The sequence below is a fragment of the Malus sylvestris genome, chromosome 13 (genome assembly GCF_916048215.2).
Source record: "Malus sylvestris chromosome 13, drMalSylv7.2, whole genome shotgun sequence".
NCBI lineage: Eukaryota > Viridiplantae > Streptophyta > Magnoliopsida > Rosales > Rosaceae > Malus > Malus sylvestris.
In genome coordinates this window covers 20,909,403-20,981,491 of record NC_062272.1, presented here as the reverse complement: position 1 = coordinate 20,981,491, position 72,089 = coordinate 20,909,403, and the positions used below count along the sequence as shown (strand labels likewise).

The window sequence follows — 72,089 nt, the reverse complement described above, 5'->3', positions numbered from 1 at the left end:
ATCACCTCTTTATTGAATTCATGCCAAATAGTCTTCGTTACATAGGATGCCGAATGGCTGAAGCTTAACACTTGTACAATGTGAGTTTACTTGTAATAGTACTTCAAGTGATCAGCGTTCCATAGATGGCCAAGGGTCTTGCCATCAGAGCTTTTAAGCTTGTAGAAGCCAGGGCGACTGATGCCAACAACTTCAAACGGTCCATCCCAGTTTGGACTAAGTGTTCATTCACTCGGAACTCTGTCGCAGAGTAATCTTTTCTTCATTACCCAGTCCCCCACTTAGAAAGAACGAGGTTTGACCCTTGAGTCATAGTAGTTGGAGATGCGCTGCTTGTAGGTGACATTCCTCAAGTGAGCCTGGTTTCTGTGTTCCTCGACTAGATCTAAGTTGACGATAAGTTGTTTGTCATTTTCGCTTTGGACGTAGTTCTGGACTTGGAACGTTGCTTGCTCAAGCTCAACTAGGACAACTACCTTTGTATCGAAGGCATGTGAGAATGGGGTTTCTCCTGTTGATGTCCGATACGAAGTGCGGTATGACCAAAGAACTTCGGGTACAAATTCTGGCCAACAACTTTTAGCCTTGTCCAAGCTGGTTTTCAAAGTTTGCTTGATTATTTTGTTGATGACTTCAACTTGTCCATTAGATTGGGGATGAGCTGGAGAGGCAAAACATAAGTTGATGTTGAACTTAAAGCAGAACATCCTGAACTTATTGTTGTCTAACTGTCGCCCGTTGTCAGTGACTATCGCATTGAGAATGCCGAATCTACAAAGGATGTTCTTCCATACGAAGTCTTCTATTTTTGCCTCAGTAATGGTTGCCAAGGGTTCTACTTCAGCCCATTTTGTGAAGTAGTTAACTGCAACGATTTCATAGTGGACCTTACCCTTCCCTGCAGGCATTGAGCCAATCAAATCAAGTCCCCATTGGGCAAAGGGCTAAGGGCTGATCATAGGAGTGAGCGGCTCGGGAGGGGAGTGAGGAATAGTTGTGTCGCGTTGACACTTATCACATGAGCGAGATATTCTGATGGTATCTTGGTGGAGTGTTGTGTGCTAAGGATCGAGATCCAGCATGATCTCCGCATACTCTTTCATGTATTTCCCGAAGGACAATTTTTACCTCTGAGGGCGTAAGGCATCTTAGGTATGGTAGGTTAAAACCCCGCTTGTAGAGTTGGTCATTAATGATCAAGTAACGGGTATCCTTGTATCGAATATGCTTAGCTTGGACTTTGTCATTTGGAAGGGTGCCATGAGCAAGGAATCTATAAATCAGGGTAATCCAATTATTCTTTTGTTGTAAGTTGCACACTTCCATAGTTATGGTGTTTGGTGCTGCCAACAATTCGACTTGAATTTTTCTCCCAATCTTGTCTTCCACAGCTGAGGTGAGGTGAGTCAAAACATCTGCATGACTGTTTGCTACTTGAGGAATTTGGGTGATCTGGTAGTGGAAATGTTTGAGCAACAATTATGTTTGTGCCAGATATGCTGCCATGGAGCTATCCTTAGCGTCAAAGTTGTTAGTGACCTGGTTAACTACCAATTGGGAGTCACTGAAGATATCAATTCGTTTAACCCTAAAATGTTTGGCCAAACGTAAGCCTGCTAGGAGGGCTTCATATTCGGCCTCATTGTTCGACGCCTTGAATTTGAAACGAAGAACATACTCCATTGCCACTTTGTCAGGGGTCGTAAGGACTAGTCCTGCTCCACAACCTTGTTGGTTGGACCATCAACATATAGATTCCATGCTGGGGCTGTTGGTTCTATTTTCTGAGCTTCCGAGGGTAATGAAACCATTTTTTTAGGCGTAGAAACAATGTCAACAGGATATGTGATGTCGGCAATGAAGTCTGCTACTGCTTGGCCCTTCTCATCTGGCTTTGGTTGGTAAGAGATGTTAAACTCACCCAATGTTATCGCCCATTTGATCATTCGCCCAGAAGTGTCAGGACTTTGGAATATCTGTCGAAGAGGATGATTGGTAAGCACGATGATGGAGAGTGCTTGGAAGTAAGGGCGAAGTATCGTCTCTCCGCATCTTGTAAGGCCTTGCTAGCATAGTAGACATGCCATTCGACATTACCATCATTTTGAATGAGAACGGAACTTACTGCTGAAGCCGATACCGACAGATAGATAATGAGAGTGTCACCAACCTCAGGTTTGGAGAGCAAATAGGCTTTACTCATGTAGTCTTTGAGGTTCTTGAATGCCTCGGCACATTCATCAGTCCATGTAATGTACTTCTTACTTCCCTTAAGTTCTTGAAGAAAGAAGTACATCTGTTTGTGGCCTTAGAGATGAACCTAGTTAAGGCTGCCACCTTGCCAGTAAGGCTCTGGATGTCTTTTGAAGTTACCGGTTCCTTCATGTCGAGGATTGCTTTGATCTTCTCGGGATTAGCCTCAATGCCTCGTTGGCTTATCATGAAGCCTAAGAATTTGCCAGAGTCTACGCCGAAGGCATATTTGTTGAGGTTCAACCTCATTCGATACCTCTTCAGAATGGTGAAAGTTTCAGATAGGTTGGTGATGTGTTGGTTAGCATGTTTGCTCTTGACTAGCATATCATCAACGTAAACTTCCATGCTCTTCCCAATTTGTTCGGCGAACATTGAATTGACCAGTCTCTGATAAGTCGCTCCTACATTCTTTAGGCCGAAGGACATAACTTTATAGCAATATAGTCCCCTGTCAGTAGTGAAGGCTGTGTGTTCTTGGTCTAGAGGGTTCATGAGGATTTGGTTGTATCTTGAGTAAGCATCCATGAAGCTTATGAGTTCACATCCTGCCGTAGAGTCTATAAGTCTGTCTATGAGAGGAAGATGAAAGCTATCATTCGGGCATCCTTTGTTTAGGTTGGTGTAATCGACACACATTCTCCACAAAGACCTTTTAGAGCAGGAGACTTTCTTTGGTCAGATTCTTCTTAACAAAGACAACATTTACAACTCACGTTGGATAATTGATTTCGCCTTTGAGTTTTTCAACTTCTGCCTTCATTGCCTCGTACCGTTCAGTGTTATAAGATCTTCGCTTCTATCTCACTGGCTTGGTCTTAGGGTCAATACTTAAGCGATAACAAATGATATCGAGCGAGATGCCTGGCATGTCCTCGTATGACCAGGCGAAGACCTTAGTGTTCTTTTGTAAAAAAGAGATCAATGCCAACCGAATAGGTGGTGACAAGGTGGTGCCAATCTTCACCATGCGATCTGGATAATCTTTTGAGATAGAAACCTTCTCCATCTCTTCAGCGGGTTGTGCTTGTTGGGTGAAAGAGTCATCTTGAGGATCGTTAGGTTGACTGTTGCCACTGTGAAGATCCAAGTTGACTTCTTCCGGGCTAGTCTTTATGACTTGGTCATGTATAGAAAAGGTTTCCTTGGGCACAAGCAGATGTTGTTGCTTGATCGAAGTTTTGTAACATGACCGTGCACTAAGTTGATCTCCTCTGATGTAACCATTACCATAAGGGGTTGGAAATTTCATCAACAACATATGTGTGGATACCATGGCCTTGAGATCATTGATGCATGTGCGTCCAAAGATGACATTGTATGTCGTTAGGCAATCAACCACCAGGAAGTTAATGGTAATGGTAGCTATGTAAGGGCCTGTACCAATGGTGAAAGGTAAATGTATGCTCCCTAAAGGTTGCACGATATCACCGGAGAAGCTTATCAGAGGAGAAATCGAGCGATCGAGCAAGTGTTCAGCTACATTAAGTGCCCTGAAAGCTTCAGCAAACATGATATTAACCGAAGCCCCCGTGTCTACCAGGATTCTTCGTACTTCAAAGTTGGCTATGTGAGCCTCCACGATCAGTGGGTAGTTGTGAGGGTAGATGATACATCTTTCTTCCTGAGGGTAGAAACATATTGGATCCCCGTTAGGCTTTTGATACTTGCCTCCCTTGCTATCTTCCATGTGAAACATTTGGTGGCCAGGCCTTAAAGCTCGTTCGCTGTTTTTCATGGCCCTATTGAAAGATTCAGATATGGGTGTGCCGCCGTTTATGGAATATATCACATTCACTTGGCGTTGGTTACGATTATCCCTTGAAGGGTGAAGAAGGAATCGATCAATTTTTCCTTCACGCGCCAAAGCTTCAATATGATCACGAAGGGTGATACACTTCTCGCCGTCATGGCCGTTATGCTCGTGGTAGCAGCAAAACGTGCCCATGTTCTTCGTGGGCTTGTAACCCGACTGCCTCGGCATTGGCTTTGGTATCAGGTGTGCTATGCTGGGGTAAATGGCCACGTATATGGCGTTCAAAGGTGTGTATGTCTCATACCTCGAGGTAGGGCCTATCCTAACACGTGCTTGGCCCACTGTGTTGACTGCCTGGAGGCAGGCATTATCGTGGCGATACCCTTGGTTATCGCGATAGTGTCCCTTACTCCTTTTACTAAAATGAGACTGGTAAGGATGGAAATCTTTCCTTTTGCCTTGAGGTTGATATGTCTGTTAACTTGGCGAAGTATTAAGTAAGGTAGGGGGAGGCATTATTGCCGTTTGGAAGGTCGAGGTCTTCTCATTTGGTTGGATCTGGCTTCCACTCCCTACTTGTTGATAAGGGGTGGCTGTGGGGGGTTTCCCTTGATATGTCTTTGCCTCGGCGGAGGCATGGTTAGAAGCCTATGCCATCACCTCAGAGTAAGTCTTCTAAGTGTTGGTATTGATTATGTACTTGAAGAAACAATCACGTAGGCTTGCCGTGAAGGCTTTGAGGGCAGTCTTGTCGTTTGCCTCGGCACAACGGGAATACTCATGGCTGAAGCGGCCAACATACATACGTAATGAATCGTATGGTTTCTGACGAATAGTGTACAAGTCATCTGCAAAGTGTAAGCGATCGATCTGGAAAATATGTTGAGAAATAAACAGTTTCCTCAATTCCTCAAATCAGTCTATCGTTTCAGGTGGAAGACGGCAATACCAGTTTAAAGCTCCGCCAGAGAGGGTGAAGGGGAAGATAAGACATCGCTCTTTGTCGGTGTGCATCCGGTATACCATGGTGGACTCAAAGAGGTTAAGGTGTTCAATCGGGTCTTCATTTCCAGTATAGAGTTGCAAGTCAAGCTTCTGCTTTGTCTTTGCTTTGAGGGGGTGTCGAGGATCCTCCTTGTAAGAGGGGCCATGCCTAGGTTGGTTCCAATCAGGTATCTCAGCTTGTCGTTCGACCTTCAACTTGTTTACTTCCTTAAGGAGCCATAGGACAAGAGGGTCCTGAGTGGAGTCATGTACCACTGGAGCTTTCTTTCGTAAATCTCTATTTCCTCTTGGAAGTAGGAAGCTTTAATCAAGAGCATGTGATTTTTCCCTATACTCGCCGTACTGACTTCTAAGGTATGTCTATCGGAACATCTCTGAGTCCTCTATACCTTCGTGTTCCTCTAAGACTTGTTTCCCCTTCCCCAAATTGGTAGTTGGCCTGGGACATGGGAAGGGACCGAGTCTTTCAGAGACCCTTGGGTCATTGATCTTCGAGCTTACAAGGATGGGATTGTCTTGACATTGCTTTAGAAAGTCTCAACAGTTGCAAAAGACGGCTTTCGATCCTTCCACTCATTCTGTAAGGAGGTGCCTTCCTCCACTCCTCATGCTTCGAGTCGAAGCAACTGTGTTGAGAGAAGTCTCATGTTGGTTGCCATTTCGATGAGTAACTCGCTCTTCAACAGGAATACCCATGTCGAGGGCAAATAAACCTCTGTGTTGGGGGGCACCCAGTTGATGGTTGACTTTCACAGGGGTGATGAGTTCGTGTGTTTTAGTATATTTAGCCTCGTGGAGCATCTCGAAGACCTTTTCATACTACTCTTGGAGGATCTCATTCTTCATCGCTATCTTGTTGTTCTAAGCCTCCAGCTCATCGACTTTAACCTGAAGAGCAAACTTCTTTTGTTCCTTCTTTCGTTGCTTCGCACCAGGTGCAAGAGGGGTGTCATTCTGTGTGTTGTGGCTTCCTTCGCTCCCTATGTTGGAAAGGGATGCCTAGTCAAAAGAGAGTGTACGAATGGTGGAAACCAGCTTAACAAAACTGAAGAGAGTGGGAATAAGTGTCGTTCCCACAGACGGCACCAAATGTTGATGCACAAAATCAGTAAGGACTTTGGTACAACAGAAAGTGTTAAGTTTGTGACCTTCGCTAGATTGCTCCGGTCACTAGTGTGGATAAGTATGTAAATGACAGAAATAGGGAAGCAAACACAAGATGTACGTGGTTCACCCAGATTGGCTACGTCCACGGAGTAGAGGAGTTCTCATTAATTATGAAGGGTTTACACAAGTACATAGGTTCAAGCTCTCCTTTAGTGAGTACTAGTGAATAATTTAGTACAAATGACATTAGAAAATATTGTGAGAGAATGATCTCTATTTATAGAATAGAGTTTCTAGTTTCATTCTGACATTGACACGTGTCGTGTTGTGATTGGCTTCTGATGTTGACACGTGTCGTGCTATGATTGGCTTCTGATGTTGACACGTGTCGCGCTGTGATTGGCCTCCTGGTTGGAGGGAAACTCTTCTGGGTCCTTGTCAGTATAACGTTGACCGGTGCTCAGTAGTTTCGGGATTTGTCAAGTATGGTACAAATGCATAACATAATGAGTAATGAATCCATAATAGAGTAAGTTATCTAACCTATTTTTATACATGGATTATAAGTTTCTGCTAATTCAATTGTATCTCTAAGATCCAATCTCATCCGGCCACCAAATGGACCAAAAAATATGGAATTTCAAGTTTACCATCAAATTATTTATAAGTTCGATAATAAAGCTTCAAAGTCAAAGGTAATATGGTAATCGAACAAATACTTTTCACAACCAACAATTTTCTCTCAAAAGAGCACGCTTGACGATAAATTCCTACGCATGCATAGCATGTAGACATAATTCTAAAGCTTATTAATTGTTTTGCCTTTGAAATTGTTATTTAGTCCTATTTTATCTTTTAAACTTGATTTTGTCTCATTCTACTCTTGAAACTGTTGTAGGCCTATTTGACTGAACCATATTAAGGAGTAGAGAGAGAGAGGGGCGGTGGTAGCAAGAGGGAGAAGAGAGAGATTTAATTGTGAGGTGTGTGTTGTATCATCTCATTGTACCTTTATTTATAGTAGTAGGATAGGTAAAAACCTTACCCTTTTAGGATTACATCTCTTAATAGCTAATCAACTCCTAATAGGAATATAAGAGATATTCCTAGATTTACTAGGATTTACACAATCACATTTCTATTCTAAATATAACTGCAATATAAACAACCATTTTCGTCTTATTTATTTTCAATTCACAACATTTTTGTCCATTTCGTTACATAGACATTAAATTCAAAGGTAGTGTGGACATTTCATTTTTGACATACCTTTCAACATACAGCCTGCCCGTTAATTTAATGTTTATTTGATAGAAGGAACAAAAATGGTTGAACTAAGACTAAATAAAATGAAGATGACAATTTCAGATCAATCGGACTTGATCAGCTTTTTCTCTCTTACTGCGAGCCCCTTCTCCCTGGAGTGAATCTGTGGGTGTGATTCAACAACTACCCAACCCAAAAACCATAACCTGTCCTCCCTCACACATAGATCTGTCGAACTTGACCAGCTCATTCTCCCTGGAGGGACACCATGGGCGAGCTTCAACAACTACCCAACCTAAATCGCACCTCTAATTGGAGAAGCCTCATCAAGGTTGGACAAAAGACCATAACTTATCCTCTCTTACCCAAAGCTTTGACGGATTTGATTAGTCACGGTCGTGAGCACAAAACCCTTCTGTACTCTACCAGTCTTCATTTTCCTTTAATACCCACCATAATCACAAACCTACCAGATTTAATTCCCCAAATGGGTGTGAGTAAATCAGACCCTTGGGGTTCATGGGGTTTATCCCCTGGTAGCTGACCAAGAGGTTGCTAGCGGCAGAATTAAGAGAAACAGATCTGCAGGAACCGGCAAAAGGATGGGGGATGTGTTGCCCCAAACAACTCCAATAATAGATGAGGAAACATAAAGCGCACCTACCTGCGATTCGACAACTAAAAGCCCTAGGAATTCAATTTTCTTCCAACTGCCTTTATTGTGATGCTGGTTTACTTATAAAAGGCACATATGAAAGCCTTTGAGGAAAACAGAGGAAGTGCGATCTAACTACAATCTTACAAAATGAGTGTACTGTGTACCCATTGCACCTAACTGTGAGAACGAGACAACCAACATGAGAAGCTAGGAGACAAATGGCTCATCAGGAAGTTGAGGAGCTCGTGGTCCACCTTAAGCAATCAATGGATTTTTCGTTAAGAGAACAAGGAATGAAATTGGTGGGTACGGCTCTAGTAGATAGGAATCTGAACAAATAGGGAGTTAGGAACATTCTCCGATCTGCTTGGAAAGAATTTGATGAGGTGGACATCAAGTGGGTCAGGGATAATACTTATGTCATTACGGTCCAAGATGAAAGCATGGCAATAAAGATCCTAGCTCAGGTTACGTGGGCAGTGATGAAGCAAAACTTTTTTTGTCAAGAAGTGGCCCCCGGAACTCGCCTTGGAAGAAGTCAAGATAGAGGTTGTTCCATTTTGGGTCCAAATTAGGGGGGTCCTTCTAAGCCTCACTTCGGAATCAAATGTCAAACTCTTAATGGTGAATGCGGGGGAGTTCATTGAGCTGGAGACCATGACAAAGCTTGTGGATTTCTAAGGGTTAAACTCAATATCAATACTTCGAATCCTCTAATCAATGGATGATGGTTGAAAAAGGAGAACAACAAAGATACGTGGGTGGAATTTCGTTATGAACGCCTACAAGATTACTGTTATAGATATAGACGTATAGGCCATGCAAACACTAAGTACTTTTTTAGCCAAGCAAGGGAGGTGTAGGAGGCTATGGAGAGTGGACCAAAGCAGGGCCGACCAGGGACGAGGTGGAGACCATAAGACCATAAGACATGCGGGTGCAGTGAGATTTGGTTCACTGCCTAGCTCACAAGGAAACTTCAACGATACTAGATCAGGTGGACATGGGGAAGATAATAGCAATGTTACAGTCCCCGATTACATTGAGACAACACCTCTATAACATCATGGGAGAAAGAAATGGCACAGGAGGCCATACACGGTGGCTGGGACAGGGAACCCTTGGCAGCAGTGGATCGTGTTGATTGGGAAATGGCAGGCCTCTTGGGACATTGGGCAGTAGAGATACTCGCAATCACCCAACATAACTCTACAAAGGCAAATAAGGAACAAACAGACGATTAGAATTGAAGAAATCGACACTATGTAGAGTGAAGAAGAATGGGGTAATAGAAATGAGGAGACTCGAAGGCAAGAAATGGCAGCCACCTATACCCAATAGGCCGAAGCCAGTCATGCGAAAAGAAGAGTGGATATACAGAGTATGGAAATGGTGCAGTCTCTACAAAAGAAAGTAGAACCTTGGTAACAAAGAGGAAAAAAAAAAGAAAGATGACAAAGAAACTGAGAGGTATGAGTATCAATGAGCGATGTTTGATGGTGGAATGAGCTATATATGAAGATGAGGAATTATAGGAAGTCTCAATCGAGTACCAAGACATGTGGGAGTATATAAATGAGGTCTCTAAAGTAGAGAATAATGCAATACTGGCTAAAAGAATGAGTAAAGTGGCTTGGGGTGGTGGTGGCGGCTGGCTCACAACAACCGTACATTTTCCATGATACACCTATTCTAGAACTGCCAAGGTCTTGGGTCAGACACGGTAGTTCGGGCCTTTCATGGGCAAATAAGGAAACTCAATCCCTCTATGATCTTTCTATCAGAGACAAAAATGAAAGATCATAGAATTGATGGAGTAAGGAGGCGTATGGGATTTTCGAATGGGTTTAATGTGTCACCAATTGGGAAAGCGGGTGGATTAAGTATGTGGTGGGACGAATCGGTGGAGATGGAAATTATCTATTCCTCAAACACATAATCAACGCTCGAATAAGGGATGAGGGTGCACATCCTTGGGTGCTGGTTACTGGAGTTTACGGAACATCATATAGAAGTGAAAAAGAAGAGTTTTGGGGATGAATAAATACTCATTTCACACCTTTAAGTATTCCTTAGCTATGCGGATGGGACTTCAATGAATTCATTTGGGAGTTGGAGAAATCGGGCGGAACATAAGTGTTATATAATCGACCCTGATACCTAGAGGAATTCATGAACTCCTCGAATTTGCTGGATCTGGACTTCAATGGTCCAGCCTTTACATCGAAAGGCATGAGAAACGGGACGTTGGTGGATGAGCGTTTGGATATGGGACAGATTAATAAGTAGTGGCAAGACCTATGGCCAAACACTACGATTACTCACGGGATGGTTTTGGGATCAGATCATTGCCCAATTATTATCCAAATCGAACCGGGATGTAGGAGGGGTAGGAAAGTGTTTCGGTTCGAACCTTCTTGGGCAAAGGAGGAAGAGTGCAAATAGATGGTGAAAAAGTGCTGGGAACGAAATGAAGAAGGGAGTGTCCTGGTGAGATGGTTGGAAAAGGTTAACGACTGTCGCTCTTAACTTATTAGGTGGAGTCATAACAAATTTAAATTGAGGGGCCGACAGATAGAGGATTTTATGGGTTAACTAGGGGTATTACAAAAAATCTGGGGGAATTACAAAAAATCTAGGGAGCAAATATTGAGGAGATAAAGGAAAAGTCAAGAATGATTGATGGATTATGGGCGCAAGAGGAAAGCAGCAAAGGTCTCGGGTGAAGTGGTTATATGAATGAGATACAAACACTAAGTTCTTTCACCAATCCACGTTACAATGTCGCATGAGGAATAAGGTTATAAAAATTAAAGATGAAAATGGTGATTAGGTGATTAGGTGGAGAACCCCAGTCGGGTCCGAATGTTGGTAGATGAGCATTTTATCAACACTTTCAGGTCCGGAGGGAGTCAGAACTGGGGGACAATACTTGACAGCTTAACCTCGATTGTGACAGAGGAGATGAATGCAACGTTTACAACACCGGTCTTGGAGGAGAAGATAAAGGATGCAGTACTACAAATGGAGGGAGGGGAAGGCTCAAAGCTCCAGGTCCGGACAGATTTCAGGAGGTTTTCTACCAAGCATTTTAGGAGAATATTATGGGAGATGTGAACGACCTGGTCCGATCATTGACATATGGGCATGACAACCCAAGCAAAATAAACTCCACCCACATTGTGTTGATTCCAAAGGTGCAAAACCTGGAGGCGGTGACGTAATTTCGGCCTATAAGTCTTTGCAACTACTCCTACAAGGTATTATCTAAAGTTCTGGAGAATAGGTTAAAACCTATTTTGTCGGACCTTATCTCTCCTATGCAAAATGCATTTATTGCAGGTAGACAAATATAAGACAATATTGGCATTGCCCATGAGGTGTTTCATTTTCTCAAAGTCTAGAAAACAAAGTACAAGTTTGAGCTTGGTATCAAACTTGATATGCAAAAAACTTATGACAGGGTGGAATGGGACTTCCTAGATGTAGTCATGGAGAAGATGAGGTTTAGTGTTATGTGGAGGAAGTTAATCATGGGTTGTGTGACTTCGGTGAATTTCGTTGTCATCCTCAACGGGCAACTAGGAAACAAGTTCGCTCTATCACGAGGTCTTCGACAAGGAGACCCTCTATCACCGTATCTATTTCTCTTGGTGGTTGAGGTTCTATCTAGGATGATACAAAGGGCTATTGAAAATAGGCTTTTGGAGGAGGTGAAAATGAGTGCTTCAGGGCCGGTCATCTTCCACATCTTTTTTGCTGATGACACGTTAACCTTCTTGAAGGCGGATAAGAAGAATTGCAGAAATTTGGTAAAACTCCTTAAGGAATATTGCGCGGCCTCGGGACAGAAAGTTAATGTACAGAAATCTAGTATCTTTTTCAGGGCCAACGTTCCATCGAATATGTCCACTGAGTTGGGTAAGATTATGGGCATGCCAGTGGTGGAGAACCCGGACACTTATCCGGGGGGTACCTGGGTTCGTTTGAAGAAATAAGGACTTACTTATGTGAAAGGTCGACTTTTGGAGAAATTACAAGGCTGGAAGCAAAGTACCTTATCAAAAGCGGGGAAGGAAGTGATGATCAAGGCCGTAACCCAATCCATTCCTCACGTATCCAATGAATATCTTCAAGTTTCTAGTGGTGGTGTGTAAGGAAATGGATGCTATGATTGCTAAATTTTGGTGGGAGAATGGTGGGGTGAGGCGGAAAACACACTGGGTTTCTAAGAAGACCTATGTCTTCCAAAACATATGAGAGGTATGGGTTTCAGAAACTTTTAGGAATTTAACGTTGCTATCCTTGCTAAGCAGTGTTGGCATTTGATAAATGAGCCAAACTCGCTGTGGGCTAGGGTGATGAAGACTCGTTATTTTTCGAACTGCTCATTTTTTTTATGTAAAAAAAGAGGTTGTGCCTCTTGGGCCTAGACAAGCCTACTTGTGGGAAGGGAGTTGGTATTGCAAAGGGCTCACTAGCAGATTATGGGAATGAATGAGGTGCGTGTTTGGGTTGATAGGTGGCTCTCCTACTTACAGGTGGGACATCCTACTCCAACTAGAGGGGCCGCGGTGACTAGAAGCACTCGGGTCAGCTTTCTAATTTGCCCGATATCTCGAGAATGAGATATTGACTTTCTTCATCCTTTCCCCTCGATGGAGGAACGCACGACAATCAGGGAAACTCCAATTGGAAACCCTCGGAAGAAGGATAGATTGGTTTGGGCGGTGAACAGAAATGGCACTGTTTAAGAGACGATCTTCCCCCACCCTAACCTACCCAATCTGCCATTGTCAAGATGAAACTACTGAGCATCTCTTACTCTTCTGCCTTTGGGTCGAGACCATTTGGTTTGGTAGTGCGCTGAATTACAAAGTTGACCGAGGAGGCATTTGTAATTGGGTAAAGTGGCTGCATTATGTCTTCACATTTAACTTGGGATCTACGGCGAATGGTGACTGGGTGTAAGCGTATGTGGCCATCTTTTGTTGGTATATTTGGAAATCCCAATGTGATTTTGTATTCAACCAAGTACCTATCAACCCAACAAAAATGCTACTGGCAATCTCCAACTTAGTAGGTGAGTTTGCTGATGCTTGGACAATCCCTGAAGCCACAAGGATGGTGGACCCATGACTAGAAAGGCAAGTGATCAGTTGGACTTCTCTAACCTCCACATTTGCAAAAGTGAATGTTGGTGCAAGTTGGTCCAGGTTGACTAAATCAGGTTTTGTTGGAGTGGTGACGCGGGCATCGGGGAGAGGGGAATTTATTGCAGCGGCTAGGTACCCTATCACGGCTCTCAGTGTCGCAATGACGGAAACATTAGCACTGCTTCATGGATGCAAGTTAGGGGCCTCTTTGGGTCTTAGCTTGGTAATCTTTGAATCTGATTCACTTGAGTTGATCTTGTGCCTTTCAAATTTGATAGAAAATGGCAGTTGGGAGGCTTTCCCTATCTTGGCGAAAGTTATGGAATTGGGGGAGGTTTTTCCAGAACTGTAGCTGATCTTGGGTTCCAAGATCAGCCAATATGGTGGCGGATTCTCTTGCGTCAGTTTGTAATCCGGATATGTGCAATGTCGTGTGGGTCGATTGACCCCCATCTTTATTGGTGTATGATCTGAACAACGACGGTTTACCTTGTCCTCATTAGTTTTGTTTCGGCAGTGTAGGGGGCGACACCTTCGCATGGTTGTAGTGTCCTCTTTATTGTACCCCTCTACACTGTGTTAGTTACTGCTTATGTGCTTGCCTCTGTGTAGGCTTTCAGTGTATGTTTTCTAGCATCTCTGCCTTGGAATAGAATTCCCAGTTTACCAAAAAAAAAAAACAGTTCTTTCGAGGGGCATCAATTAATGTTAATTGTAAATCTACTTTAATGCAAGTGGAACCCAAATTTGTGATGTTGTGATACATAAAATATATTTAAAAAATGTAATATTAATTCAAACTAGTTACCTTCTTCAAAGAACTTAAAACACATTAATCATAAAAACAACTGTTGATTAAAAAAAATAAATAAATAGAACATTATTTATAAGTGCAACGTTTTATATTCGATTTTAGCCAAATACAAATTGAACCACATTATTGCTAACCCTTGGTGATGCTAAGCGCATCCATTTTCCTTAATGTAGATAATATCGTTTGTTCATAAATTAAAGAAAAGGACAATGTTAGTTCAATTTTTTGCTTTCATATGACATTAATCATTACATATATGAAAGAGAACTTCAAAGTGTAAATTGAAAAACAGCTTAAAATTTTCTAACGGTTGGAGTGGAGAAATTTTGAGACTGTTGGGTTCGATATTTTTGTTTGGATTAAAGTAGTAAACGGTTGCCACTTAGTACCACAGTCTTGTGATATTTATCTTCACTTGTAAATGAGATGTCTTATATTTTATTCTCGTCAAAAGAATAATTTGAACAATATTATTGATATCTCATTGCGAAACTAAGCGCATCCTCTCTTTTTAGTACAAATAATATTGTTTGTTAAAAGAAAAAATATTAAATGGTTGATATTATTATGTGAGACAAAAAATGATAGTAAATGATGTAAACTATTTTGGAATAAAGATGAACAGATTCCACTTTTTTCTATAATTTTTTTATTTCTTTCCTTTTGTCTTCAAACTTGAGAAAACAAGTTACCTTGGAATAAAGTCGATAAAGATCAACAGATTCCACTTTTTCTATAATTTTTTTTATTTCTTTTTCCTTTTGTCTTCGAACTTGAGAAAACACCGAATGGGCCTTTAAACTTTAACACGTGGTCTTGTTTTGGGCATGCATGCCTTTTGATGCATTTTCCTGTCAAAAAAGTGAACTCCGCTATTACCAAAACCCCTCATTTTTTATGAGACTGACTAATATATTTTCTTTTGTGAAAATATATTGTTCAACACACTCATAACAAAATGTCCAAAGTGTAAAAAGATTATAAAGGTTTAGTACATTTCACAATATTGAGTTTTGGAGTTGGGTTCAAAATGAGCCCCAAAATTTCCAAATTTTGACATTGCAACCGACGTTTGATATTTAACTAGTTCACACATTTTCTTTAGATGGAAGTGATTTTCACACTTTCATTTTATCACCTTACCTTCCTTTTGTATTTATCTTCAAATTGAATAAAACAGAAAAAGAATTAAAAGGTCAAATAAAAAAAATGAGTGCAAAGTGAGAAAACGAGTGTGTAAAATCATTATTCATCTCTAAAGCAACCTTGATATATTCTTTGTGGTATGCTTGATGGATTTTTTATGGGGGGGGGGTCTTGCACATTTCTATGCATTATTAAATAAGGGACAACATGTGACGATGAGCTCGTTTTATGTAAGTCTTTCTTCTCATATTAACACATCAATATGTAACAGTCAACATGACTGTCAACCTAACAAAATGTGTAAATTGAATATATGTCAAAGTGACGACTTCTAATGTGAGAAAGTTATGATCTCGTGAATAGTATTCATTTTGAAATTGACCATAAACTTAAAGGGCATGTATAATACTTAATTCAACATTTAATATTGATAACTTGGTTTGATTTAGATGATAATTACAAATTTTGGCCATATTTTATTTTATAATTTCAATCCTAAATTTAAAAAGGGTAACATATAATAGTATAATTAAATATCCACAACAAACTTTTTCTCTTGAAAATCCACAATTTTTCTCTATTATGTGGTAATTTATTATATTTACGATAATTTTTTACACGTGCATAATATGCTCTGATATTGGTAGATCTAACACAGTAGCACCCATCAATATAATGATGTAACACATGAACTCAGCCCATATTGCTTGTTGGAATCGTCCATCCATGCTGTCCTAAGCATTAGCAATCGGTAGCAAGCATCCAATGCTCTAAGACCATTTCCAAAAAAATTTAATTTTTAGGGTGTGAGGGGCAATTCCGTCCAAAAATAGTAAAGTTGCATACAATTTGCTACCAAAAATGGACACGAAAATTTGACACACCTTTTGTCAAAATTTTCATTTCAAAATCCGCCATGAAAGTAGCTCCTCCAAATTTCTCAGCAGAACCCTAAACAAAGAAAAGGCACACCCACCACCGCAACCGCAAACTTCCATGCCCAACCTCCACAGCCACTACACTCTCCTCCCACTCAGACCCACTTCATTTCTGCTGACGAAATGGGCTCTCTCATCCCAATTTTAGACCTCAATAACCTCCCAGAATCCGCCGCCGGCTCTACCCCAAACACTACCATCTCCGCCGTATCCATGAAAGTCCCCAAAATCGAACCGAAGCTCGAACCTTTCGACGAACCACTCGATACCCACCTGCCCCAACTGCCTCCAGAACCCTTCATTTCCACTCCTACCCCCAACTCTCTCACCAATTCCCAAATTAACCCTTTCTCCGACCAGAACCACACCCCCGTATCTGATTCCTCCGCCGCACCCTCCGACCAGGAGAATGTATACTCGGAGTTCCATCGAATTTCCGAGCTTTTCCGAACTGCTTTTGCTAAAGGGCTCCAGAGTATCGGCGACGGCGAGGTCGAAGTATTGGACCCGGATGCGCGAGCAATTGTGCCCGTTCCTCAAGAAACCCAGATATCAGAGGCCGTCGTCGCGCGAAGGAAATACCCCAAGCGGTCCTCCGAGCTCGTCCGGGTGACCGATCTCAACATCGAGGACCAGAGGTACTTCCGTGACGTGGTGCGGAAAACCCGAATGCTTTACGACTCGATTCGGATACTGTCAGTGGCGGCGGAGGAGAAGCGGAACCCAGGAAACGGGAAGCGAGTCCGCGGCGACTTGCAGGCCGCCACGGCGCTCAGGGATCGTGGGTTGTGGCTCAATCGCGATAAAAGAATCGTGGGTTCGATTCCTGGGGTGTACGTTGGCGATCTCTTCTTTTTCCGCATGGAGTTGTGTGTGGTGGGTTTACATGGCCAAGTCCAAGCTGGCATCGACTATCTTCCAGCGAGTCAGAGCTCGAATCACGAGCCAATTGCAACCAGCATTATTGTTTCGGGTGGCTATGAGGACGACGAGGATGCTGGCGATGTGATTATCTACACCGGTCATGGAGGACAGGACAAGTTTAATAAACAATGTGCTCATCAGAAGCTGGAAGGTGGGAATTTGGCATTGGAGAGGAGCATGCATTATGGGATTGAAGTGAGAGTCATCCGAGGAATCAAATGCCAAGGTGGTATTTCACATAAGGTTTATGTTTATGATGGCTTGTATAGAATATTTGACTGTTGGTTTGATGTGGGGAAGTCGGGGTTTGGTGTTTATAAGTTTAAACTTCTGAGAATGGAAGGGCAAGGCGAGATGGGTAGCGCCATTCTTAAGTTTGCGGCTAGCCTTAGGGCCAGCCCATTGTCTGTGAGGCAGTCCGGGTATCTCAGTCTGGATATTTCTAATAAGAAGGAGAATGTTCCAGTTTTTCTGTTCAATGACATTGATTCTGACCAGGACCCCATGTATTATGAATATCTTGCGGCAACTGTGTTTCCAACACAAGTATTTCATCAGTCCGGGAAGGGGACCGGGTGTGATTGTGTTGACGGTTGTTTTGGTAACTGCTTTTGTGCTTTGAAAAATGGAGGCGAGTTTGCCTATGATGACAATGGGTGTCTTTTGAGAGGGAAGCCTGTGGTTTTTGAGTGCGGGCCCTTCTGCCATTGTCCCCCGACATGCCGGAATCGTGTCACTCAAAAAGGTATGAGAAATAGATTGGAAGTGTTTAGATCGAGGGAAACAGGTTGGGGAGTTAGGTCCTTGGACCTGATACATGCCGGGGCCTTTATATGTGAGTATACAGGGGTTATTCTCACTAGGGAAATGGCTCAAATATTTGCAATGAATGGTGATACCTTGGTTTATCCACATCGGTTTTCTGATAGATGGACAGAATGGGGAGATTTATCCCAGATATATCCTGATTATGTACGTCCAACTTATCCTTCGATCCCACCATTGGATTTTGCTATGGATGTATCCAAAATGAGAAATGTTGCTTGTTATATGAGCCACAGTTCCACTCCGAATGTGATGGTGCAGTTTGTACTGTATGATCACAATAATTTGATGTTTCCTCATCTCATGCTGTTCGCAATGGAGAACATCCCTCCTATGAGGGAGTTGAGCCTTGACTACGGGGTGGCTACTGTGTCTGAGGCTGATGAATGGACAGGAAAACTTGCTATCTGTAACTAATTTTGATGGGGCGATGATATTAAATCATGCAGACAGTTACGGGAGTATGATATACTAAGGTAAAACCAACTCATTTCTCCGTAAAAGCATTTGTATCTTTCTTATTTTTTGGTTATACACCAGATCAGCTTGCCCTGTTTTCCCATGCTTTGTTGTGGCTCTTGTTCAAACTTCAATGTCACCTTGTCACCTATTCATTGGTGCTAGGTATGTGATTCTTTGTGCAATGATATACTCTAGTAATCATATGGTGAAGCATACTATTCGGAGGAAGGGGCCTTTATATTTCTCTGCTGGAGGTGATTCGTCTTGTTACATATAAAACCTAGTCATTCTAGTCTATTTACTTAGGATTAACATTTTCCGTTTGTGTTCCTCTGGAGCAAGATTGTTCATTAATTTGTATTCTAGGGTAATATCATGATTCATGGACCATGATTCTGGCTATAAATTATAATCAGGGATTTTGGTTTATAATATTCACCACCCCCTTTTTTGGGTTAGGATGAAAGGGATTTGAACCATTGACCTAGCCTAATCCCAACCCATTTTCTGACCCTCTCTCACGACTTGGCTATCCTAACCCCAACGGAATAAAAATTTCTTATCATTAAGACACAACTATTTTGGTTTGTTTTATTAAATATTTCTCTTGCCAATAAGTTTCAGCTACAAGTTTTGTCGAATGTACTTTTGCATATTCTGAACACCGAATTATGCTTTGCAAAAGGATTACATGTGGTTTAGGATGGCAGACTTGTTTTCGATTGCTAGAAGAGTTAAATTATGTGCTTTTCAGTCCTGATTAATGGTACTCTCTGTTGTACATTCAAACACATTAAAATAAAAATTCTGACCCCAAAATATATAGTTTTCAGTATACAATGGTAATGACTCTTTTCTGGTATTTTATTTTGCTAGGGTTATAAGTATTGGTGCTTGTAGTCATTGCCCCATTGCTTTCCATTTGAGTCTCCATGTCATTCTATTACTAATGAGCACAGATGGAACAATATGGGTTATGGGTAGTGAGTGCACCGTTGGGTCCTCAAACCATTTGGGTTGGAGTTCATATTTGGCATATGTAACCCGAGTGTTGTGGCAATTTGTGGAATAATTGTACCTTGAAGCAATTACGGGAGAAACTTTTAAAGAAGATAATTTTGTTAGCAAAATCTATGACTTTGTTCTTGTACTTTTTATATTTTACTATTGATGAGAGGTGCAATCAAAGGCCACATGGTATACAGTCCCTTGTGTAAAATAACCGAAAACTTATAATACAACAACCGACAACCAACCCACCCCAACCCTAAAGAGAGCGGGTCCACAGAAACTGCAATGAAAGTAATACAGTGCACTTCCCAATCCCTTGAACAGAGAAAGAAGGGGGCAGTCACTAAATCCAAATGAAACTGAAGCCCAAAGTGATGTCTAATATATAGCCTTGTCCAATGAACTTGGAATCTATTATCCTGCAAATAGGAGAAAGAAACTATTTAATTAGTGTAGTATTTCTTGAAGTGGAGTTTGGTACAGGGAAAGGGAGAAGAAATTCATGTTGAATAGATATGTGAAAGTCCAGTGAAGGGAAAATGCCATGGTTTACCTTTGAGTTATGGTTGACTTCAATAAAAGGCAATAATTTGGGGACACTTTAATTTTACATTCTTTCCCTAGGAAATTGAGTTACTTTAACCGCCCTGGAATTTTAATTGATTGACAGGAAAGAATCTCGAATGCACTTCAACTGGCCCATTCAGTAATCATTAAACATCACAGGAACAATAGTGAATCATATTTCTTGCTTAAAAACATTCTAGAGGCATCAGATTAGATTTAGATAGCTATAAATTGTACCTATAGAACTCCTACTTGTGTTATTTTAAGAGGTTGCAAGGTAAAGACGCAAAGTGCTTTGAAACCTGCATTACATACAATAAGACTCATGTTGTCGAGCTGATTTGGTGTTTGTATAGGGTATTTTGAAGTTTTTACTTCAGTTGGCTGCTTTACAGACACACGTCTCATGCACTTGCCTGTTCGCATGAATAGAGAGAGACACACATGAGCACACGCATAACTGGTGTATATCTTTTGTAAAATTAGGCAGTTTATTGAATATGGATAGAGGGAGCCGTGCAAATCTTGTCATTTGAAAGAGAATTATGTGTTTAGAAAGGGAAGTTTAGTAAAGTACAATAAGTTGAGCGGCTTCCTGGAGTTCTCTTTTGTTTATTTCTGCAGTTCTATATTTATTTATTGTAAAAAATTTGAACCAAAAATTTTCAAATGGAAATGTACTCTCGGCAGAAAAATGATGCACTAAATATTGTATCTAGTGACTGTTTCTCTGCTTTTTGTAGTCGTAATTAGTTCATTAGATTTCTGTGTATTATACATGGTGCATACTTGAAATCTTACCGGCCTGTGCTGCTGTGCAACTGGATGGGAAGCCATTGGGTTATATGGTCCACATAATTTTCTGTTATCATGTTACGCAGGTGTATACATGGAAAAACAGAATACTGGATGTGTTTGGTTATTGTCGCGATTGCTTTTATAAAAATGGCATACGCAATGGTCCTTGGAGCTCTCTAATTTGTTTTCTTATTATGTAGGTGGGCATTCAGACTACGAAGCTGTGTATCTGGCTTCCGAATTTTCTGGTCCATGAATGTTTCCTCACAACTAGATGCCGAAAATGTAAATTTTTCAATCAGGTTATCCACAAGCATTGACGTGGCTCATGTACATGGCAATTGAAGTCGCGGGCTGGTGAAAAAAGAGAATTGAGAACTCGCAGACCGAGCCACCAGATGCTGCTGTGATGATTTTCTCTGACATTTTAGGCTTTCCCGGTTTCCTGGACTTTTCGGACCAAGTCTTCATACACGCAACTGATAGTAGGCGTCTTTAGGTTTGTTAAAGTTTGTAAGAACAACTGCACTAATCAATCTACTGTACTTGTAGCTTTGTATATGTTATCACAACCGAAATGGCTAAACTTTGTACAGAATTGTATAATTCGTGCCTACATGTATCGCGTATGTTTGGATGGATTGGTTTTCTTTAATTCCTTGATTTATTCATTTATAATGGAGTATGATGTTGATGATTGAGGATTTAGGATTTAGGGTAACAGGTAACTTAAAGGCAAGAATAAACTGCTGCACTCATAAATGATCGATACTCGAGGCAAACCGGCATGTCTCAAGAAATTACGTGCCACTGCGCTGCCTAAACTGCTATGTTGATGACAAATTATGGAGGTGTTGGTTCAAATGAAAGCTTCTGAACCTAGACGTTAAAATAAGATTGCGATAATGGTTCATATTTAACCAAATGCGCGTAAATACAACATTTGTAAATGTAGAGGCTCGAAATCCACTGACATGTTGATGCAAGAAGAAAAGGTCACCAGACTACGAAGGTGCCGGTGCTGCTCAAACTAGGTTTGATTGTTTCCTCCTTAAAAGGAAAACAATGATACAAGTGAATATATAACATAATACGAGTATTGCAATCGAGAGGGCTTTTGACTACATCTTTATAAGCATGACCGTGACTGTCCAGTTCTTTTGGTAAACTTTTGTATTCTCATATATATAAACCTTGTTTGTTATACTATCAGAGTTGTAATATGCACATTTCGGGATGACCTGGTATCCGAATTTCAGTATGTAGTGAAGATTACTTTGTGAAGAATACGGCTCATGCTTGAGTTGCAAGTGTTCCATTTTTCTCTAGTTGACGTAGTCTTGCTCGTTCCATCTTTCGTTTACGCCACTCTTCCAGGGCTGTAGGAAATTATGCAAATTGGGAAAATTAGCTCATAACCATAAACCCAAGTTGACATCTGAACAAAAAAATGCATAAAAAATGCTATGAATCTTTCTTGCACGTACTAAATACTAAAGTCAGAAAAAAAATTTGACCAAATTTTAATGAAGCAGCACATAGTCATTGCGTAGGCTACTATTTACACAAGAAACCATAACCGATGTATCCTCTGCTCTAACGTTTAAAGGAGTGAAGGATGTTTGACGAGTTCTCTAAGATTGGTTCACATCTAACTTCAAATGTGAGCAACTATCTGATTTTCATAAACAACTGACACACACAAATAACATACAAGAACAATAGCCCATTTCAGTATTTCAGAATGGACAAAAAATGACATATTTTCACCTTTGAAGCTGGTTGCATCATTAACAGAATGTAGATCCTTCAACCTCTTGGAAAGGCCAACTGCAACGGTCTGCCGTGTGTCATTCTCTTTGACTGTTTCTGGTTTTGCATTTGCTTCTTGTTGGATTTCCTTCACCTGAAATAGGAAAAAATTAAATGAACATCCAATTGTACACAAAACCATGAATTATACAAGGTTAACTATTTGTGTGATACTGAAATTTTTTATAAACAAGAAGTTCCAATTACAATTGAAAGTGCACATAAACATCAGACAAGCAAACAGTAAGTATTGGTTCAGTTTGTACACGGGCACTCTCCGTTTCGTTTGTTACTAGCTGTAGAAGTTTATTTTAAGTAGAATTATAATCGATGCATAATAGTTCTAACACTGATTCCATACTTACTCTTTTTATCAGTTCCATGGGTCGCATAGCAAAACGAATTTCTTCAGATTCTCTTACATACCTAAGTGCAGCTGCACATACACAGGAAAAAGATTAAAGAAAACCAAATTAAAGTCAAGAATTATCATATTAGAGAATATGAACAAAATATCCCTTCACAGATTCATGAATTAGTATATTTAACTTTCTATAACGAACACACCATAGTTTAACAATCACCATGGTGCTTAAATCAAAACTGGACCTTTTAGTCATTCAAATATAGGTTTCATGCTATTATAATGCTTCGTTCACGAAATGCCTGCTTAAATTAAAACTGGATCTTTTAGTCATTCAAATATAGGTTTCATGCTAGTATAATGCTTCGTTCACAAAATGCCTTCACAATCACCATCTTGGACCACTTTTTTCATTAAAATTTGCTCATAATTACCCTCAAGTTAAAAGCCATCCTCCAGTCTTAAACTAGGGTCATATAGATGGAAAAGGAAGATTAAGATTAAGAAATAAAACTATACTGCGTCTAAGCGAGTAAACGATGTTACACATGGTAAAAAATTCCTGCAAAGAAGTGGTTGCTTCTCTCATAGCCTCGTAGGAAAAGAGCAAGACACCAGTTGCACAATTTTAATCCTAAATTTTAATTCAAGGCTCCTCAGTTATCAAAAACCTCTATATGGGATTTAGTTTTCAAAATTGAACTGGTCCGAATCCGAACTAGGAAGATAACCTCATGACATTGCAACTTAAGGATAAAATCCAAACAAAACCAACTGTGAACTGCACTAAATGAAAGACCTCAATCACAAAATTCTCAAGCCTAAAATACTAAATTTCAAGCAAATTCGGAACCTTCGAAGATCAACATAAAGCTGCACAACAAGATAACAATACAATTAAACCACTAAACCCCGCATTAGAAATCCTAATTCCCTAACCTCAAACGAAATGGGTCACCAATCCAATCAACAACAAGAAGCAAATGATGGGTTAGCAAGAAAAACCCAGAAATTTTTCAAAAAGTGAGGAAATTTAGATGATGGGTCAGCATGATTTGCAAAGATAAAGAAAACCCATGAGCCAGATTGTAAAGAGAGAGGGAGGGAGACCTGAATTGAGGCGAGAGGCGGAGAGTTTGGAGCGAGAAGTAGCGGAGGAGAGAAAGCCCTGAAGCAGTAGAAGCGCCGTGATCAGGTTGAGCAAGCACATCATTATGGTGGCGCTCCTGAACGAGAGCCTCGGCCGCCATGATTGCTGTCCCTCCATCGTTTTCTTCTTCTTCTTGATTGCTGTATCTTTTGGTAATTAGATGCTAATTGAGCCGGTATAAATTAGCAGCAGCGAGAGAGAGAGACGAAGATCGACAAAGAGAGAGCGCCTTCCCCGGCATAATTTGCGACTCTAAAATTGTCCTTGTTCACTTTCACTTGATTTCTACTCAAGGTCAAAAACACTTCCAAATTGGAGGTGGGTCCTTCTGCTTTGGGAGAGGAAAATCAAGAAAACAAAACAAAATTAAGAATCAGTTCCCATTTGAAGGCTCGTTTAGAAGTGTTTTTAAAATTACAAAAAACGCTTTTAGAAAAAATATACTTGGATTTCAAAAGCACTTAGAATTACAGAAATCCTAAACCCTAAAGGGGCCTCAGTTATGTGCATATTTCAGAAACACTTTTAAGTGCTTTTCTATGATTCAATTGCGATTTTATTAAGGATTGGTTTCATAAACATTTTCACCAAAAATGTTTCTAGTTATTTTAAAAATACTTCCAAATGAGCCCTTAATCTAGGTAGTGTTATTGCACTTCAATTTTACCTAAAGACATTTTAAATTCGATTCTCGTAAATACAAATTCGAACTAAATTATTATGGCTTGTCCATGTGGTTGAGCTCATTTTCCTATCTCGTAATCTAGATAACGTCCTATGTTTTAAAAACTGAGTTACCGTCCAGAAAGAAAATTAAGAATCAAGAAACCTAGGTCAGCTGCATTTTTGTCCTTGGAAAATTTCCTTTTTATTCTATTGTTTGTATTATTTTATGTTGGTGATTATTTGAGTTGTTTTATACAAAATCTTAAGTTTGGATATTGGTTAGATAAGTTTCCAAATTTGAATTTCATGCTTCATTCGTATTCATTTGGATTTATTCCAAAAAAGAAGAAAAAGGAATGATGTACCATTTTTCAATTTTTTTATGACTAACTTAAAAAGTTTTGAAGAAGTTGATGTTTCATCATAAAATTAATTGACAATATAGGGAGTAATCCAACCTCTTATAAGTCCATGTAAGGTCCCACTTCTCATTGGTACTCATTCTTAGCACGCCCCCCATGTGTGGTGAATTTTCAAGCTTAATACGTGGACAACACAACGAGATGATGTGGACCTGTGGTGAATTTTCAAGTTTAACATATGGACAACATAACAGGGTAACGTAGAGCGCATGTGGCCGTTTGGCTTCACACGTGGGATAACTTGCTCTCATACCATGGAGAAGTTGAGATTTCACCATAAAAATCAATTGACAATATAAGGAGTAGTCCAACATCTTATAAGCTTATGAAAGGTCATTCCTCCCATAAATATGAGATTCATTATCAATAGGTTTCCTATTTTCTTTGGCCTTACATCATGTAACAATTTAGAGAGTCATAGTATGTGGTAAATTACAAAACTAAATACAAAACTATTATGATGACCCACATTCACAATCTTATCTGCTATATTTTAACTTCATGTGAACTATGTGTCACAAATGTTGAATAGTAAACTCTTTCAACAATTTTTGAATATCATTGAATTATTCTTCAAGAAGGTGGATCATGTTACAAAATATAAGATGAAAGAACCTGTTGTTGAGAATTTGCAGTGAGTGCAAGAGTATAGATTGTTTCAGTTGTTTATTGAAATGGTAGGAAATGGGATAGTCTTTGCATTTATCAAAATCCCTTTATACACAAAAGTTTACAGCCATAAGGAGTAAATGGTATGAAGCAAAAGTTGTCATCTCATTTTCTATTTCATCTTTTTAGTGCTATCCTACATAAAATCTTCAATTGGTGTCAACAAAATCAATGTAAGAATTCACATCAAATTCACGACGGATCATTTGTTGTTTCTAGCAAATTGAACCAATAAAACAAGGGAAAAAACTTGCACTATTGGAATTGAGGGAGTAATTATGTACTCCCCTTTGGTCGAATTGAATTATGGAATTAACTTAAAAATATTTAAAATAAAAACGAAAAACGTGAGCGGCAGGATTCGAACCTGCGCGGGCAAAGCCCACATGATTTCTAGTCATGCCCGATAACCACTCCGGCACGCTCACTGTGACTATGCTGAAACTCCAAATTTGTATTAATTTACGCACACGCTTCTCGATAACCCATGTTTCAAGTTTCAACTTCCAGTTTCACATCCTAGCTCTTCTCTTCTCCCACCACATGATCCTATGGTAGCCACTCCACTCCTCCTCAGTCACTTCTCCCCATCCGCCATTGTTGCGGCCTAACCTCTCTTAATGTAAGAACAGTCCTTTTTCCGTTCTTTGTTGTGTTCTTGGGATAACTGTGATGCCCACCAGCTGTTTGACGGATTGTCTCAGTTGGAAAATCTTGTTTTTTGGGTGATATTGGAAGTGGGTTTTGTGTTTCTGTTTGTATTTGATGGATTAAATTGGATTACGATGTGTTTTGATTCAAATATATTGTTCGGATAGGTAATTGACACGGTTAGAAACTAAGGATTAAATATTCTCTCTGAAAAATATCATCTTTCATTCAGTTGTAGCTGTTAACTTACACTCATAATCTTGTTTTTCGACTAATCCATGCATTTCATAATGTTTGGGAAGACAGCCTCTGCATTGTTTGATATCCAACTGGATTACGAAGATGGCTTCCACGATCTTTAGAAGCCTTCACACGAACCCTTGTTTGCTCCATCGAACTGCATTGCTTAGAAGAAAAAATGTCTTTTTGTATTGCACAATGAGGAGCGCACAAACCCAGACGGCCACCACACAGGAAAAGGTTAAGTCACAAGTGAAAGTAGCATCGAATGTTCAGAACAAAACACTTGAGAAAGCCTCAAAGGACTATGAAGCTGTCATAGGTGTAGAAGCTCATGTCCAGCTCAACAGTTACAATGAGAAAGAAAGGACTTGCTGACTACCGATATTTCCCAGAAAACAGTTACAATGAGAAAGAAAGGACTTGCTGACTACCGATATTTCCCAGAACCAGACCTTCCAGGAGTCTTCCTCACCCATGACTATGTTGATGCTATTCGTAATACATTGCCTGAACTTCCAGAAATGAAGCGTCGGAGATATGAAAAGATGGGTCTGAGCATGCATGATGTTCTTTTTCTTGCAAACGATGTAAACGTAAGATCTCCGTATTATTGTTCTGAATGCTTGCTCTGTGTGGGAGTTGCTCTATATTTCTAGAATTTGAGAGTTAAAGGAACAAACAGAAGTAGAAATTATGACCGAAACTAAAGAAGTAGAAATTATGTATGCTTGCTCTCTGGGAGTTGCTCTAAATTCCCAAGGTCATGTAATTCACACAAAGTAAGAAAGAAAGAACAAAAGAAAAGTTAATGTTTACTCGCAATGCTAGCAATTGTACATGCCGAGCTTGATGGACTGGCCATCTTTCTCTTGAGTGTCTTATCAATCTCTTTCTGTGTGTTTGAACCAGATGTTTTTAGTGTCAGTGGATGTTTCCCTAAGAAATTACTTCAAGAAAAGCCTTTAGTCAGTCATTTCATCCATTCAATGTTCAAGTACAAATGGTTGATGATCTAAATGGCATAATATGCATGCCTATTATTTTTGTTTTCATCTTAAAAAATGGCATCATATGTTATATGTGAATCGGGGCTGATTGCTTTATGTATACCTTAGGTTGCAGAGTTTTTTGATACTACCATTACAAAGGGTGCCGATGTGAAGCTAGCTACCAACTGGATAATGGGTGATGTTGCTGCCTATATGAAAAATGAAAAATTGACCATCAATGAGATTAAGCTTAGCCCCCAAGAGTTGGCTGAGTTAATAGCTTCCATTAAAGATGGGACTATTAGTGGGAAAATAGGAAAAGAGGTGACTGGTTTTCTTTTCTTCTTTCAGACTACATTTGCAATTTTATGTATTTCTAAGATCAATGGAATTTGCAGATACTGTATGAGCTTCTAGCCAAGGGTGGTACTGTGAAGGGACTGATTGAAGAAAAAGATTTAGTTCAGGCAAGTTCACTTTATTTCCAGGCTTGTTATTTTTAAATGTTCAAATGTGTGAGATGTTGGAGAATAGAATCCCACGACAGTTATATGACATAATAATATACAATTATCATATCGGAGTTTCCACCCCTAATATCACCAAGGCCTTTTGTGATAGAACCCAACACCTAATAATAGGTGGTTAAGTTGGAACGATATTGGTGATATTGGTAGTGGACCAAGCCGGCCTATAAAGTTGGTCATGAGATGTAATTCATTCTTATAAATGTCTATTTTTTCTGTCCAATTATAATTGCCTGTCGCTGCTTTTTAAACTTTTATTGCTGTTATATGTGCTGCTCAGTAATTTTATCTGATTCTCTGATCCTATGCTAGATTAAAAATGTGCCGAAGGTTCAGCACCTTCTCAAGTATCCTGTGCCTTGGCCTAATATAGCATTCATTCCTTTTTTGTGTCAAATTCAACACCTATCACCACAATGGTTCTAAAAATAACAGTGTCGTCTGGACTCTGGATTATTTCCCGCTTACCAAATTGGTAAAATTGGTGGTAGTGTATCTTATTTTTGGATGTTTCGCAGATGTTATCTAGTTTCAGAAGTCAAAAGACATTATTTTGATTTCTTTATGTGCCCCCTACTTTATGCGAGTTAAAAAGTTAGGATAACAATGGAGATCCATTTTTTTTTTTTCAAATACAATATGAATCATGTCACCCTAAAATAACTGATTGATCCTACTAATTTGTCTAAGTTTCCAATTAGAGTAAATACGTTAGATGATACCATATAGAATTTATGCACCGCTGCGGCCAATAACACAACAACAACAACAACAACAACAACAACAAAGCCTTTTCCCACTAAGTGGGGTCGGCTATATGAATCCTAGAACGCCATTGCGCTCGGTTTTGTGTCATGTCCTCCGTTAGATCCAAGTACTCAAGTCTTTTCTTAGGGTCTCTTCCAAAGTTTTCCTAGGTCTTCCTCTACCCCTTCGGCCCTAAACCTCTGTCCCGTAGTCACATTTTCGAACCGGAGCGTCAGTAGGCCTTCTTTGCACATGTCCAAACCACCGGAACCGATTTTCTCTCATATTTCCTTCAATTTTGGCTACTCCTACTTTACCTCGGATATCCTCATTCCCAATCTTATCCTTTCTCGTGTGCCCATACATCCCACGAAGCATCCTCATCTCCGCTACACCCATTTTGTGTACGTGTTGATGCTTTACCGCCCAACATTCTGTGCCATACAACATCGCTGGCCTTATTGCCGTCCTATAAAATAAAATTTTACCTTGAGCTTCAGTGGCCTACGACGGTCACACAACACGCCGGATGCACTCTTACACTTCATCCATCCAACTTGTATTCTATGGTTGAGATCTCCATCTAATTCTCCGTTCTCTTGCAGGATAGATCCTAGGTAGCGAAAACGGTCACTTTTTGTGATCTTCGCTAGATTGCTCCGGTCATTAGCGAGGATAAGTATATAAATGGATAGAGATAGGAAAGCAAACACAAGATGTACGTGGTTCACCCAGATTGGCTACGTCTACGGAATAGAGGAGTTCTCATTAATTGTGAAGGGTTTACACAAGTACATAGGTTCAAGCTCTCCTTTAGTGAGTACAAGTGAATGATTTAGTACAAATGACATTAGGAAATATTGTGGGAGAATGATCTCGTAACCACGAAACTTCTAAGTACCGGAGTGTGGTATCGTCTTGACTTTCCTTATCTGTCTCATAGGTAGATGTGGCATCTTCTCTGGAAGTACTTTTCCTCCATCCAGGGGTGGTATCTGTAACTGGTGGAGATGCACAAGGTAATGTATCAATGTCACTTGAAGCTTACTTGTAGTTTCAGGCTTGGTCAAGCGTGATACAAACCATGTAGTAGGAGTCCCCCAAATCGCCGAGCTAGGGGATCTGCTGAAAGAGGTGACAGACAAGGTAAGCAATCAGAGCTCCGGCTGATTGTTCACATTCTCCCTATCTTGCAGGCAGCATGAAGGATAAAGAGAAGAAAAATGAGAAGAGATGATATGGGATACTTTTGCTTTTGAAGAAGTAGCTTTCCACAGGCTTATTCTTGAACTGGGCTGGAGGGTTTTCTGTTTTCCTCTAGAGTATAAGGCCGACTGAAGAATTTGAGGGTCAAAACAAGTCCATCAAATCTAGAGTACGTTCGACCCTGCTGATATGAGATACTTTTGCTTTTGACAAAGTAGTGGATGTATCGGCACGTGTGCTGTTATGCTTGTCTCCACATGCTTCCTTGTATCCTTCTCACTTGCTCTATCTGTTCCTCAGGCAGATGCGGTATCTTCCCTGGAAGCATAAGATGTTGAAGATGAGTACTCGAGAGCAATGCCAGGTAAGTAATCAGGTAAGGGGTTCCAGGCAGTCAGTTCCTGGCTGGAAGCTTGATTCCAAGTGCTGACTGATTGCTCTCTTTCTCCTTGTCTTGCAGGTAAGAACAAGGCCAAAGGAAAAGACGGGGAAAAAACATGATATGGGATACTCTTGCTTTTAACCCTGATGATATGAGATATTCTTGCTCTAGTATAGCTTGTTTACAGAGGTATTATCGGGGGGAAAGAAAGCTGAATATTTTGAAAGGCTTCGTTGGGAGTGCCCTCTCAGATAAGAGGAAGGGTTGAGCATTTTTGCAGGTCTGCCTGTCCGTTGGGGATGGAGGTCGACATATATAGGAGTCTCCCTAACATCAAGTAATAATGCTATTCCTTTACCCTGCTTGGTCATAACACGGTAGTGGGAGCTGCCAGCTTCACAAGTTTTAACTCTGTCAGAGCACTTTGAAAAAGTGGTCTGTGGTATCTGGAAAGCTGATGTTGCGTGTGAAGATTACAGACAAGCTTTATCCAAGGAGATCCAGCTCTTGAAGTTGGGAAAGTGGTGCCTCTTCGGTTTTCGAACAAGCAATCCTGTCGGGGATCCGGCTCTCGAGATTCGGAGAACGATGCCTCTTCGATTTTTGAGAAAGCAATCCTGCTGGAGGTCTGGCTCTCGAGATTCGGAGAGCGATGTCTTCGATTTTTGAGAAAGTAATCATGTTGGGAGTCTGGCTCTCGAGATTCGGAGGGCGGTGCCTCTTCGATTTTGGAGCAAGCAATCTTGTTAGGAGTGTTTTCTCGAATGTGAGTAAAGGTTGGGCATGTTTGTTAGTCTACCTTGCCACGAAGCACAGAGGTTGACACACAGGGACTTTCCAATTATCCAGCAGTGGTACTGTTCCTTTACCCTCTCTTCGATTTTTGAGAAAGTAATCATGTTAGGAGTCTGGCTCTCGAGATTCGGAGGGCGGAGCCTCTTCGATTTTGGAGCAAGCAATCTTGTTGGGAGTGTTTTCTCGAATGTGAGTAAAGGTTGGGCATGTTTGCTAGTCTACCTTGCCACGAAGCACAGAGGTTGACACACAGGGACTTTCCAATTATCCAGCAGTGGTACTGTTCCTTTACCCTCTCTTCAATTTTTGAGAAAGTAATCGTGTTGGGAGTTTGGCTCTCGAGATTCGGAGGGCGGTGCCTTTTCGATTTTGGAGCAAGCAATCTTGTTAGGAGTGTTTTCTCGAATGTGAGTAAAGGTTGGGCATGTTTGCTAGTCTACCTTGCCACGAAGCACAGAGGTTGACACAGCGGGACTTTCCAATTATCCAGCAGTGGTACTGTTCCTTTACCATTGTGGGTAATAATATGGTAGCTAGACCTTCAAAATTTATGTGTTTAAACTTTGTTAGTGTTGTTTATTTGCTATTCTTTTACCCTTCTTGGTCAGAGCGATGTAGTGGGAGCTGCAAGCTTCACGTGTCTCAACTTTGTCAGAGAACTTTGGCAAAGTTATATGTGGTACCCATGAGCTACTGTTGCGTGTGGGAAGTGGGTGATTGAACAGTACGATTCATGTGCTTTCTACTTCGCCAGAAATCTTCGACAGAATGCCCATAATTTCCGCAAAGCTGAGTGTGCGTGTGACAGGTGCTGACAAGGCTGGAAAAGTAGGTGCCTCTTCGATTTCTGAGATCGGCCCTCGTGGTCTCTGAGCAGCCCAGCTTTTGAGAAAGCAAGCCTCTTCGATTTCTGAGATCGACCTTCGTGGTCTTTGAGCAGCCCAGCTTTTGAGAAAGCAAACGCCTCTTCGATTTCTGAGCAGGCGCCTCTTCGATTTCTGAAGCTTCGTCGAGTGCAGATTTTTATAGGGGCTGACATTAAGTTCCAAAGCACACTTGAATATCCACCAGTAGAAGCTCCATTCTTGCACTTCTAAGATCTTGATTTGTCCGACCTTTTCTCTCTTCAACACCTTTGAAAATGTCTGGCCCCTCAGACCGTCGTTTTGACTTGAACCTTGTTGAAGAGGCAGCCCCGCCTTCTCCAGACAACATATAGCGCCCATCCTTCGTCTCTCCTACTGGTCCTCTTACCGTTGGGGATTCCGTGATGAAGAATGATATGACCGCTGCGGTAGTGGCCAGGAACCTTCTCACTTCCAAAGATAACAGACTACTTTCCAAACGGTCTGATGAGTTGGCTGTTAAGGATTCTCTGGCTCTTAGTGTTCAGTGTGCAGGTTCTGTGTCTAATATGGCCCAACGCCTATTTGCTCGAACCCGCCAAGTTGAATCATTGGCGGCTGAAGTGATGAGTCTCAAACAGGAGATTAGAGGGCTCAAGCATGAGAATAAACAGTTGCACCGGCTCGCACATGACTATGCTACAAACATGAAGAAGAAGCTTGACCAGATGAAGGAATCTGATGGTCAGGTTTTACTTGATCATCAGAGATTTGTGGGTTTGTTCCAAAGGCATTTATTGCCTTCGTCTTCTGGGGCTGTACCGCGTAATGAAGCTCCAAATGATCAATCTCTGATGCCTCCTCCTTCTAAGGTTCTGTCCAGTACTGAGGCTCCGAATGATCCCCCTCCGGTGCCTTCTCTTTCTGGGGCTCTACCGACTGCTGAGACTTCTCCTAAGCAACCTTTGTGAAGGCTCCCTCTTGTTTGTTTATTTTGACTCAAGTATATGTACATATTTGTAACTTATCGGGGATATCAATAAATAAGCTTTCCTTCATTTCAACGTATTGTGTTAAATACACCAAAGCCTTCTTCGCTAAGTTCTTTGAATTTTCTTTTGTTGAAGCTTGTATGTTGAAGCTTTGTGAGTGGAGCATGTAGGTTGAGGTAGTGTTCCCTTAATTTCCCGAGTGAGGAAAACTTATCGGTTGGAGACTTGGAAAATCCAAGTCACTGAGTGGGATCGACTATATGAATCTTAGAACGCCATTGTGTTCTGTCCTGTGTCATGTCCTCCGTTAGATCCAAGTACTCTAAGTCTTTTCTTAGGGTCTCTTCCAAAGTTTTCCTAGGTCTTCCTCTACCCCTTCGGCCCTGAACCTCTGTCCCATAGTCGCATCTTCTAATCGGAGCGTCAGTAGGCCTTCTTTGCACATGTCCAAACCACCGTAACCGATTTTCTCTCATCTTTCCTTCAATTTCGGCTACTCCTACTTTACCCCGGATATTCTCATTCCTAATCTTATCCTTTCTCGTGTGCCCACACATCCAACGAAGCATCCTCATCTCCGCTACACCTATTTTGTGTACGTGTTGATGCTTCACCGCCCAACATTCTGTGCCATACAGCATCGCCGGCCTTATTGCCGTCCTATAAAATTTTCCCTTGAGCTTCAGTGGCATACGGCGGTCACACAACACGCCGGATGCACTCTTCCACTTCATCCATCCAGCTTGTATTCTATGGTTGAGATCTCCATCTAATTCTCCGTTCTTTTGCAAGATAGATCCTAGGTAATGAAAACGGTCGCTCTTTGGTATTTCTTGATCTCCGATCCTCACCCCTAACTCGTTTTGGCCTCCATTTGCACTGAACTTGCACTCCATATATTCTGTCTTTGATCGGCTTAGGCGAAGACCTTTAGATTCCAACACTTCTCTCCAAAGGTTAAGCTTTGCATTTACCCCTTCCTGAGTTTCATCTATCAACACTATATCGTCTGCGAAAAGCATACACCAAGGAATATCATCTTGAATATGTCCTGTTAACTCATCCATTACCAACGCAAAAAGGTAAGGACTTAAGGATGAGCCTTGATGTAATCCTACAGTTATGGGAAAGCTTTCGGTTTGTCCTTCATGAGTTCTTACGGCAGTCTTTGCTCCTTCATACATATCCTGTATAGCTTGGATATATGCTACTCGTACTCATTTATTCTCTAAAATCCTACAAAGAATGTCTCTTGGGACCCTATCATACGCTTTTTCCAAATCTATAAAGACCATGTGTAAATCCTTTTTCCCATCTCTATATCTTTCCATCAATCTTCGTAAGAGATAAATTGCCTCCATGGTTGAGCGCCCTGGCATGAACCCGAATTGGTTGTTCGAAACCCGTGTCTCTTGCCTCAATCTATGCTCAATGACTCTCTCCCAGAACTTCATTGTATGACTCATTAACTTAATACCCCTATAGTTCATGCAATTTTGTACATCGCCCTTATTCTTGTAGATAGGCACCAAAGTGCTCGTTCGCCACTCATTTGGCATCTTCTTCGTTTTCAAAATCCTATTGAAAAGGTCAGTGAGCCATGTTATACCTGTTACAAGTCCTCTAATGACTCGGGTTTGTAACAGATAGTAGATCCTGCTGAGATTGAAAAAATGGTAGAAAAGGTGGTGTCAGAGAATCCAAAGCAGCTGGAACAATATCATGGTGGAAAAACTAAACTGCAAGATTATTTTGCCGGGCAGGTAAAATTTTATCAAACTGTAATCCATATGCTCAGTTTTCTATTCATGATTAAGCTATTGATAATGTTTCATAAGTTGAGTGATATGGTTTTGAACATTTTAACTCTTTGCAGGTAATGAAACTATCAAAAGGAAAAGCAAATCCAGGGCTCCTGAACAAGATTCTTTTAGAGAAATTAAACGCCAAAAGCTGATAAAGGTCTAGATGATGCAATATTGTGGCCACCAATGGCAAACCAGCATTGCTGAATACTAAAAGCATTTCGACATTTGTTGCTTGAATTATGTCTTGCCTGCGGTAGAAGCATATCTTGACTTTGACGTGTTTGTGGTCACTTCTGAGTTCTGAACCAGCATTCAACAGCTGCTTGAGATTTGACCTGCCATATCTGAAGTATGGATCCAGAGTATCTGGAGCTTGAAGAAACGATTTGCCTCTAATTTTATACTTCCTGCTGCAGTTTGATTGCTCTACAAGCTAAAATGCTGGATAGAGAGACATTGAATTGTAACCTCAGCTTCTTCCGGTACATAATTCATTTTCCAGAATTCAAGCTCTTAATTTTGGTGTTCAAAGATTCATTTGTACATAAAAGAAATGAGATCAATTACATAACACATACATTTTGTGTACCATCTACCGCTCACCATGGATTAGGAACTATCCAAAAGGGTGGCGGATCAACTCTCCACTTCCGAAATTCATAAATTGGCTTCACAACTTTGTTAGCTATGTTGTATACTCCCACATCGTGACCACCATAATCATAGTCGTGATCTCTACCGACATCTAAAGTGATCTCGTCCCATCTATCGTCTGTGAAGTAAATTGAGTCTTCTTCGCATTCTGGAAAATCATGAACGGATACTGACATCGACTGATTCCCGCCTAAAAATAAGGCACGATCTCGCAAAGACTCAACTTTCTCCCACTTATTGGCTGTGAAATTCAACTTAAGGACATAAAACTGCAATGTTCTATAGGGACAGAAGCAACCGTACTCATCTAAATCCCCCTCACAAATAGCCGTGCCCTCATGGTTGACGAAGTTGCCGATAACTCGCCCCACCGACAAAATCTCACCCAAAGACTCCACCAAGTAAGTTTGAGTAGAATATTTTTCCTTGGACAAGTCTTTAGTTATACGATTCACACTTTCAAGTTCTAAAAATGGTTGATGAAGGTTCATGGTTTTGATAGGAGTAGAACATTTTTTGAAGTCCCAAACTTCGACCGAGCCGTCCCCTGCCAATGCATACAACTTCTCTTTGTGGAAAATAACATCACAGTATTCTCCATGCACACCTTCTAAACCTCTCCATCTGCTGCCCTTCTCCCCATACTTGCAAAACCCAAGTTTTGAAGGTAACGCACCATAAATTATCGCAACAACAAAGCTGTCGTTGTGAGAAGGGTCGGATGAGAGGACAGCTTTGGCAATAAAATTCCTGCGCAATTGTTCAATGCTGTCAGGATTGATGGGGCAATGCAGAGACCAAATTTGTGGGAGTTGAATTCTACGCCGTGAAACTGGATTCAACAGATGCGGGATTGAATTGTTGTCCATGATCACCAGCCAACCGTATGATGAACCAACACACCAAGCATCATGACATTCTTGTAATACGTTCTTGACAGTGTAAATTTTTTCTTCTCTAAGGCTGTAGAAGCAACAAGTGTTAACAACATTTTCTTCATCACTGGGAAGCATGAGCCATGGAGAAGTTTGAGGAAACGATGTGGCATAATAACATTTCATGGCGTGATTCCAAGAAGAACAAACAGATTTAAATCGAAGCTTGTCGGGGAAGGAGAAATTTTTCATGAATAACTCTAATATTTCAGATTGGAGGTCGGGCCAATTTGGTGATATTGATCTTCTCGTTTTGTGGCGACGGTGATATACTTTTCCGAACATTATTGTTGAATGAATGGTCATGATGCTTTGTAAATAGTGAACGTAAAGAGCAGACCCCATCTTTATATTGGACTTGAGTTTGGGGGAATCCAGTTTGAGTTCGGAAATTAAACAAATTCATAATTGTTTTAGGAATACTAATCCAGGTTGCATTAGGAAATTAGTTAATTCCGGGTATCCTACTATAATTACTAATAATTTTAGGAAAGCTATATATATCAATGCTCTAGCTACTCAACTACCATAATCCATAAACCTAGCTAAGTACTCGAGTCGAAACCCTACCTAGCTACTCAAAACCCCATACGCCATGGCTCTCATTCGACGTCGGCAACTAAAGTCCTTGGCCCCTCTCTCCGATCACCGCCTGCGTTTCTCTCTTCCCCTCCATCCGCCTGAACTCATAGCCGCCGCCAACTACTCTTCCGCTTCAATCTCTGTCGCCGATCTCGAGACACTCGAACTCCTCGGCCAAGGTAATGGCGGCAAGGTCTACAAGGTTCGTCACAAGTGACTTCCACCACCTACGCTCTCAAACTCGTCAGCAGTGACTCAAAGCCCACCGTCCAGTGTAATCTCTTCCGCGAGATTGAAATCCTCCACCGCACCGACTCTCCCCACATTGTCCGCTGTGAAGCCTTCTTTGAACAGCTCTTGGGAGACATCAAGATCCTCATGGAGTTCATGGACTCGGGCACCCTCGAAACTTTACTCATAGACAATGGCGCGTTCTCTGAGGCCAAGCTTGCCCACGTGCCACGTCAAGTTCTCAGTGACCGGAACTATCTTCACACGCACAACATCACTCACCGTGCCAATCTTTTGGTGAACACTAACATGGAAGTGAAGATCCCCGACTTTGGCGTAAGCAAGATCGTTCTCTTAACCTCCGACGGCGCCTGCAGTTCTCCCATTGGTACTTGAACACATGAGCCCTGAAAGATTCAACAAGGAGAACTGCGGCAGCAGTTACAATGGTTACGCCACCAGTGACATATGGAGTTTCGGCTCACCATCATGGAGCTCTACGTGGGTCACCATCCGCTGTTTCCTCAGGTCAGAGTCCCGACTGGCCGTCCCTCATGTTGGCTATATGTTTCGGAGAGCCGCCGAGTTTGCCTGCTGGCGCTTAGCACGGGTTGAAGAGTTTTATTGGGGCTTGCTTGCAGAAGGAAGTCGGAAGAAGGTGGACAGCCGGTCAGTTGTTAAGGCATCCCTTCGTCACCGATCTTTCTTTTTGAACGTTAGTTTCTGTTGTAGTGTTGTACATTGACTGATTGATTTCCACGGAAAATCGAAATGCGATGAAAAATTAATTTTTATATTCCCATTCTTTTCTTATGCAATTTTAGGGAAAAAAAAAAATGTTGAATCAAATTACTCGGCAGTTTGCAGTCAAATTTAAATTATTTCGTAGATTAAAGACTACTTTCAATTGTTTTGTGGAAAACAGGGTGACTAGAGAAAAAAAAAAGTATAGAAGGAAAAAAAATAAATAAAATGTGAATGTCTTCCCAAAATAAAATCGGAGCATGACTAATGCAGTCTTTGCAGACTCTCAAGGAACTTCAGGAGCTTTTTTCTTGCCAGAACAATGTGGCACTTGACACTTGTTATGAATAAGAGGTTGAAACAATTTTACGGCACTTTATGAGAGAAAAAAAAATAGAAAAGAACAAGGGGTTTTGAACATTAGTCCTTGTAAAAGATTAAAATTTAAAAAAAAACATGGTGTTAGATTACATATTCAATTTAATCCCTTGAAGTGTACTTTTATCAAAATTTATATTCAATTTTTGTTATTTAATGTGTATTTTTATTTAATCTCTCCACATCAAATTTTAATTTTATTAATATGCACACATTTAGTTCTTTAATTATAAATGAACATAAATGAGAAAATATTAAAACAAATTTGTGATACAAAAATATATAAATACATAAGTGTACAGAAATGGCTGTGCCGAAATATATATAATTAATTTTTTTGTACCGAAATATTTGTACTGAAATATATTATAATGAACCTAAATGTATGTACCGAAATGTATTATATTGAATTAATGTACCTAAATGTCAATACCGAAATGTATGTACCAAAATGTGCATACCGAAATGTATGTACCGAAATATAATATATTGAATTAATGTACCTAATAGTCAATACTCAAATGAAAGGTATTAGGTTTGAATCTCGTGGATGACGAATTTGATACCAAATTAAGTTGTCACCAAATTAAGTTGTCATTTGTGTGGTTTAGCCGAACACCACCCCCCCCTGTTTCCTAAATGTAGACATTAAAATATATTATGATAAATGAAATGAAAATTAAATTTAAATGTAATTAATACATTAAAATAGGAATAAAAAGATAAATAAAAAATCAAAATATAACTAATAAATGAGATGATTAAATGTACTAGGGACTAAAATTGGATTTTAATCTTACACAAGGTTATAGTCTAAAACTCATTGTCATAGCCCATCCCAAAATATTATAATTCTAGGTGTGAGATTACTTAATTACCCTTGGTCGTTTTGTGTGGTTTTATGGATGAGGTCTTAGTTGGACATATCTAAATTTTCCTAAGTTTTGGAACACTTAGGACTTAAAATGTTTTCCTTGGTTGGTTGGTGACTCACGTGGACCTCACACACACACGAACTCTTCCCCTCTCTTCTCACCCGTGCTCTCTCTTTCTCGAACTCATTCTCTCTCCTTTCTCCTGTACGGATGAACTTCGAACTCAAGCTTCCACGCACGGATCGACGTTCAAAAGGTAATATTCTTGTTCCCTACAAGCTCCTGAGTTCATTCGTAACATTTTTAGATCTTGAAACCCTTAAAATCCCGAGAAACCATAACCTTCGATTTGGTGCACTGTTCATGCACACGTAAATGTGAAGGTTTCAATGGATTTTAAGCTCAGAGGGAGCTTTAGAAGGTCTTCACGAAGCTTGGAGAAGAAAAACGACGTGTTTTGGACGTCGGGAAGTCGAGATCGACGAGTTTCAAGTTTGGCTGGACTATCGAGACTTCCCCGATGAGATTTCGTGAATTTCAAAGCTTGAAAGTAGTAAGTTTGTGTTCTACTCACTCTAAGCTTCATTTTGAGACAAATTGCATGGATTTTGGTGCAAAAATGAGTGAGAAATAAGGTTTTTTCAAATTTAACAGTTTTCGGCGAACGGCGACCAGCGACCAGCGAGGCTAGCTGGAAAAGAAGATAGAATATTCCGTCAAAGTTGACGGAATATTCTGACGCCGTCAGGTAAAATTAACAGATTCCGTTACTTTTAACAGAATATTCCTAACGGGGTTAGGGGATTCCGTTAGGTTCCATGCGCGTGGCCGCGCGTGTTGCCATGCCTTGGCCGGCACGTGGGTGGTCGAAAAATTATTCTAAAAAAATGGAGATGTTCGTGAGGTTGTGTAGATCACGTTGGTATATTCAAACACCGCATTTGAGCATTGTATGAGAAGTTATTAGCTAGTTTTGGCTATGTGCTTTAAATAACGTTTTTATAGTTAATTCGCATATAGGTGAGACTTATCCCGAGGACGAGCACAATCAAGGGTGACTCGGGGGCTACGACTTTTCGACATACCAGTGAGTGGGCTTTTGATTTTCATTATATACTTATATACGTGATATTTTCCTAGAAAAATACGTTTAAATGAAGTATGCCTTGAATGCCATGCATATAAGTTTATATTTTGTAAATGAAATAGTATATGATGCATGATATAAATAATTGTGGTGCTGTGGACGCTCAGGTAAGCTCAAGTGAGTTATGCATTGTGATGTGATTTAAAGTTGTGATTAATTGAGAAACATAGCGCTTATAAACCTGCACCTAGGGTGATTGTGATTTAGCCAGAGATATGGCACATGCTTGTTTATAATGTCACCTCCCGCACCATATGCTCACATTGGATCCAATTTAGGTGCACAGTCTTGTTGTACAGACCATCATAGGTGGTTTCGACTTATAGGTGACTAGTGATTTATCGCCCAGCTATTATGAGAGAGTAGTATGAAGGAAATTTTGTGAAAAACATGTTCATTTGAGCAACATATATGGCATGCAATTAACAATTAAAGGGGGAATCATGCTTGTATGCACTCAAAAACAAAACATTACCCATGAAATTCAAAGCCTAGTAGAAGGGTGAACCAAGACTCAACTCAAAACAAAGTGAGTTGAGAAACTTTATACCTTTGTTGATTCCTCTGTGCATAAGCAAAGGCTAATCACCCAAGGAGAGGGCCTTCATTCTTGCTTCTTAGCTCTATGGATTTCTTGGATGAGGATGGTTGAAAGGATTCTCCAAGTTCCCAAAGTTGAGAACCTCTAAGTCTCCACGCCAAGGTAGGACTTGAAGAAGAGATGAGTGACCTAGAGGAAGTAAGATTGCTAGCTAAAATACTCTAGGGTGGCCGGCCTTTTAGCGAGAAAAATGGAGCTTGTGTTCTCATCTTTTCTCTAAAAGAAACCCAAAGGATGAAATGACTATAAAGTTGCCTTTATACCACCTCACAATGGAGTGGCAAACTTGCAATTAAGCCAAGTTCACTACCCCTCTCTATATGGCTGGTTTTCCCAAGCCTTTGGGCTATTTTGGGCTTCTTGAATTTTGTTTGTTAAGTTGTCATACAACTTAAGCTAATGGGCTTGATGATTCGAAGCCCAATTTGGGCTTTAAGGCCCAAAACTAACTCAAGGTTTAAAACGAACTTATTTGTTTGATTAATTAACATATTAATTAATTATTGCCATAAACAATTAAACCATTTAATTGTCCTTACTCATCTCCGTTGTTTCTTCAATCTCTACCTTACATGGTGTACGATCCATTAGGTTCCTTTTAGCGAGGCAGTGGACGATTAGAACTCTTTCAAGTCGATTGTGAATTGAAACTTACTTTCAATTCTCCCTTTAGTGATTATACACGTTTAGGGTTCCACAAACCATGAGTGACATCTAACAGTATGTCATGGTTACCCAAGTTAATCAGAAAAGGTGGAGAACCTATTTAGTTTAGAATTACAATGCAATACGGTCTTTCTCTAATACAATACTCTTGACCACATTGTTTGGTTTGATAGTTTATTGATGTATACTATCCAATGTGATTCTCTTACTTATATGATTACCTTGAATGTGATTTGGAACGACTTCCTAAATCTTAATCATATCATAGAGTATTCTCCCTCAAACAGTTTGAAGGTTAGAGATCCCTTGTTGCGCATTCACTTGCCTTCATGGCTAAGTGGCTTAACCCCAACTATGCCGTGGACACCCTCTGACGAAGTGACTTTGACATAGTCAAAGATCAAGGACCTAACCACAAGACAACTATGATGCCTCAGGTCAAATGACTACTTTGCATTATTCCAACCATGAGTTCTCATGTGACATGAGTATGAGAACTCCTTGTTGATCGTGTTCAGTGGACTCATTCTCTATTGAGCACCTACATGCTTGTCTTGGTGTCAGTCACACCAATGACTCGAGACCAGTCACTCTCCCTAAGAGAAGACATAACACGTATTGATCTTAACGGACTGTCAATGCCCAATTGGCAATCCTATGATCAGGAATGTTTAGGATATGTATACGGAAGAGAATGGTCTCATGAATCTAACTTATTTAGATCGCATTCTCCCAATTACATATTCCTTGGACTTATCGTTTAAGCGTATAACATTTATATGAGATGACTTCAAACAATAATCTTTGCCCTTTAAATTAAACTATATTAGTTTAACATGTGAAATGTCCGTAAAGTATCATCATATGATTGGTTTTAGGGCACATTTCCAACATAGTATTGAGCATAATTATATTACACTCAGTATTGTCGTACAGACCTTTTCATTGGTTCTGACACGTGTGCAGTATAGTGCCGTATAGGTCATTGTAGTGACTCTGGCTAGATTGACTTTTGAGCTATGAATTCAGCTGTACAGAATTATGCAGGAGTTCCGGCTAATATGTTATTTTCCATGAATTTATTCTCACCTGAGTTACTTACTCTGTTATATCTTGGCATGACATACTTATGATTATGAACATGTGATGCATGATTTGAATTGATATATTTACATATATATTTATGCATATGCTTATATTCTATTTCTGGGAAAATTATATATGTTTTACGGCGAGGAGTTAGAACTATTGAGAAATGAAATGGTTTTGTAAAACATTTGTTTTTGCCCACTCACGCTTTCTGTTTTGCGCCCCTTCAGGTTTTAGATAAGCTTGCTATTGGTGGCCTTGAGGACTTCGGCGGTTCTGACATAATAAATAATTGTAGGACATCTTCTGGTACTGTATAATTAGTACTTGTCCTAGTGGACTGCACCTAGACTTTCTATGCTCTAATTAGGAGTATTTACTTTTGTATCTCACTCCTAACACTTCCTGTTTATTAGTGCACTTTAGTAGCTCTCGGTTTTTATTTATTCATATATTGGTGGCCTTGAGGACTTCAGCGGTTCTGACATAATAAATAATTGTAGGACATCTTCTGGTACTGTATAATTAGTACTTGTCCTAGTGGACTGCACCTAGACTTTCTATGCTCTAATTAGGAGTATTTACTTTTGTATCTCACTCCTAACACTTCCTGTTTATTAGTGCACTTTAGTAGCTCTCGGTTTTTATTTATTCATATATTTCTTATCTTATTTACTTCCGCACTGTGCACATGGCTACGTCACCCTCACGTGACGGCCAGCATGCCTTGATCTCGATCGGGGTGTGTCAACTTATCTTTTTTAAGGATTAAAATGAAGTTTTCTAAAAGAACAATGTAACACTTGCATGAGGAATCTTACACTGATACAGTATAACCCTTTAGCCTTGTAGACACTACTAGATTTAACAGCTACCGTGACGAAATGAAGGCTGTTTCACAGAGAAAAGTTTTAGCGTCCAAAAAATTGCAATCAAAGCTTCGTTGCCATCATGTCGTCGCGCAAAGCTCATGAAGTTAGGGTTTGCATGACGAAGACATAAAAATTTGTCACGTAAACACTTTTGCATGATGAAAGTGATATTCGTCGCACTAAGTTTTAAGGGACGAAGGCCTTCGTGGCGTAAGATATCAAACCATGAAGGATTGTTAGTCGCACTAAGTTTTAAGGGACAAAGTCCTTTGTGGCGCAAGATTTAGAACTACAAAATATGTTGTTGCATTGAAATAATGACGACAAAAACGTTTCCTTAGGTATGTACGTACTTGCGTGACGAATACTGTTGTTGTCCAAATATTAGTGCAAGGACATTTTATTATTTTCCAATAATTTAAAAGTTATTAAATTATAAGTAATTTGTTGTTTAGTATTTTGCACGATGAATTATTTCTTTTCCTTTACTTTAGTGCTACGAAGGTTTGTCGTCGCGCGAATTGTTTTTGATATATATATATATATATATATATATATATATATTAATTGTTTAGAATTTATTTTTAACAACTAGTTGATATTTAATTTGAATTAGCATAATTAAAATTTATTTAATAAATAAATAAGAAACTCTCACTATGCTTGGTATATAAGGATTGATGATTTTCAGTGTATTGAATGATACGTAGATGCTTGTATTTATAGTGAGCATATGTCTGTTCGAAACAGACATGTTTTTTGGAGGCGACTATTCAACGCAAAGGGTGTGTTGCTTCATCTGTTTCTCAGATATGTTCATACGCTCTCAGACTTCATTTGAAATGATGAGTCTTTTCATAAAAATAATTTAATTAAATTTGAAATTAATTAAAGAATTTAATTATCAGAGCCCCAAGGACCAATGCCTATCTTTTGATAATTAATTATCAATTAATTATTACACCCCAAAGACCAACCCTAATGGTGAGCCCAATTCTATTCTCCAAAGTCCATCACTCCAATCACTTTTTATAAGGGACAAAGCCTTATAAAGTGAGGAAACCTTATGGTGGTGAGCAATGTGGGACAATGAAATTCTATTCAAAATTTCCAACATTATTTAATCCTTTTTGGGCGTTTTATGTTGCATCTGTGTTACAGATATTTGTGCAGCATCAGTTTTTATTGATTATTAGATTTACATTTTAAAATTCATATATATATATATATATATATATATATATCTTATTATTTATGTGCAGCATCAATTTAACTTTATTTTTTGTGTTTTTTGGTGTAGATCATGTCCATTGTTAAAGTGTTGAAGTGTGTATGTGAAAATTATGCAGTAGTTGTGCCGCTTTATCTACATATTAGTTATGAGGATTTGTGTGAGCAATTAACTTTGAGGTTTCCAAGTTTGTCATTAAGATGTCTTCTGTTGAAATACTTATTAGACGGAGGTGAATCAAACTGTTTATTAGAGTGCAATGAAGATATTCAGACCCTTCTACTGGTGAATAACTTGATTTCAAATCTAGTTGTTGATGTTTATGTTCAAGCTAAGAAGGAGATGTATATTGTTTCTATCAGTGGTGTGTTGTCTTGCCTAAGTGAAGCTACTAGTATTGGAGATGAGAACCAATTTTTGGGTAAGTATGGCTCTTATGGACCTCACCATTATGTAACAAATGAGTAGTAGAGTTATATTTCTTATAGGGTCAAAGTTATGAAGATGGTGTAGTTGAGTTTCATAGAAAACTTACACAATACTCTATTGAGGTTGGTTTTGATTTCAAGTTCACTAGGAATGATTGAAAGCGTGTTACTACTATTTGCTCAAAGAAACTATCAAAGGGGTGTCAATGGCGTGTTCATGTTGTTGTGCAACAACCTAATATTTGTTTTATCATTAAAAAAATTAAATAATATTTATACTTGCACTGAACACATTCGTTAAAAGGAGAATAAAATGTTTGGCCCTTTTGTTTTATCCTTTTTGTTGGCTGCCAAAATTCGTTCAAATCCGTCTATTAAGGCAAATGATGTTAAGAGAGAAATAAAGAAGAATTATGACCTTGATGTTAAATACTATGCGGCTTGGCATAGCAAAGAGATTGCACATAATGAGATTAATGGTGATGAGGCTTTCTCATTTGGATTTTTGCCTTGGTACCTTGATGAGTTTGTGCGTGCCAACGATGGATCCTTTTGTGCACTAGAACTTGATAATGATAGTAATCGGTTTGAAAGGTTATTCATATTTTTTGGAGCTTATGTTAAATGATTCTTATGGTGTAGACCAATGTTGTTCCTTGATGGTACGTTTTTAAAGGGAAAATATATTGGTATTCTTCTTGGTTGTTGGCAAATAATGGTAAGTATTTTTAAGTTTATTAAAATGCAGCATCAGTTTATTAATGTGCAGCATTCTGTATATTAAAGTGGAGCATCAATTAATAATGTGCAACATCAATTTATTAAAGTGCAACATCAGTTTAATAATATGCAGAATCAGTAATGTTATGTGCAGAACCTGTTTTATGATATAATTATTAATTTTTTTTATACAGAGATTTTCCATGTGTGTTATGATATTGTTGACATAGAAAATGAAGAGAATTAGACGTCGTTTGTTGAACATTTGGCTAGGATATTAAATTACCAAAGAAGGAAGATCACGTTTATTACTGACCAACATCATGGGCTTTTGAATGCTATTCAAAAGTACTTGCCTACTGCTTCTCATGGTTTTTCCATTATACATTTGAGGGAAAATTTAGAGAGGCAATGTGTAGATAATAATTTTTTGAAGGATCAATTGCGTGAATATTTCAAAAATTGTGCATATGCATGTAGGGTTGAAGATTTTGATAGGAATATTGAGAAAATGAGAAGTGTTGGCGGATATATTTCTGAAGAGCATCGGATGCTTATTCTTGATTTGATTGAATCAATTAGGGGGAGGTTGATGGTCATGATATTCGACAGGAGGTGTGTATCAGAAAAGTAGTTTTTTTTTGTATTATGTAAAAAAAAAAAAAGATGATCTTAGAGGTTTTGTTCAAGAAAGTAGTCATTGGATTGTTAGCAGGTTATATGATGATATGTTTGAGGTTCAGGAGGATATGAACTCTTTTGTTGTTATGTTGGATCAACACCAGTGTTCAGTGTTCATGTGTTCAATGAAAGCATAAAGGATTTTCTTGTGCTCATGCTTTACAAGTTATTCTACATAATCATCGTGATATTGAGGATTTTGTGGATGACTACTGGAAAGTTTTTTCTTATAAGCTAATCTATTAGTTTCCTATTGTCCTAGTTTTTGACTTGAACAAGCCCGCTTTTGATCTCCTAAATACTCCTGTTAAGCCCCCTCTTACAAGGAGACAAGGTGGTAGATCACGTATTCATTGCTACAAGTCTAAAAATGAGACAAGATGTGTAAGATGTAATTGTTGTCATCATATTTCATACCATAACAAGCAGACATGTCAGACTTTAATTAGATTTTTATTTTTATTTTTATTTTTTGAGTGTTGTATTGTTTTTTTTGTATTATGGAAGTTTGTTATCAGATCAGTTTTTTGTTATTTTTCGTTCAGAATAAGTTTTTGATTTTATGCAGAATCAGGTTATACGTTTTGTATGCAACATCGGTTTTTTTGTATTTTGGAATTTTTGGTCTCCCAATTTATGAAGAATCAATATTTAGCAATTGTGTTCATGTTTTTATGGATAGGAGACATAATATTTTTCAACATAATACTTGTGCGGTATTAGTTTTATATGATCAATATAATACTTGTGTATCATTAGTTTTATATCAACAATATTTTTCAATGTAATACTTGTGCAGTATCAGCTCATAGAGTCTTGCAAAATTGGTTGGCATGAGTTTTGGGGTGTGGTCCCCTAATAAACATTTTATAATTTTCAATGTAATATTTGTGCAACATCATTTTTATATAAACATTTTGGCATTTTGTGTTATATACATGTTTTTATAACAATGAGTTATTAGGAAGAAGCTTTTTGTTCCCAATTTTTGCAAATTTTATATCATGGAGAAAATGAATGAACAGATTGAAAAAACGATGTAACATTTGAAATGGATAAATTCAAAACGAAATGTAACGTTCGAAAAACATAAACATATGTAATATTTTTTTTTGGGAAAAGTAAGTTATAACAATGCAATTTGAAGCATCAAAGTTCATAACAATTGAAATGTCAGTTTAAGATGATTTTTGTTTGTCCTTTACTTCAGCTGCTTGTTTTTGCTCCTCAAACTTTATGCTCCAGCTCAATCTATAATGAATTATTTCAGATGCAATATCACGGTGCATATAGTTGACTTCCCGCTTGATTAAGGACTTTTTCATCTTTCCACATGTTGCTATATTTCAGATGTAGTACAACACAAATACACCACAATCATCTCTATAAAATAAGTTTGCATAATTAGCATGCAACATCAGTTAAAGGAGGCTAATGCAGCATCAGTTATGGAAGAATAAAATTATTATGCAGCATCAAATTATTGGTGAAGTTCATATGTCTATCCATAACGTAATTAGTATATGGAGAATCAGTATGCAACATCAGTATGAATCATCAGTGTGGACATGTGTATGAAACATCAGTATGCAGTTTCAATGACATTGAATAGATTTTGTCTAAATTCAATATTTATAACTTACAAAGAGATTGACCGAGAAGTAGAAGTTTTGATGATCTAAATTGCTTTCTTGGTCCCTGAGAATGTAGTTGTGTGCATTAATACAATATTTGTAACTCTCTCATCTCTAAGGAATCCATCCATATCTTCTTTTATCACAAAATTGTCATAGTAGCTGAACTCATTTGCAGTTGATGACAAATATATGTCCCTGAAATACAATATATATAGAAATATGTTAATGCAGAATCAATATTTTGAAGAATAACATAAATTATAGATTTAGTTGTAAATTTTTCTTACACTGGTTCTTTTTCCTAGAAAAAGTTGATGGCTTTTTTGTTCATTGTGGGTAGGTGTCTTTCTAGCTTTTTGCTTGATGCGTCTGACCATTGTTTGAGTTTGAGGTTAAACATGTGTTTGAGATTTTGTTGGCACTTCTTCTGAAGTTTGTAGAATCTATTTTGACTGGATATCTACCTCTTGATCAGAGGCGATTACGATTTTGTCCTCAGATTCGTTTTCAGTTGCAGATACAGTAGCAGAATCTTGATGAGCAAGTTTCTCAGTTTTCTCTTCTTTTTTTGGTTCAACCTCATTGATGAAACCCAAGGTCTTGTTTAGCTTAGAAATTTCTTCTTGTTGCTTCTTCACCAATTCTTCAAGAGAAATCTTCTCAGCTTTTAGAATTTGAAATTTCTCTCTTATTTTGTCTCTTTTTCTCTTATGTGTTCTATTTATTGATTCCATCAAGTATCTTGTTGTTTCATTGGCCTCGTTGTACTGATTTATGTTATCGATGGAGTTGCAATTCTTGGTTAAACTCCAAGGGAGTTTCCCTGCTGAGCTCCCAAGCAGATTTGTGTTGAGCAAATATAGAATTATAAGGCATGATGCATCTTGATCCTCTTTTGTTACTGCAATATTAAATGCAACTTGAATTGTTTGTGCAATTTCTCTTCTACCAATTCTTGTCATTTTCAAGAAGCATTTATCAACAAATCTGTTTTCTTTCAGCTTTGGGATTCTTGAGTCTCTTGTTGACTGAAGGGCTTCTCTGCCTCGGTTTGGGATCCCAAATATGTGTTGGACATCATCAGCATTTACTTTGCAATATCCATTTTTGAATTTGAACATTCCCTTTTCAATGTCATACTCTTATATATGAATGCCAAGACTTCTGATTTTTCTTCAAGTTTTGGCTTGAGCTCTTGCATTAGTTTTGCAAAGGCCAAGAGATTCAGTCTTATTTGAGTATAGTTCTCATCTGTTGCCTGACGTTTTACAACAGGGGGTTTTGCAGTTGATTTCTGTTTGATTGCACAATGTTTTACTTTTGTCTTCATCTTTATAACAAAAAAATGAAACAATCATGAGTATAATAAATTATCAAATAATAAGAATTCATATAAATGACAAACTAGTTGCGAAGGGCAGATGCTTAGTACACACGCTAGATGCAGCATCACTAAGCACACAAGTTAGATGCAGCATCATTAAGCACACAAGTTATATGTAGCATCACTTAGCATGCAAGCTATATGCAACATCACTTAGCAAATAAATAAATGCAGCATCACTAAGTACACAAGTAGATGCAACATTACTTAGCGCGTAAGCTACATGCAACATTACTTAGCGCGTAAGCTACATGCAACATCACTTAGCAAACAAGTAGATGCAGTATCACTTAGCGCACAAGTAGATGCAGCATCACTTAGCAAACAAGGTAGATGCATAGTTAGTTGTTAATGCACAATGCAGATGCATAATTGTGCAGAACCAATTTACAAGCAGAAAGTAGAACCATAATTAATTTACAAAATGCAGCATCAGTTCAAAGTGCAGCATCAGCTTAATGTGCAGCATTGAAGCTAGGCGGTTAATGTTTTTACTCACTAAATTTAGACGCATATTCATTTTCTTTTTCAAATGTTTAAGAAACAATTTACAAACATAAAGTAGAACCAAAATTAATATACAAAGTGGAGCATCGAAACTAGACGGTTAATGTTTTTACTCACAAAATTTAGACGTATATTCATTTTATTTTTTAGATGTTTAAGAATCAATATACATATAAACTAAAAAACTGAAACTGAAACATCTAAAACACTGAAATTGTTTTTTCACGAACTGGAACATTGAATTTTTTGTAAAATCAAGTGCACTTGATAATGCATGTGTTTTTTTTTTTTATTGTTTTCTTTTGCAAAAACAAGTGCAAAAATACTTGATAATACATCTAAAACTTTGATAATGCATTTGTGTTTTACAGAGTTCGAAATATAATCATGCAAAAGGACGATTTTGAGTAGTAGGAAAACCTTTGAAACACTGATCTTTCTGGAAATCTGCTTGAACTTTGTGAATCACTTTACTGAAAATCCGGCTTGAAAGTGTCGGAAACTATGGAGATTTTAGAGTTTTCTTCTGGGGAAGTATCTTTTACACGATAGGAATTTGAAATGATATGTTTGGTTTGGGGAAGAGGAACGTGGGTATTGAATGGAAAAGGAAAAGGAACCGGTTAGATTTTATGATTTTTGTCATGTAGTGGTTAACGTGGCCGTTTATTAACAGTTATAGTCGAGTGACATGGGTCATAATTTAGTCGGTCCGTTTCTTTTTGGGTTGGGCTTGGTTTTTTGTTATTGGGTTTTTTGTCCCTCCTTGTAATGTTTTAAAAGGTGTGGAGTTGTGTGAAATATGGTATATATTTGTGTCTCTATAGACTATAAGTAAGGCTCCCTAAATTATATTCATAAAAAAATAAAAGGGTAAATTATATAGTAACCCCTCAAGTTTGAGGTCTATTACAACCCCATACAACATCTTTAAAACATTTCACTTTCATACCTCAAGTACTATTTTATTTCAATATAATACATTCGTTAGATTTTCCATCCATTAATCTATTAAATGCTGACGTGGCTGCCACATTTGTGCCACGTGGCTGCCAAATGTGTGCCACGTGGCCAAAAAATTAATTTTTTTTAACCTAAATCTTCTAAATAAATTTATAATTAAAAAAAAAAAACCAAAAACCAAACCCCACTTCATCTTCCCTCCCTCCCCCCCCTCCCCCCCAAAAAAAAAAACCCAACCTGCAACCCAGAAGAATAAGAGAAAAAAAAAACCCCCAAACCCAGATCCCATCATTCCCTCTAAACGATTATCCCTTCCCCAAATCCCCCATCCCACCCCTAGCGATTATCCCTCCCCCCAACCCCCCCTCTGCGACCAACCTCACCGTAGCACCCCCCAACCCCATGACCCACCTCACTCAAGCCCCCCATCCACACTATTTGCAACCCATAAAAGAAAGAAAAAAAAAACCCATCTCCCTTTCCCTGCAACCCAAATCCCATCTTCCCCAATGGGTATGGATTTAAGGAGTGGGGTGTGTAGAAGAGGGAAGAAGGTGGGTACGGGGGGTAGGTGCAGAGGAGGACGTGGAGGATGGGTGTGGTGGGTTTGGGAAAGACGGGAGGGGGGAAGAAAGGGGTGGGTTGCAAGGAAGGGGGTCGGGGAAGATGAAGTTTTCTCTTCTTCTTCTGGGTTGTAGGTTGCAGGTTGGGTTTTTTTTTTGGGGGGGGGGAGGGGTGGGGGAGGGAAGGAAGACGAAGTGGGGTTTGGTTTTTGGTTTATTTTATTTTATTTTATTTTATCTTTATTTTTATTTATTTAATTATAAATTTATTTAGAAGATTTAGGTTTAAAAAAAATTAAAAAAAAAAAAATTTTTGGCCATGTGGCACACATTTGGCAGCCACATGGCATAAATATGGTAGCCACGTTAGCATTTAACAGATTAATGGATGGAAAATCTAACAGATGTATTATATTGAAATAAAATAGTACTTGAGGTATGAAAGTGAAATGTTTTAAAGATGTTGTATGGGATGTAATAGACCTCAAACTTGAGGGGTTGCTATGTAATTTACCCAAAATAAAATTGTAGATATATTATTGTTGGAAAAAAAAGAAGGTAAATTTTTTTATATAAAATTGTACATACATTATTGTCACAGTAGGTAAATTAATTTCATATAAAATTATAAAGCAAAATAAAATTGTGGAAACATTGTTGTTAAATAAGAACATGTACATTTTTATCTTAAAATTTGAACAACAGATAAATTATTTTTGTAAATACATTATTTTTTTAAATTAAACAATAGGTACATCAGGTAAATTATTTTTGCTAAAACTAAACAATAAGTAAATTAGTTTTGAAGATACATTAGTGTTGTAAAAATTAAACAATAGGTACATTATTATTCCACAAATTTTATACGATAGATTATGGTATAAAATTATAGGTACTTTATTTTATTGATAAATATTTTAAAAGATAGACCATTTCACTAAAAAAATATAGTGTAAATTACACTAATGCTTGGTTTGGTATTGCTGTGTTTTGAAAAAAAACTGCTTTTGTTGTGCTGTAAGAATAAGCAGCTGTGAAATAAAGCAGCCGGGTATTTGGTAAACTTTTTTGTAAAAGTGCTTTTGAAAAAAAAAAGCATTATTATAGTGTTTGGTAAACTTTTATGTAAAACAGATGTGAAAAAAATCGGTTTTTCAAAGCTGGGTTTTGCAGCTTCTTGTTTTTGGCTTTTTTTTCACCCCAAACTGTGAAAAAAAGCTGAAGCTGAATGTTTACCAAACACAAAAAAGCTCCCAGCTTTTTTTTAGAATCACCTCAGTACCAAACCAGGGCTAAATCACCTCAATTTTGGATTGCACCACAATCTCATACCTCGTATTTTGAACATTGCAATGTCATACCTCATCTTACGAATTCATTGCAATATCAAACCTTTGTCAATTTCTCTGTCAATTTTCTCTGTTAACTGCTGACATGGCAAGTGCGGGACCTACTGATTGACACGTGGACTGACATTCAAATAATTTTTTTCTCTTTGTTTTTTCTTCCCTTCATTTTCCCTTGGTTTTTCTTTCTCCCTGTTTTTCCTTTTCTCTCCCGACCTCTGCAAAATCTGCAACGGCGCCCATCCCTTCGATCAGCACCCCCCATCTTTAACCAGATGCCCCACCTATCCAACCCCAAAGTCTTCGCCGCCATTCAACACGGCATCTCCAATGTCTTCCAGACTCGTTCCGTCCTCAAATCCCTCAATGACCGACCTAACCACGCGCTCGTCAACTCCACCCTCTAGATCAACTTTAATCCTTGCCACCGCAAAAACTCAAAATGCCATTCAAATCACATCCTCCAAAAACCCTAACCCTCTCAAATTAATGAATTACAGAGAATTCGATTCCATCGATGACCACCACGCCACCCACCAGCAGGGGCGGATCCACAGTGGGGTCGTCGGGGTCGTACGACCCCTTGGAAACCATGGAAACAACCTTGAAGCTCCCATATGCGACCTCTTGGAGCTGGGGTTGTCGGGGTCGTCGTCAGGAAAAGGAAGAAGAAGACTCGGCAGCGGCAGGAAGAGGAAGAAGAAGCAGCGCTCGCGCGCTTCTTTTTTTTCAAAACAGACGGGCAAAACGGCGTCGTTTTGGCCCAGGAAATTTTTTTAAATGACCTGGCCAAAACGGCGTCGTTTTGGGCCAGGCCGAACAAAAAAAAAAAAAATTAAATTCCCACCGTGTCCCCCCCAGTCCCAGCCTTCCTACCCGACCCAAAAGCCCCAATTTCTTTTGTTTTTGTCATCCTCCAACCCTAACTCAATCCCCCAAATCCTCAACTCCTCTCCTCCCTTGCTGCTGCTGCCCCCAAACCCTCAACTCCATCTCCTCCCTTGCTGCTCCTCTGCTGGCGGCTCCAACTCCATCTCATCCCTTTGTTTATATTGTGAGTATTTATTTTGAATATTTTGTATATGTAGAATATATTTAATTAATTGAAATTCAATTCATATTTATTTTGTGAGTTTTTATTGATGGTTTGTTTATATTGATGATTTGTTTATATTGTGAGTTTTTATTGGTTTGTTTTTATTGATGGTTTGTTTATATTGTGATTTTTTATTTTCATTATTTTGTATAAGTAGAATGCAAGATGAGATATTTAATTTAATTGAAATCCAATTCATATTTATTTTGATTATGTTTATGGTTTGTTTATATTGTGAGTATTTATTTTGAATATTTTGTATATGTAGAATATATTTAATTTAATTGAAATTCAATTCATATTTATTTTGATTATATTGATGGTTTGTTTATATTGTGAGTTTTTATTTTCATTATTTTGTATATGTAGAATGCAAGATGAGATATTTAATTTAATTGAAATCCAATTCATATTTATTTTGATTATGTTTATGGTTTGTTTATATTGTGAGTATTTATTTTGAATATTTTGTATATGTAGCAAGCATTATTATGGAACGGTTTTTTAAGAGAAAGTCATCATCGGGTTCGGGTAGTTCGAATAATGTTGATAGTTCAAATACTGTCGGTAGTTCAAGAACTCCAAGTTCAAGACAAAGTCAGTTAGATGATGTTTTGGGTAATCTTCAAGCGGATCCTGGATTAAGAACTCGAATAATAGATTATGACGCTAATATGAGAGATGAGGTCCGAAGATTATATCTACAAAAAGGACCTTGTCAACCTAGAGGTCATAATTTCCCAATAACTAATATGTCGGGAATTAATCGACGCTTCATTCCCCAATGGTTTGATGAGTTTGATTGGTTGGAGTATAGTGTATCTAAAGATGCGGCATTTTGTCTCTATTGCTATCTCTTTAAAACCAATTTTGAACAAGTGGGTAGTGAAGCTTTCATTGGAGATGGATTTAAGAATTGGAAGAAAGGGAGAGAAAGATTTAAGATGCATGTTGGACCGGTTGGGAGTGTTCATAATAAGGCTAGAGAAGCTACTACAAATTTGATGAATCAAGCTACACATATTGAAACGGCAGTGAGCAAACACTCTGACCAAGCTCGTAAGGCTTATCGCACATGCTTGATTGCTTCAATCAAGTGCACTAAGTTTTTATTGCGACAAGGTCTTCCTTTTCGTGGCCATGATGAAAGTGCCACTTCAAGCAATAGGGGAAATTACTTGGAGTTATTGCAATTCCTTGCAGATAATAATGATAAAGTTAGAGAAGTTGTGATGGAAAATGCTCCGGGGAATCTCAAATTACTAGCTCCTTCCATTCAAAAAGAAATTGTGAATTCATGTGCCCTTGAAACACTTGATGCTATCATGGATGGTCTAAAAGATAGATTCTTTTCAATATTGATGGATGAAGCACGTGATGTGTGTGAAAGAGCAAATGGCTATGGTGTTGCGTTATGTGGATGACAACGGGCATGTAATTGAAAGATTTGTGGGTATCCAACATGTTACCGACACTACTTCAAGTTCACTAAAGGATGCTATTGACACATTGTTTTCTCGCTACGGTTTGAGCATTTCCAAGCTACGAGGACATATGATGGTGCTAGCAATGTGAGAGGTGAGTTGAATGGCCTTAAAACAAAGATATTGAGAGAACAACCTTGTGCATATTATGTTCATTGCTTTGCTCATCAACTTCAACTAGCTCTTGTTGCCGTAGCAAAGAATAATATAAACATTGCCTCTTTTTTTGCAACGGCTAATAATGTGGTTAATCATGTTGGAGCATCTTGTAAGCGGCGTGATTCACTTAGAGGGCAACTTCAAGAATAGCTTGTGATAGCTTTTGAAAATGATTGTCTTATAACGGGGCGAGGCTTAAATCAAGAAACAAGTCTCAAACGTGCCGGTGACACACGATGGAACTCACACTATGGTACCTTGATTAGCATCATTTCTATGTTTTCATCCGTGGTTCATGTGCTTCAAATGGTTATTGATGATAATCCCAATGAAAGTGCGGGTGAAGCAAATACGTTAATGAGAGTGATACTTACTTTTGAGTTTGTGTTTCACCTTTTCTTGATGAAAGTCATATTGGGACTCACAAATGATTTGTCACAAGCATTGCAAAGGAAAGATCAAGAAATTGTGAATGCAATGGCTTTAGTGAAATCATGCAAGGAAAAGCTATATTGGATGATGCATTGGTTGATGAAGTATCTTCTTTTTGTGAAAAACATCATATTGATGTTCCTAACATGGAAGAGGCATTTATACTTCCAGGGAGGTCAAGGCGTTATGCTCCAATAAAGACAAATCGTCATCATTATCGTGTGGAGCTCTTTATTTATGTCATTGATGAGCAAATTACGGAGTTAAAGGATCGCTTTAATGAGGTAAATACCGAGTTGCTTATTTGTATGGAATGTTTGAGTCCGAAAGATTCATTTGTAGCTTTTGATAAACCAAAGTTACTTCGTCTTGCTCAATTTTATCCTCAAGACTTTTCGGATGAAGATTGTTTGGCACTTGAAGATCAACTTGAGATTTATATTCATTATGTGTGTTCCAGTAGTGATTTCTCTCAATTGGAAGGGATTGGTGATCTTGCAAAAAAAATGGTGGAGACAAGGATGCATCAAGTATTCAATTATGTATATTTGCTCATTACATTGTCTTTAGTTTTACCAGTTGCAACTGCTTCAGTGGAGAGAGCATTTTCTGTCATGAATATTGTTAAGGGTCCACTTAGGAACAAAATGGGAGATCAATGGTTGAGTGATAGCTTGCTTGTTTATATTGAGAGAGATATTTTTGCTTGTATTGAAAATGAAGCTATAATGCTTCGTTTTCAAAATATGAAACCTCGTCGTGGACAATTATAGTTTGTAATATTGTTTCCATTATGAATTATGAATGAAAGTACTATGATTTCATTTTCAATATGTTTTTCCATCCTAAATTTTTATTTGAACTTTTACACTGCGACCCCTTGGGGTAAGATTCCTGGATCCGCCACTGCCCACCAGCAATTCAAATTTCATCCTAACTAAATTCCCACCTCCCACCAGCCTCCATGATAAGCAGGTCGCTAAGGAGAGATAAATGGGTACGGCTAAGAAAGAGAAAGGGAGAGAGAGATGTGAAGGGAAGTAAGGAGGTGGGTGGTGTGCCACAGGAACTCAGGTAGAGAGGTGAAGGGGAAGTTGATCTGGGTTGTTTTATTTTTTATTTTTTATTTATTTTTTCATATTTAAAAAAATATTAAATGAATTGAATAATTTTTAATAGTTAAAATATTTTTTTATTACTTGTTTGGCCATGTGGCATTAGTTGGGTGACATGTCAGCACAAATGTGGGATTCAATGTGCCACATCATCACTTAACTGCTTACTTAACAAATTTTTAAACGGAGGTTTGACATTGTAATGTTTAAAATATGAGGTATGAGATTGTAATGTGGCTTAAAGTTGAGGTGGTTTAATGTAATTTACCCAAAAATATATTCAAATTAATTCCTATATCAAATTAGAAGCAAATTTTATGGAATGAGAGAAACATGAATCAACCAAATTAATTACAAAACGTGAAAATGCTAAATTCTCATATAACATGCAATGCATTTAGAATATTAGTGCTTTTTTTATTTTTGTAAAATCATTAATCCTTCTTAAAATCTTCATATGTTTAATTGTGCACATGAAAACATGCAAAAAAAGGATATTTTAGATATTGGGAAAATTTAAAATGTGTAAAGTCAAACGTAATTAATAAATGTGGTTATGTGGAGTCTGGTCATTAGGTTTTATTTGAATAAAGAGGTTATGTTGGATTTTATATAAAAGAAATTGAATTTGAGAGGTTAAAGTTATATTTTTAGTAATTTTTAATTGTTGCACACATGAATTGCAAATTTGATCTAAAAAATTGTATTACTTATCATTACTCTTAAGTTTTTAGATAAACAGTACTTCAATTAAACAATTGTTTGGTGGAAAAAAGGGGACTAGGGATAAAAAGTACAGAAGGGAAAAAAATAAATAAAATGCGAATGTCTTCGTGAAATCAAAATCTGAACATGATAATTAATGTCGTCTTTGTAGATTCTCAAGGAACTTCAGGAGCTTTTGCATATAATTGTTTTCAACTTTGGAAAGGATCCTCTCCGGATCATTTTCTCCTAATCCATCAAGTTCGAAGATCCGAACCATTAAAATTTAATCTACCGACTACAAATAGGGGCCCACTTTAGAAGTTATAATAACTTTAGTGGTTGAATCAAATTTCAATGGCCTGGATCCCCAGATTTGGTAGATTAGGAGGAAGGGATCCGGAGAGGATCCCTTTCCTTCAACTTTAATGTTGGGTGAAGGTAAAAAAGTTTCACATTGGTGAAAGAAAAAACCTGCTTATAAGAGGTTGAACTACTCCCTATATTGCCAATTGGTTCTATGGTGGAACCCTAACTTTCTTCATGTATCAGAGCTAGGTTAACCCTACGTGTGAAGACCAATGGTCACATGTGCTCCACGACACTCAATTCATGTTGTCCACATGTTTGGCTTGAAAATTCACTACACGTGAGGCAATGTGTGAGATGTAAAGGTAAAAGAGTCCCACGTTGGTAAAAGGAGAAACTTTGCAAGAGTTTTAAGTTAGAACCTTAACTTTCTTCAAGAGGAATAATACTAAGATATTAATTTAAATCCACAGTTTTTACTGCCAGATTTTTACCCTTCATAATTTATCTATGCAAGGTTTTGGAGGATGCCACATCAATTTGTTGCTATGTACTACAATTTTTAGGAACCGGATCCCCTTCGGACCCATTAAAGCTGAGCCTGCTGAGCAAGGGATTCGAGGGCCCCCTTGTTTGTAGCCGTTGGATCAAATTTCAACGGTCTGGATCCATTGATCAGCAGACTTAGTTTTATTGGGCCCAGAGGGGATCCAGTTCCCAATTTTCCCATCGTATGGTGGCACTGTTGGTGTTGCCGCTCCCTCACCAAAGAAATTTTTGATTGTGATGGGAACACGAATGGTATAACACGTGTTTTTATGTAAGTGGTGAGAAATTTTATTTTTCAAGTTATTCACTTTTTAACACACATATCTCATCATTTGTATAATGACACGTGATGTACCACCTCGTCTGCCGGTTACACTAAAAAATCTCTCCCCTCACCGTCATTCGAAAGAAACCGACAACAAGAACTTTACCTTTTTCAAGTCTTTCTCTTCAGATGCTGGCTATGAAATTCCAGACATGTAATAGGTTTGTTTACTCATATAAGAAATTTCTCCTCACCGGGAGGATTGGATCCATCATTAATTGGAGACCAAAAGTTAGCCCCGTGGTGGGGTTTCGTCTACAAACGTGAAATTAATTTCCAAACACTATTAAGGAGCTCAATAACGTGTTACTTTTGGGCAAGACTTTTGTTTATATGATGCGTTTTGATTAAAATATGACATTTCCGTAATTAGTTTGTAACTATTTTTGTGTCTTATTTAATGTCGCATGTTATCCGACTTCGTCAAATTTGAAAGAAAAATAATTGAATGATTGACGTGACACTTTCTTGAAACTTTTTTGCTCTAGTTTCATAATAGTCACATTAAGGATTTTATTGAGCTTAATCTAGAGTTGAGACATTTAATTAAACTACATATACAAAAGTCACAGTTTGCAAATTGAAGAAGAAAGTTAAAATATGGATGATGCGAATATGTCACAATCGTCGCTATATAAATTAAGGACAGAAGAGAGTATGTAACGAATATTTGTATATGAAGTGAGACTTTTGATTTTAAATTTTCTACGGGTTTTGATTGCACTCGGAGTTAGCGCAATTCATAACCTGGGAAACTTTTGCCTACTGGAGGAACATGAAATAAAATAGACGGAAACATGACAAATTTGATCACAAACTCGAGAGACTACAGAAACTGAAGTTAAGGGACCAATTAACCAATTAAGCCAATAACATAATCTTTATTATTTCATTATTATTATTTCTCATGCAGTATACTCATGCATGGAGTAGTACAAAGAAGAACATAACATATTTTAATTATTTGGATCCCTGCTTAAGGGCAATCCAAACGGCTCCAAGAATAATAGCAAGGGCAAGAAGCAGCGGGAGGGCCGGCGGGTGCACGGGCCCCATGAACAGCGGTGCAAAGAGGATGACTGCCGCAACAGCAAGAAAGAGCAAAACCGACCCAGTATCCATCTTGTTGAAATGATGACTCTGTTTTCTTACAATTAATAGTGATCCAGTACGTACAGTTGATGGATGATGAGAAATGGTGGCGGCAGTGGGGTGTGTATATTTAACGTGCATGGTGTCTGATTGTGTAGGGATACAACTATTTGGAAACGATGGCAATGCCATACAAATTAATGCAAACCCTGAGAGACTCTGAGTATAAGGAATCGTTGCCTTGGATACGGTGGGGTGCATCCTATAACTCTATCACGGTGGTGCCTCATTGAGTTAGAGTTTAGAGACGTATTCCTTCATGAATTAAACTCACATTTTATATATTTAAATTTTTTATTTTCCGATTCAAAATTATATACAACAAAACGCATTTTATTTGAAGAACACAAAGGAGATGCGTCTTTTGGGACAAAAGACAACTTTCTCTCTCTCTCTCTCTCTCTCTCACACACACACACACACACACACACACACACACACATCCATCATTCACATCCGTCTCATACCTCGATCTCTTACTCTCACTTAGCCCAGATTTGTTGGATTAGTTTACAGCATTTCTCGGTTTTGTTGCTGAACAATTGTACTGGTTCAAGGATCAAATTTGGTGCAGTTACCTTCATTTCTATGCCTGTTTTCTTTATAGTTTAGTGGTATGAATTGTCTTCCTTATTGGATTTTATATTGGTGGAACTTAATTATTATATAGTTACTCAATTTGAGTATTTGAAACAGTAACATGATGCTTTGCTTTTTGTTTGATATCTAATTTCAGTCTGATCTTATTTATGTTGGTTTTCTTCTATTGCTTTGGCCGTATTGGGAGATAATTGGATTGAAGATTTTTAAGGACGGTAAGAAAAACTTTATTGGGAGATTAATCTGAAGCGGTCTCATGTGGCTGACATTTTTTTTATTTTGGTTGAGGTTGTGGCACGTGCGAGGAATGGACAAAATAACCTCGGTTTTCTTCAGAAAGAATTTATCGCCTATTGATTCTTTTTGGAAGTTTTGTATTTACACAGGGAAAAAAAAGAGCCAATAACAACAAATTCTTCTCAATTATGAAAAAATGTGTAACGCTGTGAAGAAATGAAAAAAACCGTGAACAGCGGCAGGATTTGAACCCTAGTCATGCCCGATAACCACTCCGGGACGCTCACAATCTTTATGTTAATTCTCGCTTTTTGGCTAATTATCCATTAAGCAGGCTAAATCTATCATTTTAGCTCTCTATGAAATCGACTTCAGGACTAAAATAGCAAGTCTGAACGAAAGCCATAACTTCTTGAATCACACAAGAAAGTGGTTTCAGATTTTTTTTCCTTGTATTTTTGGGGATTAAATCTTGTTGAGTAGTAGTTCTAGTGTGTTTGTAATGTGAAGAGTAATTGCATTTTGATATTATAAGCTCTCATTCTTTACAATAAAATTGTGGATTTTATTTAAAAAAAAAAACATAAGCATGCAAGCAGGAAACATGTGGAGTTGATCACAAACATGTTATTTGTATAGTAAGAAATACAAAAGGGGGGGAATTACAGAAAAGACGTAGAGATGAAGAAGAGAGGAGGCAATAAAAATTGTGAAATGAATAGGTTATAAAAGAGAGGAGGCAATAAAAATTGTGAAATGAATAGGTTATAAAATTAACAAGGCACTTTTTGCAAGTAAGTGGTTGATAATATCATATTTTTAGAGAAAACATTGCAAACTCAATATTTTAGAGAAAAATCAACTTATTTTGTAACACTAAATAAATTTCACAACTAAAAATCATTTTGTGCATGACAAGTGAATTGATGAGATTTTTTTTCTATAATTTTTTTTTTCACAAATGTTCCACCATTTTTTCTCATTTTGCAACAACTACTTCGCTTACATGGATAGCATATATATATATATATATATATATATATATATATGTTCGGATTGGTAGTTAAAAATAAAGAAAACTTATAATAATATTTAATTTTAAGGTAAAAGACGGTTTACTACCCCCATATTTTGTGGTTTTCAACATTTAGTACATCAAGTTTTTTTTCGTCTCAGAGTCATACCTAAAGTGTAAATTTTGGAACAGTCTCATACATCCGTTAGTCAAATTGTTAAGTCTCCCGTTAACTATGACGTGGCGCCCATGTGGACAATGACTGGGCGCCACGTGTCATCCATGTGGAAATTTAAAAAAAAAATTTATAAAATAAATAAATACAAAAATATATATATTAAAAAAAAAAACCTTCATCTTCCCCAGATTCGGGGGAAGAAGAGGAATAAGAAGAAGGAGAAGGAAGAAGAAGGAAGAAGGAGAAGAAGGGGAAGAAGAAGGAGGAAGGAAGAAGGAGAAGAAGGAGGAAGAAGAAAAAAAAAAGTTGCAGTCGGAGGAAGAAGAAGAAGAAGAAGAAGAAGAAGAAGAAGAAGGAGGAAGAAGGAGGAAGAAGAAGAAAGAAGAAAAAAGAAAGAAAAAAACCGAATCTGCAACCCAGATTTGGAGGAAGAAGAAGAAGAAGAAGAAGAAGAGGAAGGAAGAAGGAGGAAGAAGAAAAAAAAAAAGCCTTTATCTTCCCCAGATTCGGAGGAAGAAGAAGAAGAACAAGAAGGGGAAGGAGAAGAGGGGGAAGGAAGAAGGGGGAAGGAAGAAGGGGGAAGGAAGAAGGAGGAAGGATGAACGAGAAGGAAGAAAAAAAAAGTTGCAATCGGAGGAAGAAGAAGAAGAAGAAGAAGAAGAAGAAGAAGAAGAAGAAGAAGGAAAAAAAAAGGAGGAAGAAGAAGAAAGAAGAAAAAAAAAAGAAAAAAAAACCAAATCTGCAACCTAGATTCGGAAGAAGAAGAAGAAGAAGAAGAAGAAGAAGAAGAAGAAGAAGAAGAAGAAGAAGAAAAAACCTTCATCTTTTCCAGATTCGGAGGAAGAAGAAGAAGAAGAAGAAGAATGAGAAGGAAGAAGAAGGAAGAAGGAGAAGAAGGGGAAGGAAGAGGAAGGAAGAAAGAGAAGGAGGAAGAAAAAAAGTTGCAGTAGGAGGAAGAAGTAGAAGAAGGAAGAAGAAGAAAAAAGAAAAAAAAAGTAAAAAAAAACATGGATGACATGTGGCGCCCATTCATTGTCTACATGGGCGCCATGTCATAATTGGACGTGATACAACGAATTGGAGATGCAATTTAATTTTTCTATGTTGAACGTGATACAACGAATTGGAGATGCAATTTCGGCTTTCGGAGAAGGATCTTCTACAATTCGAAGGCTTATTCGTTTTTTGCTACTTATGTACGCTTAAAATAAAGGAAGATATTTAAAACGACCCATGAAGCATGAAAACATTCCCCATGATGCATGAACCCCCTACATTTATATTTACCTTCCGATATATATTGTATATGTTTCATATATTTGTTTCATGCATTACGCAATAATTGCTATGTGGAATTTGTAAGTCAAAGAATCGAAATAAATTAGAAGCATATTAGGGTTTTCCTAAACCTTAAAGGATTTGAAAAAAAAAATGGGGGAATCAGGACATGGTGCGGCACACCACCGCACCATCATTGTGCAAATAATCACCAGGCCTAGGCCTGGATTTTACCTCAGTAGGGCCTGTAGCCCTGAGCCTATGCAGCCATCCAGCCTGCCCAATTGTCTGGGCTGTCCTCTCATACACACGTTGCAACCTTTTTGGTTGCTGGGTTTTGTTGCTCTGGCCCGTATACATATAGCCAGCATATGATGGGCTTGTCCCTACGCCACCCATACCCAAGCTCGTGACCTGTAGTCACTATGGGGCTGCATTCATGCAACTAGCCTTCGCTGGGATCCCCGTGACAACCCACAGGCCAACATGCGCTGGACCTGCCCGTGAACTCCCCACAACCCAAAATCGACACCCAGCTATGGCTGGGGTTTCGTTCCCTACCCGGTGGCCTGCAGCCATACCCCGAGGCCCTTTTGGGCCTTGCCGTTTTTACTCAAGGTACCCCTTGCCTTCCTTTTTTTTTTCACGCCACCCATGCCCAAATTATTTTGGGGCATTTTTCAACCCACAAGCTATTATTCTAGCATTCTAAAATAATTTAACCCGTATGTTAATATTATTTAGCTTCTACAATTGACCATGTATGGCCCGATTTATTAAATTAATTAAAAGTGACCAGCAGTCCATTAATCTGATAATGAATCCAAAATTATTGACCTGAAGATCACTTTTGGACATTAATGATTCAATAATTTATTTCTCTTCTTTGAACCGTCATATACTTTCATAGTAACGAATCTCTCACACTTGAGTTCCCGAAGACAACTCACCACTACACTAAGTTAGTATATTGCATTCTAAGTTTCTTGCAGGAACCTCTCTTTTATGAACTAAATGTTCATAAACTAAATCGAACCTGTAGTTTCGAATTTAGTGCCTTTGAAACCAGAAGTTTTCATAAAACAATACACCCATGAAAACCCGACATTTTTCATGAAAACCATGTCTTAGAACTCGAATGTTCTAACTTTGATGCTTATGGATGATTCATTCCCATAGCACCAATCACAATCTCGTTCCCTCAAATTTAGTGAATTGTCGAACCATCACAAGTTTGATTTTCCTGATTTGGACGTTTCTAATAGAAACCACTTTATGTGGGGTACAAGATGTGAATCTCCACATGACTATTAAGAAGCTGAGAAATCATTGAAGCCAACAATGGCATGGAAGAGCTGAATAAGCGTCTGCCATGATCTTCATTCGAAGACTTATGCTTAAAGCATTACAAATGGAAGTACCTCCCGAACGAGGATTTCATGGCTCTTTGGCTCGCTTCTACGAACCGTCTAATCATGAAAGATATTGCCCAAAGCAAACCATGATTATGTCCATGAATGAGTACAATTCTGAAGTTTATAAATCCGATCGAATTTTGACTGGAGAATACTTTTCTCGTCCTTCCTTGTTTCTAATTCGCCCCTGAAGCAGCAGTGTAGATAGCAGAAGTTTATCAAATTCTCGGATCTGATTACTACCACAAACGTGAGAGAAAGGTATGGACCCAGTTTGGTCAAAGCCTACCAAATGGTGATGCACTGCTTTGGCAAGGATACACTGAATGGCATACTCTCTCACAATCCAATTTTGAGTTTGTTTTGACAAACATATGGTAGAATCAGGGCCTGCTAAGGTGTGGCATCATGCCCGACGCGTGATCCTTGGCACCCAAGACCTAAAACTTCAAGAATACGGGATAATATTCCCAAACCTTAACCCTGCAGAATCTACTTCCGTCTTGATGGAATAGACCATTGGTTATGCACCTGTTCGTGCCCCTACCAATGTTGTTGAGGAGTACCATTCTAGTAGTCAATATGTGAGATTGATTTTTCTCCACCGAATATCGTTGGAATAGCAAGATTGTGACAGGAATGGCCTTGTTGGCCGAATCCACCAAAGTAACTTTGGTTTACTTTGTGAACATTTTTCCATGTTCTTGGATTCAAGTTTGGTGTATGTTTTACTTATGGATAATCTTATTGATATTGTCCTCGAATATGAGTTAATTGAATCATGTTTCTTGAATACATGTGACCAATTCAATTGACCGCGTGATTAGGTGGGAATGTGGGAAAGTTAGTTGTCTGGATGAATGCGTACTACGCACACTAACTTTACACCTAAATCACATCTCTAACAACGACTTCAGGTATATCCAACGTGATTAAGAGCATTTGGCACGCTCCTCGTTGTATGAATGAATGGTACTGCATCACCATTTAAGGGACCTTAAATTTTCCCTGACGTTGAGTTTTTAAGGATATTCAAGATGACAATGATCATAAATGAAACCATTGAAGAAAATAGAGTGAAATATCTTTGTACCACTCCAAAAAAAAAAAAAAAAAACACTGAGCCTGAAGCTTTCATTTGGAGCCAATGGGTTGTCTCCCAACTGGGAATACACCATATGTGGCCGGCCTAGAGCTGGGTGATTGAGCAGTTTACTTGCTTTGGCACGACCTTTTGGGACACTTAGGTCAAACAATGATGCTACAATGCATCTCCTTACCCGAAGTAAGGATCTTGTGCCTACAAGCACGCTTTGCCAAGCATGCTCATTAGGGAAATTGAATTTCTAAATCATTCCTAGCAAAGATACGAAACAACTCCATTTTCGCAGTGGATTCAAGGGAATATATGTGGACTAATCCAACCAAAACGCGGACCATATAAATACTTATGGTTTTGGTTGATGAATCGACAAACTGGTCACATGTTTGTCCACACACATTGCTACTAAACCTCCTGGCCGATTATGGGTTAACCACCCTACTTATCCCTTAAGGTCCCGGAGACTGGATAATGTCGGAGTGTTTACATTGACGGTTTTCGATAAAGTATTGCATGTATTTTGGGTTTCTAATTGAACATCAAATTCCCATGTTCACCCCAAATAGCCTCACCTAGTGATCATAAAGTGAAATTTAAATAATCGCCCAAATTTTGGTAAACGTACCAAGTTTTCAGTTTCTGCCTAGGGCTATGCAATCCTTGTACGCAGTTATGTTGGTCCGCCTTGAGGCCTATTGCCACCCAACCTATATGACGTTACAGTTGGTTACTGGGTACGAACCTGATGATTTTCGTATTTACGCATTTGGGTGTGCATTCCATGTGCCAAGTTGCGCCGCCGCAACATACCACCTTGGGTCCTCAAAGAAGGATGGGAATCTTTTATCGATCATGATTCTCATTCACACTAGCTCTATTCGAGCCCTTGCACGCGATCTTTTTACCGCTCATTTGAGGGTTGTCACTTTAATGAGACCGTCTTCCCGTCGTTAGGGGTAGATAAGAACGTCAACGTTCCTGTAGAACGGCGCTAATTTGCATGGACGTTGCCCACTATGTCTCATCTCGATCCCCATACCGCACAAGTGTGATAAGCAAGTGCGATGAATTCTAGATTTCAGAATGTTGCTCCAGACGCATTCATTTGATCTAGCTAAAGTGACGAGATCATATACCAGCTGCAAACATGCCTGCAAGGATAGACGTACTTAACGGACGTCGAGTCAACATCCCTAGAGGGTGTGCCGCCCCTGTTGGATGGTTTGGACGCTCCTGTTGGACGGTCCGGTACACCGACGGATAGCCAATCAATCTGTCTTGGCCTAGAGCACGACATATCATTTGGTTCGTAGGATTCATTTCCTTAGAAGAGGAAGACACGACATAATAATAAATCTAAACTCGATCGCTATCTCAAATCATATCCATCTCATGAGATTAATCCAGATTACTCCCGAGACTTGAAGTTCTTGATCCAGTATACTAGTTTGGATGAGAAAATGGAATTGAAATGAGAGTATCATCGGTGATGTTTTCACTTATATGGTAGCTACCGACATAAATGAAAAGCGACGATATCGAACCGTGTTCCGTTGATTAAGTGACAACGTAGAACTGATTGGACAACTAAAGTTACAATCCAGGTCAAATTCCTTACGAAAGTGTGTATTGGACCTGTCGTTCCTACACTGCCCAAGGTAACTCCGTTGTGTTACAAATGGGAAAGGAAACGTTATGAGATGAATGAAATAGTGCGATATGATGCACACCTTATGGCACAAGGTTTCTCTCAAACGTCATGTGATTGATAGCAGCATTATGAAATGTGGTTAGTGTTTCTCCATGGGGATATTGATACGGAGAATTACATGTAAGTTCCCGAAGAATTACATGGATTGGTTCAAATAGTTCCAAAACCACGGAACACCCTCTTAACTTGTTTGAGGCGTTCACTTACAATCCGACAGATATGGTATACCCGTCTTAAGTGATTATTTGATCAGTCAGGGATGAATTGTGCCATTACGGGTTAAACTATGAAGTCTTATTCCAAATTGCTAGAGTTACAGTTTATGTCGTTAAACACGAATCTCACTAAGACTTTGGAAGAGTTTGAGAAAACTGACTCACACCTGAAGATGGAATTTGAGATGAAGGATCTTGGGAAAACTCACTTATGCCTTGACCTGAAGTTAAAGCATTGTTCTGACGGTATTTTGGTCTACCAGTCGAACTACACCCCGAATGTGTCACCTTTAAGTATACCTTTGACCATCCACACGTTATATGCAAATGAGACCCTTGAAGAGGTTATGGAATCCGAAATTCCTTATCTAAGTTCAACTTTGGGCGTCGTTGTACTTAGCTCATTGTATTTAGACAGGACATCTCATTCGCTGTTGATCTTGGTAAAGATGCAGCACCGCGCCTACACGCAACCACTGAATTGGTATTAAAAACATACCCTGAAGGTATTACATGGGAAAATCCCAACACATCTCAGCGGATCCAAACCCCTTAATCCTTAGAATGATGCTTGCCTTGTTTGTTATGCTGACGCTGGTTACTTATCAAACCCGCAGAAGGCAAAATCCCCAAATGGTTATGTCTTTACCATTAGGGATATCGCAATATCTTGGAGGTCCATGATATGACCTTAGTTACGAAATCTTTGAATAGTTCCAAGACTCACCTCACTTCACTACGCCACAAGTGAGACATGGTTAGGAGTTCTTGTTGAGCATATCCGAAGTACTTGCTATTTTTCATCTATCGTTGAGTCCCAACAACGATCCATGAAGATTATGCCACATGTATCAACCCGACCAAACCATGATACATCAACGAAGTCAACGCCAAGACATATTGCGTCTACATCTACATCAGCAAAGCATCAAGAGATTGAAGTCATGCAAACCGATCCCAGACAACCTTGCCGACCTCTACACGACGTAACTGCCGCAGTCAACCTTCCAAAAGCTTGTTCGAGGAATTGGTATGCCTAATTATCTGAGTTGAATCGCTTGTAGTTCTCTTGTTTAGAAATTATGTCTAACTTAGGGGAGTATCTAGAAGTATACTCACATGATCTTAATGTACTCTTTTTCCCTACGATTATGAGCATTTTTCCCACTGGGTTTTTGCTACCTAACTAGGTTTTAACGAGGCACCCATCCTGGGATGATCATACTTTGTTGAGTTCACTACCTTCGTCTAGTTTGACAATTGTTTTAGACATTATGCATATTTTCTTACTTTTCTCCTTAGTCTATGGGTTTTCCCCATTCCTTGGGTTTTACCATAGCGAGGTTTTTGTGAGTTTTTACAAATGCATACTTCAAATTAAATTTGAGACTCGCGATCACCCGTTGTGCCGATGACTTCATCAACTATTCTACCTTATCTGCTAAAGATCTGATGCGATGGTTTGTTGAGTATTTACACACTCAAGGGGGAGTGTTGCAGTCATATTTAGAATAGGAATGTGATTGTGTAAATCCTAGGAAATCTGGGAATGTATCTTATATTCCTATTAGGATTAGATTACCTATTAAATGTTGTAATCCTAAAGGGAAATGTTTTACCTTTCCTACTACTATAAATAAAGGCATAATGGGGTGGAATAACACACGCCTCACAATTACACATCTCTCTCTTTTTCTCTATCCATGCCGCACCCCTCTCTCTCTATGGCCTCCATAATTGTTCAGTAAATTATGCCTACAACAAAAAACTTATAATAATATTTAATTTTAGGGTAAAAGACTGTTTACTACCCTAATGTTTCGTGGTTTTCAACATTTAGTACATCAAGTTTTTTTCGTCTCAGAGTCATACCTAAAGTGTAAATTTTGGGACAGTCTCATACATCCATTAGTCAAACTGTTAAGTCTTCCGTTAACTGTGACGTGGCGCCCATGTGGACAATGACTGGGCGCCACGTGTCATCCACATGGAAATTTTAAAAAAAATTATAAAATAAATAAATACAAAATATATATATATATATATATATATATATATATATATATATATATATATATATTAAAAAAAAACACCTTCATCTTCCCCAGATTAAGAAGAAGAAGAAGAAGAAGAAGAAGAAGGAGAAGGAGAAGGAAGAAGAAGGAAGAAGGAGAAGAAGGGGAAAGAAGAAGGAGGAAGGAAGAAGGAGAAGAAGGAGGAAGAAGAAAAAAAAAGTTGCAGTCAGAGGAAGAAGAAGAAGAAGAAGGAAGAAGGAGGAAGAAGAAAAAAGAAGAAAAAAGAAAGAAAAAAAAACTGAATTTGCAACCCAGATTTGGAGAAGGAGGAAGAAGAAAAAAAAAAGTTGCAGTCGAAGGAAGAAGAAGAAGAAGAAGAAGAAGAAGAAGAAGGAAGAAGGAGGAAGAAGAAGAAAGAAGAAGAAAAAAGAAAAAAGAAAGAAAAAAAACTGAATATGCAACCTAGAGTTGGAGGAAGAAGATGAAGAAGAAGAAGAAGAGGAAGGAAGAAGGAGGAAGAAGAAGGAAGAAGAAAAAAAAAACCTTCATCTTCCCTAGATTCGGAGGAAGAAGAAGAAGAACAAGAAGGAAGAAGGAGAAGAAGGGGAAGGAAGAAGGAGGAAGGAAGAAGGAGAAGGAAGAAAAAAAAAAGTTGCAGTTGGAGGAAGAAGAAGAAGAAAAAGAAGAAGAAGAAGAAGAAGGAAGAAGAAGGAAAGAAGAAAAAAGAAAAAAAAAAACCGAATCTGCAACCTAGATTCGGAGGAAGAAGAAGAAGAAGAAGAAGGAAAAGGAAGAAGGAGGAAGAAGGAGGAAGAAGAAGAAAAAAAAAACCTTCATCTTTTCCAGATTCGGAGGAAGAAGAAGAAGAAGAAGAAGAAGAAGAAGAAGAAGAAGAAGAAGAAGAAGAAGGAAGAAGAAGGAAGAATGAGAAGAAGGGGAAGGAAGAGGAAGGAAGAAGGAGAAGGAGGAAGAAAAAAAAAAGTTGCAGTCGGAGGAAGAAGAAGAAGAAGGAAGAAGAAGAAAAAAGAAAAAAAAAAGTAAAAAAAAACATGGATGACATGTGCCGCCCAGTCATTGTCCACATGGGCGCCACGTCATAATTAACTGCAGATTTAACAGTTTGACTAACGAATGTATGAGACTGTCTTAAAATTTATACTTTAGGTATGACTCTGATACGAAAAAAACTTGATGTACTAAATGACACACCCCGACCTGCAAAAGGTCGAAGCATGCTGGCCATCACTGTGAGGTGACGTAACCATAAGGGTAAGTAATGCAAGAAGTGAATAAAATTAAAACTAATTAGAACTAAACAGTGAAAGAGTGTGCAATTCGTGGGTTGAACCCACTATTATTATCCAAAACGTAATAGACAGTGAGACTACATAAGAGTAGTCAAAGCAACCAAAGTACATTTATTACATGATAGCGATAAGTTCGTACGTCTAAAATAGAAGGAAATGTTAGAACTGTCGGGATTCCTTGAGTGCCACAAAGAGTACAGCTATCTAGGTCCTGGAGGGGCAAAAAACAAAGTTGAATGGGTCAGCAAAACAATGCTTGTTGTTGATGCACAAAACCGGAGGTCTTGGAACAACGTAAATCCGACCGTGAGTCTGCATGAAATGTAAATAACACAAGATGTATTGTGGTTCACCCCAAGGTTTGGGCTACGTCCACACTGATTGTATATTTTTTAGAGTATTTGTGAGGGAGAGAGTGAGAGCTTTGCTCTAGATAGGAGAGGCTTAGGAAATGGCCTCCCCTCATTGTGAGGGTGATGAGTCCTTTTATAGAATAAGGGCT

At 38.7% G+C, this 72,089-nt stretch overlaps 4 protein-coding genes, 1 non-coding gene and 1 pseudogene across 8 annotated transcripts; 3 read left to right on the top strand and 3 right to left on the bottom strand.

Moving 5' to 3' along the window:
* Window positions 1-15,914: 15,914 nt before the first annotated feature.
* LOC126596170 (histone-lysine N-methyltransferase family member SUVH9-like) lies at window positions 15,915-21,323 on the top strand. Its single transcript, XM_050262683.1, has 2 exons — window positions 15,915-18,324; window positions 20,887-21,323. The coding sequence occupies exon 1, from the start codon at window positions 16,223-16,225 to the stop codon at window positions 18,263-18,265; it is 2,043 nt and encodes a 680-aa protein (XP_050118640.1). The 5' UTR covers window positions 15,915-16,222; the 3' UTR covers window positions 18,266-18,324; window positions 20,887-21,323.
* Window positions 21,324-21,572: 249 nt separating this feature from the next.
* Window positions 21,573-24,292, bottom strand: LOC126596172 (uncharacterized). The gene is made up of 4 exons (XM_050262688.1): window positions 23,973-24,292; window positions 22,864-22,934; window positions 22,457-22,592; window positions 21,573-22,065 (listed from the first exon to the last, which is right to left on the bottom strand). Exons 1-4 carry the CDS (start codon window positions 24,127-24,129, stop codon window positions 21,980-21,982), a joined length of 450 nt encoding a protein of 149 aa, XP_050118645.1. The 5' UTR covers window positions 24,130-24,292; the 3' UTR covers window positions 21,573-21,979.
* A 1,823-nt stretch (window positions 24,293-26,115) lies between these two features.
* Window positions 26,116-26,197, bottom strand: TRNAS-AGA (transfer RNA serine (anticodon AGA)). The gene has a single exon. It is a non-coding gene; the product is annotated as a tRNA-Ser (tRNA).
* Window positions 26,198-26,915: 718 nt separating this feature from the next.
* Window positions 26,916-35,545, top strand: LOC126596171 (glutamyl-tRNA(Gln) amidotransferase subunit B, chloroplastic/mitochondrial-like). 4 transcript variants are annotated; one of them, XM_050262684.1, is made up of 6 exons: window positions 26,916-27,061; window positions 27,114-27,256; window positions 27,779-27,976; window positions 28,051-28,119; window positions 34,793-34,909; window positions 35,023-35,545. In XM_050262684.1, exons 1-6 carry the CDS (start codon window positions 26,995-26,997, stop codon window positions 35,101-35,103), a joined length of 675 nt encoding a protein of 224 aa, XP_050118641.1. In that variant the 5' UTR covers window positions 26,916-26,994; the 3' UTR covers window positions 35,104-35,545. The 4 variants fall into 4 exon arrangements, with proteins under 4 accessions (XP_050118641.1, XP_050118642.1, XP_050118643.1 ...); XM_050262685.1 differs by having other exon boundaries at window positions 28,051-28,123; window positions 34,797-34,909; XM_050262686.1 differs by lacking the exon at window positions 28,051-28,119.
* Window positions 35,546-35,553: 8 nt separating this feature from the next.
* Window positions 35,554-36,669, bottom strand: LOC126595349 (putative F-box protein At5g38270). The gene has a single exon (XM_050261673.1). It carries the CDS (start codon window positions 36,667-36,669, stop codon window positions 35,554-35,556), a length of 1,116 nt encoding a protein of 371 aa, XP_050117630.1.
* Window positions 36,670-37,138: 469 nt separating this feature from the next.
* LOC126595348 (mitogen-activated protein kinase kinase 9-like) lies at window positions 37,139-38,069 on the top strand (annotated as a pseudogene).
* Window positions 38,070-72,089: the final 34,020 nt, after the last annotated feature.

Bases quoted from the DNA above. Each gene is read 5' to 3' on its own strand.
- LOC126596170 (XM_050262683.1), top strand. From the start codon at position 16,223: ATGGGCTCTCTCATCCCAATTTTAGACCTCAATAACCTCCCAGAATCC.
- LOC126596172 (XM_050262688.1), bottom strand. From the start codon at position 24,129: ATGGAGGGACAGCAATCATGGCGGCCGAGGCTCTCGTTCAGGAGCGCC. The intron at 22,593-22,863 runs GTAAGTATGGAA...TTCCTATTTCAG, and splicing joins CCATGGAACTGATAAAAAGA to GTGAAGGAAATCCAACAAGA. The intron at 22,066-22,456 runs GTGAAAATATGT...AATTTCCTACAG, and splicing joins TGATGCAACCAGCTTCAAAG to CCCTGGAAGAGTGGCGTAAA.
- LOC126596171 (XM_050262684.1), top strand. From the start codon at position 26,995: ATGTCCAGCTCAACAGTTACAATGAGAAAGAAAGGACTTGCTGACTAC. The intron at 27,977-28,050 runs GTGACTGGTTTT...TGGAATTTGCAG, and splicing joins GTGGGAAAATAGGAAAAGAG to ATACTGTATGAGCTTCTAGC. The intron at 34,910-35,022 runs GTAAAATTTTAT...AACTCTTTGCAG, and splicing joins AAGATTATTTTGCCGGGCAG to GTAATGAAACTATCAAAAGG.
- LOC126595349 (XM_050261673.1), bottom strand. From the start codon at position 36,669: ATGAAATGTTATTATGCCACATCGTTTCCTCAAACTTCTCCATGGCTC.